This window comes from Artibeus jamaicensis, unplaced genomic scaffold, assembly GCF_021234435.1.
Source record: "Artibeus jamaicensis isolate MK-2021 breed Jamaican fruit bat unplaced genomic scaffold, CSHL_Jam_final contig_415, whole genome shotgun sequence".
Taxonomy (NCBI): domain Eukaryota; kingdom Metazoa; phylum Chordata; class Mammalia; order Chiroptera; family Phyllostomidae; genus Artibeus; species Artibeus jamaicensis.
Window position 1 is genome coordinate 21778565 of NW_026521823.1, and position 72089 is coordinate 21850653.

At 42.8% G+C, this 72089-nt stretch overlaps 3 long non-coding RNA genes across 3 annotated transcripts; all 3 read right to left on the reverse strand.

The window, feature by feature from the left end:
• Positions 1-26528: 26528 nt before the first annotated feature.
• On the reverse strand, positions 26529-27660 carry LOC128627475 (uncharacterized). The gene is made up of 3 exons (XR_008391650.1): positions 27622-27660; positions 27157-27284; positions 26529-26666 (listed from the first exon to the last, which is right to left on the reverse strand). It is a non-coding gene; the product is annotated as an uncharacterized LOC128627475 (long non-coding RNA).
• A 24240-nt stretch (positions 27661-51900) lies between these two features.
• On the reverse strand, positions 51901-56093 carry LOC128627476 (uncharacterized). Its single transcript, XR_008391651.1, has 3 exons — positions 55931-56093; positions 53938-54022; positions 51901-52931 (listed from the first exon to the last, which is right to left on the reverse strand). It is a non-coding gene; the product is annotated as an uncharacterized LOC128627476 (long non-coding RNA).
• Positions 56094-67039: 10946 nt separating this feature from the next.
• LOC119047860 (uncharacterized) lies at positions 67040-70675 on the reverse strand. Its single transcript, XR_005082213.2, has 3 exons — positions 70442-70675; positions 68393-68500; positions 67040-68008 (listed from the first exon to the last, which is right to left on the reverse strand). It is a non-coding gene; the product is annotated as an uncharacterized LOC119047860 (long non-coding RNA).
• Between the last annotated feature and the right edge of the window lie 1414 nt (positions 70676-72089).

Here is a 72089-nt window from a genome sequence, read left to right on the forward strand (position 1 = left end):
GAAGCCAGGGTCCTCCTTGTTTCACTTCGCCTCAGGCAGCCTCACCAGCAGTGGTTGTGCTTCCTCTGCTCCTGCCGAAGCGCCCCACTCTGGTCCCAGCTCCTCCCAGGGGCCCCAGACCATGGGGTCCAGCAACACCACCTCTCACTTTATCCTCTGACCTCTGGGTGTAGTGACTTTCCAGCTCGCCCTTCTCTGGATTTTCTCTCCATCCCCTGTTTCTCAGCTCCTCTGTCATCTCTATTACAAATTCCTGACAGTAAATTTCCTGCACTGTAAAGGCTTTTAGGAGTTTCTGTTTTCCAAGTTAGACCTTGATGAGACACCCCAAACACGTGGGCACTGAATCTTCCTCTACTGGGGACCTCACCTTCATTTCCCTGATATCAGAGTGTACTCTGGCTAATCAACTGCCATTCACTAATCACTGTCCTGGGTCAGTGAGGACACCTGAGCACCTTTTCGCTGAGGCTTTCTTTCTGTGTCAGTGCCATCTCGGATGGGATCGAAGATAACTGACTGCACGTGTTCTAGATTTAATCCTCAGGAAACACCCAGGTGGCAAACACAAGGCCTGAGGTCCGAATCTGGCCCTCCACCTTATTTTATCCAGCCCAGCACCTTGTTTCTACCAGGTGGCAGTGCCAAGCTCCTTGCCCCTAGTTAAGCAGTAGTTACATTTATACAGCCCTAAAGTTACATTTGGCCCTTTGAAGGCAACTGTGAGGCTGACGTGGTGCCTGGTGAACATGAGTTTGACACCCCTGTCATAGAAACTGTCAGTAGAAATCCGGTTATTTCCTCCTTAGCCTGGGATCCCCCAAAACAGACTTCAAGGCAAAGGCTTCTGTATGAGCACTTATTTTAGGAATGTGATCCCAAGGTATGAGAATGAAGGGTGCAGGGAGCATGGATGCCGTGAGTTTCCTGTTATTGCTGAGTCTTAAAAACAACACGGAAAGAACCTATGCACCACAATGTTCATAGCAGCACAATTTACAATAGCCAAGAGTTGGAAGCAACCTAGGTGCCCATCAGTAAACGAATGGATCAAAAAATTGTGGTACATATACACAAAGGAATTCTATGCAGCAGAGAGAAAGAAGGAGCTACTACCTTTTGCAACAACATGGATGGAACTGGAAAGCATTATGCTGAGTGAAATAGGCCAGGCATTGAAGGACAAATACCATATGATCTCACCTTTGACAGGAAGCTAAAGAATAAAACAAACAAGCAAACAGAATAAAAACAAAGACACTGAAATAGAGAACAAGTGGGCAGCGACCAGAGGGGGAGAGGGAAGGGAACTTAAGGGGAAAAAGGGGGAGGGATTTTGAGGAACAAGTATGAAAGACACAGAGATGAGGACTGGGGGGGGGAATGGGAGGGAGGTGGGAAGACGGGGCGGGGGGGGGCGTGGGATGGGAGAAATAGAGAAAAAAAAATGTACTTGAAAAGTAACTAAATAAAATTTAATATTAAAAAACAAACAAACACGGATTTATCATCTCACCGTCCTGAGGCCAGGAGTCTGGAGTAGATCCAGGTGTTCACAGAGCTGTTTTCTTTTGGGCCCCTGAAGTGAAATCCCATTCTCCAGGGATTTTTAGGGGGGGGAGAGGGAGTTATTTTGTTTGTTTTTGAGATTCCAGAGGCTGCCACTATTCCTCGGCTCATGACCCCTTTCTCACAGGACTCCAGCCCTTGCTCCTGCCATCTCGCCTTCTGCTATCTCTAACTCTGCTGCCTCCTTCTTACAAAGACTCTTGTGACCATATCCGGCCCATCCCAGTCACCCAGGATACCCTATCCATCTCAGAATCTTCACCTTTATCACATCTGAAAAGTCCCTTTTGCATTGTAAGATAACACATTTACAGATTCCGGGGATAAGAGCATGGCCATCTTTAGGGTGTCATTATTCAGCCTACCACAGATTTACTAGGCACTGCTATGGCAACTCATTCCTGCAGAACCTTCTGATGAAATCCATCTCCAAGCTGTCCACCCAGGGGGAGAAAGGTGAACAAATTTACCTGGAAGCACCCATCCTCTATGGTCAAGGTTGGCCCAGGGGTATTCTTAAGTCCCCCATAAGTCTGGGAGTCATGTCCCTTAATGTGGAGTGGGGCCCTACCGCATCCCATGCCATGTTCTCAGAGCAGCCCCATTACAGGAAGCAAAAGGTTCAAGGCAAGGCACAGTCAATTTTTGCCTCCCTGTATGGCTGGAGTAAGAGATCACCTAGAGAATTTGGAAAGATTCATAAGGGGTGTCCAGTTCGCTTCCCCACTCTACCTCAAAGACACAAACAACTTGAGTGAGTTTGTCTCTCCTTCTCAGGCATGAGTCAGGTGTTACTCTACACTTCCTTCCTGCGAACCTCTCTCACCAGGCTTCACGTGAACTGGAAGGTCCCCGTGGCCACATCTCATGGGGGAAGTAGCAGGAGGAGAGTGCAACCTTTCAAACGCCTAAAAAGGAAGAATCAGAAAATAAGTAGCATAGACAGTAGATAGAAAATAGATGGGGGGGGGGGCAAGAATAGCATGGGAAATATAGAATCTAAAGAACTTGAGACACATGGTCATAAACTAAAGGGGGGTAATGGGGATGGGGAGGTAGGGTGGAAGGGAATGAAGGGGGGAATAGAACAACTGTAACAGCATAATCAATAAAAAAATTTTTTTAAAAAGTGAAAAAAAAAGAATATATCTGTAGTGACTGCCACAAGGAACTGATACCAAAAGAAGCTCCCAATGATGAGACTAAAGCACCAAGAAAGGCAGTTAAAGAAATTCTTCTCGCTCCAGGTAGAGACAGGTGTTATGGAGAGTTTAAACTCTTCTCAGAGATCTCCAAGGAAGGAAGCACTGGGGCAACAGCGTTTGAGCCCTGACCTTGGGTATTATTTTATTGTTTATGGGGGTGATACTGGTTCATAAGATTATCTAGGTTTAAACTGTACATTTTTGTGATACGTGATCTGTATATTGCACTGTGTGTGTGTCCACCATGCAAAGTCAACTCACCACCCAAAGTCAAATCATCTCCCATCACCACACATTTGGCCCCTTTATCCTTTACTAATCCCCAACCTCCTCCCCTCTGGTGACCACCTGACCTGGTATTTTTCTAAAATGCTACCAGAGTGACAGGATAGAGGGGTGAACCAAGGAAGCTACTCAGGTCACACGTGTTCTCAGGAACAACCACCCTCTAATGAACAAGCATCTGGATTTGCTGGAAACCTTAGAGCAACTTCACTCTCCTACCACTTACCAGAGATGAGAAAAGTATCTGTCTGCTACTGAGGATGGAAGGCAGAGTGAAGAGCAGCACCACCGGACTGATATCGTGGCTGTGCACAGAGATGGCACCTTCCCACTCACCAGATATGCAAACACGGCACGGAGGGAAGAAGAGCACTTCGGGACGGAGAATGAAAAAATGGACACCCTGACAATCGCATGGAAAGTATAAACTGACGTTTTTTGCAACATGAGTTGCCCTTATCTACCAAAATGTAACAAATGCATGCCCTTTGAGCCAGAATTCTACTTCCAGGGCAAATTTATAAAAATAAACCAATGAGCAAGAAAGTTATTAAAGTATGTTTATTATAACATGGCTTTGAATTGAAAACCACCTGAAAAGTTTTTTTTTTTTTAAATGAGTTGATTGTTTACATACAGACATGGAAGGGCCTTGCAATATATAAAGAGAAGTGGGCAAGTTGCAAAACAATAGACATGTTATGATCCAGTTTATATTTCTAAAAGGCAGTATTTGTATGTGTGAAAGCTGACATGTGATTTGACTATAATATCGAATCTTTGATATGAAATGGAGCAGACTTTGCATTACACTGTCACTGCTCCGGCCACCACTGGTTTCCCAGAATAGAAGCTGTGGCACCAAAGACAGTTCTGCTGTGTGACCGCCTCCAGGTGGAACAAATGATTAGGTGATGGGGATGAAGATGAGCTCTGCGTGAATGAGAGTGCTAATAACGATAAGGAACTCCATTAGCTTCAACAAAAGCCGCACACAATCAAATGCTGGCCGTGCCCAGGGGTGTTTAGGTGGTGGTGCTATTCTTGTAACTGTGGAGTTACTAAACTCCTTATAGGTGAGAAATATTTTTTGCTTTAAATTCCTAAACTCTCTAGTTCCAAGTCTCTGTTCTATTAAGATGATTTATTATGTGATTTTTTTAAAGCAAAACAAGATTCTTGAAGACAATTATTAAGCTTTGGCAAAACAAATTGGAGATGTTTAAAAAAACCTAAAAGGTCTGAAGACTTCAGGCTAAGCATGGAAGCATGGCAGAGGGATCGTGGATGTTGCTCTCTGGCAAAACCTCACTAAGATAAGACTGAAGGAATAAAATATTCAAGACATGAACGCACAAGGATCAAGAGAATGTAAGAGGATACAATAGTGAAAAAGAGGTGTCAACACAATTTTGAAAGATGGAAATATGATAAAGAACCAAGAAATTGGAACAGCAAATGCCCCGGTTGGTGGGGGGAAGGAAGGGCAGGAGGCTACCATGAGGTGAGGCTCTTTGTTCCAAAAAACCCAGAGTCTCAGGCACTGGGGCACAGTTGTCTCGGAAAGTTGGGTAGGTGACTGCAAACAGGAGAGGGGTCTGAAGGCCGTAACAGGAAGTTGGACCCCTAGGTCCCCTTCCTCATCTGATGCATGCAGGCCATTGCCGCTGATCAGAGCTCAGAAGCAGGCTGCAGGCCCCTCGATGGCTTTCCCATTTACAAGATACTAAAACTCGCTCTTCCAGAGAGTTAGGGACAAGCTCTTCTCTGGCGGGAGAATGGCAAAAAGCTTGGGACTGCAACCCGCGTCTTTATAATCCTGGGAAAACTGCCATTCTACCAGCAGGAAGGAGGAGGAATCTGAGAGAGTGGAAAAGGTAGAGAAAAAGCTTGAGCCCTTCAAAAAGAGAGGACAAGAGCCTTCTCTAGAGGAAGCAGAATTTAGCTCCAGGACTGAGAAGTAAAGCTATTTAATGGGCATTACATTAAATGATATAATGTCCTTTTGTAACTGGTTTTGCCCCACAGGAAAAATGACATTGGCCACCCTGGGAGAGGGAAGAATTATTTTTACTTTACAATGGCTGAAAAAATCAAATTTAAATTCTAGACTTGTACCCACTGCAGTCAGCAGAAAACCCTGCCAACACAGACAGCTTATTTGGGAAATACTCAAACCAGCAAAATACCAGCGCAAATATGCATAGATTTCTTGTCCTTGGAATTAAGTGGAAAAAACAAAAGCCCTGGGGCTGTATCGTGGTGATCCCCAGTTTCAGAATGCATGAGCCAATGACACCAGGATTAGAAAAGCATCCAGAACTACCCAGTATTACATGAGACATACATTTCCACGTATAAGTTTTCTATTCGAACTCTCTCAAATTACAAGGTGGGTCCTGTAAGAAGTGCTTACTAAAACAGGCTACAAAAGTCTGGGACTAGTATCAAGAAGACCTACAAATGGAAAGATTCAACAAATTTAACCCAAGTTGCTGGTGACAGTGAAACCTGAGCCCCCAGATGGCCTATATCACAATTAATTCCGACTTTGTTGTATCGGTGATCTAATTCCACAATGCTGTTACATAAATACAACCTCAAAACCTCAGTGGCTCACAATAATAAGTATGTATTCTGCTCACAAGTTTCCAGGCCATCTGCGTAGTCCTGCTGCTCTGGGACAGGCTTAGCTGGTCTTGGCTGGACTCACTCATGGATCTACCGTTGGCTGGGCCTGGTTACCTAACACGGCCTCAGTGTTCAGTTGGGATATCGCCTGTCTGACTCACACAGTCCCTCAATCCAGCAAGCTAGCCCAGCATTGTTCTTATAAAGGAGGTTGGGCTTCAAGAGAGAGAGCAGTGGCACCCAAGGTCTCTTGGGGCCTAGGCTCAGAATAGACACATCTTCCTATCTGCTGCATTTTATTAGCCAACACAAGTCACAAGGTCAGCTCAAGTTCAGGGGTGGAGACATAAACTGCACCTTTTATAGGAAATGCTAAATTTCACTTTGCAAGGAGCATGGCTACAGGGAACAGTGATAACTGGAGGCCATTTGGGTGATTAGTCTACCCCACCAGACTCTTGACATAAGAGAATTAGTTCTGTGAGTAAATCAAAAGACCTTGATTGAAGGCAATGTGACATCCTGAAAAAAAAACAAAAACAAATGGGTGAGAAAAGTGCTGAAATTTGAATAAAGTCTACATTTTAGTTAAGAGCAATACTAATTTCCTACTCTGATAAATTCATCATGGTTATATGATGTTAGCAAGAGGAGAAGCTAGGTAAAGCACATGTGGAAACTGTACTGACTTGGCAATTGCTCTGTAAAACTAAAATTTATTTAAAATAGGAAGTGCATTTTTAAAGGAACATTATAAAAATAGCCTGGAGAGCGGGCCACTTTGGTACGCGGCGCCCTTCACAGGAGGCACCACTGAAATGCACAGAATGCCCCATCGCACATTCACAAACCCCCGTGGCCTGGGAAAGCCTGGCAGCACGCGGGCCACTGAAAAGCCAGAGCAGGTGGCTTGGCCAGGCCCCGTCTCCGCAGACCTCCCAAGCAACAGCTCCACCGAGCCCCAGCTTCGGCAGGGAAGGCGCCAGGCTCAGCAGGGCACGCGGTTGCCAGCATCCTTTCTCAGTGTGACTGAAGGGGTGTTGACCTAGCTGGCTGGCTGTGGTGCTTAGAGCGGATGCCACATGGCCGCAAGGCCAAGGTGCCTGGGGATTCTTTTTTCTTCCCTTTTTAAGTGAGTGAAATCCAGACTCTTCTTAGCCAACCCCTTGTGACTTTGTGAGAGTGAAAGATTGTGATCTTCTTTGCCGTGCAGCGGCTCTGAGTCTAATACGGAGTCTAAATGAGACACATAAGCCGCAATCTCGGTGCAATGCAGTAAGGTCCACATAGTGGGCGTATGTTCTTGTCTGCTCTGTTCCCATCCTTCAGGAAACCCAACCTCCTCCAAGGGCGGTTAAGACAGGGGTCTCTCCCCCAGCCCCACACCTGTGTGTCCCAGAGGCAGGCACATAGCAATGTGACATATCCCAGAACTGGTCCCTCAGAGCAACACATCCCTCTGGGCACTGCAATTGGTCAAAAAAGAGACAAATGCCCCGAGGTGAGGTAATCAGACTCTCTCCATCATATTTGACATGAGGCCTCTAGAGAAAGAAGGCTCTTTCTGTCTCTGGTACTAGAAGCAGTTATGAAAATACAGGCTGCCTTGGACTTGCATACTTCCGGCCATAATCTGGTTTGAGCTGGGTTTCTGTCACTTGCGCCCACAAGAATCCCGCCCAAAGCAGACATCAGTTCCCAGAAGTGGGGCATTGGAAGGGACACATTACCACGTGGGGCTGGTTGAGAACAGGTGGGGTGCTGGGCACTGGACATGGCCTTCGGTTACCTAGGACGACGACACAGCTCAGGAAGTGGTAACAAAGCAGCTGGGCAGATTTTTTCTCTTTTGTCCTTGAACTCAGTCCAGTTGACTTCCATGTGTCTGCGGAACCAATTGTGCCCAAGTTAAAATGGGTTCACTGTGTTTCACTGTCTTTAGTTCGGCCGCAAAAGCTTCAGCCCAAACAGGCCCAAACAGCAGAAAGGGATGGGTCCATGTAGCCTCCCCCAAAGAAATCATTTCTTCCGCAGGCAATCCTTACGAAAGCACAAATACTGATTTCCTTACTTCCAAAGGAGATACTGCAGGGACACAGGAAGAGTTAGAGCACTGAGGAAACCTAACTTCCCAGGTTTCATCCAACACTTCGGCTCTGGGCTCCGCATCTCAAAAAGGCAGCAATTTCCCCATTTTAAAGAGACATGCACAAGGATGAAGGCACATCCTCATCCCAGCCCCATATGCCAAGGGACAAAGAGGCAAGCAGGAAAAAAACTTATTGTTGAGAAACAGAAACTCCAAAACCACTTTGGATTCGAGGACCAAGTCCCGGTACAATTACTGGTCCTCATTACTAGCCGTCGGATTCCCAGGAATTGAACGGACTGGCCTCCCTCTAGGATTTTCAGAAAGTGTCATTTCCAGACACTTCACGATTCCTGCAAACAGGCTTGAAATTGACTGCTCGGCCTCTAAGGCAATTCCAAGGCCCCCAAATCTACACCAAAAGAGAATGGGCCTCCAGCTGCTCTTCCTGAACCGTATGGTAAATTCAAAGAAAAGATTACGGGAAGCCCCATTTTATTTTGCCTCTCACCCAAGTGCTGGTGTGGCACAATCAGCAATAAATTGAACATTATGTTTTCATCCCCTTCTGGCTTGTGTGTTTAACCCAGTTGATTCAGAATCTGGAAAAACAGAAGGGTAAGTAATTAAGTTTTGCCTTAAATTTCAATTCCAGGGAACTGGTACTTTACCTTGTGGGCTTTGGGGACCAGCAGAGACTGATCACCAGGTTGAAGGTGATAAAACTTGTGCTGTAATTTGTCAAGGAAACTCTGGCAATATAGTGGATCAGTAAGAAAAGGGTAAGACTGGAACAATGAACAAAAAATTGTGTAAGCGATAGCAGCAGGAAAACTAAGGCAAGCTTAGAGTAACAGAGCTGCCATGAGTAAGAAAAGCACGAGAGACACTGAGATTTTGCAGAAGATGATGAGCTCACCAAAACAGACAATCAGCAAAAGAAATACATCCTGGAAGGGAGCGCCAAGATTAAACTTGGTGCACTGTGTATGGATACAGGTCACTTGTCTTGTTTTTGTTGGAGGGAAGAAAGAAGCAGACAGCTGGAATTCTGTCTGAAACAGAAGGAAAGATTTTTTTTAATTCTTGTTTATTTAACAATTGAAAAGGATTTGTCCTGAAAATTTCCAAAGTGTATAGGGATTTGGGCAAGATATACACAGGAGGGATTTGGAAAAGATATACACAGAAGAATACTTGGCCAGCTATTAAAATATAGCCCCTGGGACCTTAACCCATCTCAGTCCCTTAGGAGCCTCTAGGTCTACAGCACAAGGTTTCAGGTGAGGTAATGAGGCTAATTACATCCTTTCTGGCTTCCCTTTCACCTGGATGAGAGCGTGGTGCCAAGGGCGCCTAAAGGACTCAGCAAACTATAGAAACATGCAGACCAGAAGAACTTGAAACACATTTTTGTGATTTATAAAAGCTAGAAGAGATGATTGCTTGCCCAAAGGCATTTAGTATCAGTCTGTTCCTTCAGCACTCCTCGCCTTACTGCGATTCTATTAAACACTGCATTCCTCTCAGTACCGTACCTTTCCTCCTCTGTCACAGTTTCATTTTCCCCCCTTAATTGTTCTACCAGGGTGATAAATAAATAAACACCCATTAGTCTCTTGGGCAAAGGCAGAGTCAGCTCGGCAGTTACAATTTTCTATCATATGGGGCCTACACGAGGGTTAAGTGTAAGTACTTACATTTTACAGAGTAAGTACTTGGCATAGATCCTGCCATTTAATAAACAATCGCAGACAGTGGCTATCCCAGATGGCACATAGCATTGAACTCTTCAGCTTTAGTTACAAAAGAGTACTATAGTGGAAAGGCACTTTGCTATTACAAATATCTGGTAACCACCCTCCCACTTTCTTTCTTTGATTCTTCTCCAGACTTTATCATAAGAATTCAGGAACTCAGATGCTTCAATGAAAAAGAACCTGATGGTAATCAAAACCCCCCAGCATTCTTTGGCAAGGTCCAAGATTGTTATTCACTAACGCTCTTATGCTTCTAGCCCTTTGCAAAAGAACAAAAATTGTTTCTTATCATCAGCAGGAAAGCTTAAAGTTCTTTCCCAGAAACAGCTTCAAGTTTTCTCCCCAACTTGGCTAGCTGCACTTGAATTCAGGGTTTCCGCCCTACAAAGAATGTGGTGTGGCCAAGTGGAATGAGTCACTGAATTCTAAGCAGAAACATTTCAACTCTTTAAGAGGAACAGTGGGGACATCAGTTTTTATGGTGAAATAGTGCTGAAAGTGGAGCGGGACGAGAGCCATCCATCTCATACTCTCTCTTCCATGCCTCGTAGCAAGAAGAAGGGGAGAACTGACGAATGAGAAAGAATGCTTTAACCCTGGCAACAGGCCACATGGCTTTGTGCATTTACTAAGTAATCTGGGCTGAGGAAAGAAGATCCTTGAGTAATGGTATGGAACATTAAGCCCCTCTGTGATGCTCATCAAATGCTCGTTGGCTGTCTGTAGGGAGCTCTAGACCTCACCAGGGCCTGCTGCCCTGTTCGGTGCTGAGGGCTCTGTAGACTGCATCCCAGCTCCACCATCTCTGAACTCTAGCCATAAAGCTGTGCCATTATATTTGAGATTTGCAACAGTTCATCATCTCTCCAACAGCGATCATGTGAAGATGAGTTTTGTTGAGTAGTTTGTAGAAATGATGACTTTTGCAGATGGACTTATGGATATGTGAATCACCTATGCTTTAAAATGTATATTTCTATATATATATAGCAATACATATTTATATATTGCTGAGCATGAGCCAATTTAATTTTGTCAATGCTCTTCTATATAAAACTTCCCTAAATCATCACACCTGCCTTGAGAAAGGTGAAGCTGATAATATTTGTATATTGATAGAATCCTGTTGCAGGCATATAGTGAGCACCTGCTAGAATGCAAGCTGCTCTCCTAGGTGCTTTGGGAAACACAAAGCCGAGTTGTTACTAGTAGATTTCAGTTAGGAAGAAAGCCAAAGCAAAAGCACGTGTGACTACAATGCAAAGTTGGCTGTGAAAAGCTTTTGGTTGTCTTCCATAAATGCATTAAAGGATTATGCGCAGGAGAATGACTTGGTTGTAACTGCATTTTAGAAGGATAACCCTGTTGGTGGAATGTAGAACCTATTTAAAGGAAGCAAGCAAGGCAAAAAGCATTAGGAGACTAGCACAATAATCCAGACAAGAAATGAAGGCAGTCCAAGCTAATTCACTGAATACAGAGGCAATGCAGAGAATGTATAAAAATATTTAATCAGGGAAAATTAATAGGACTGGTGGCAAGTGACTGATCAGTGAAGGGTGCTGAGGGTCTGTAAAAAGGAGCACCAAGGTCCCTGCCTTGGGCAGCAGGGTGGGGAGCAGCACCGCTCACTCAGGAGAGCTGGCACAGATGAGAAGGACATACAGGTCAGGCCAAGACAAAAGAGCATGGGAAGCTCTCAGGAAATGGCTCCCGTGACAAAGTGTGGCAGCAGGTCCTGGCAGCAGTATGACAGTAGACAAGGTCGGAAAGGCAGGCTGAGGGCTGTGAAAGCCAAGCAGGTAGTTGAGACTTAAATTCAGTGAGCAACAGAGAGGCTTTTAAGCAGAAGAATAACGGGGTTGAAGCAGTTCTCTTAGAAAACTTACCTGGTTGCCAAAGAAACAAGGATTCAAAAGGTCAAGTGGTAAGACAGCTAGATAGTGTCAGAAATGGAAATAGAGTGCAGGTGTCTAGTCCACTCCAGTGGAAGAGGAGCAGCCGGCCTGCTTCTCAGGATTCTAAAGATGCACGCCTCTTTCCAAGAAGTCTTCTGAATGCCCCCTGCCTTATATTTAGCTTGAGGCCAACATTTCGCACATTAAAAGAATGAATGGCTACTTGACTATTTTTTAGTAACAACTGAAGAGTGCAGTCCAATGTTGTTCTAGTCATAAATGCTCAAAAAAATACCATAATTGCTAAATGTAGATAATGATTGGTCTCTTTAAAACTTCTTCAAGGGTAGGAGTCTAGTGGGAATTACAAGGATGCAGAATACTTTAAAAAATGATAAAATGGCTTGTAAACACAAGTTAATCTTACAATAAGATAATAAGAGATACACTTTACTAAAGTTTTATTCTACGATAGCTATTATTAGTTCATACACTATTTTATATTGTCTTCACAAGTGACTATTTAATAGAGGAGGAAACTGACACTTAGTGAGGTTGAACAGTTTACTCACTGGCACATGGCGGCATCAGAATTTAAGGCCCGATGTACCTCCAGAAACTCCGTTTAAATAGTCTGCTATTCTGCCTTCAGAATAGTTTGCTAGAGGAAGTTCATAAGAAGCTAGAAAGAGAGCAGCAGAGTTTATTTTTGTACAGAGGCTATGAACAAAGCTATTCTGTGGCTCCATAGGACTTTGGAGCAAACAGTTGTCTTTTACTAAGTCACAGTGAGAACCAGCCACCTCCGATCATGTTCCCAGTTGCGACCTACTCTGGGAAGAACAACAAGCTCTTATTACACTAGAAATAAAGATCGAAAAGGAGGGCAGGATATAAGGGAATGAAGTGCCATTAATGTCACTTATTTCAGGTAAGCACCTTGATGAACAAAAAGAACCAGCACATTAATCAGCGTGTGCTCCTGTGCACGCGTGTACTCCCAGAGATCTCTGGGAGACTAAATGCCAGAGGCAGCGTGAAGCCGTGGGCTTTCCTGTCAACTCCTCAGGGCTATTCTTTTCATGACATAAAATACTGTGTGTTGGCTCTTTCCTTTCAGTAAGGCCCTTGAGTAGATATTCTCCTGAGTGCCATTCTTTGTAAGAGTAAATCTAATAGAAAATTTTCCTAAAGGAAAAAAATGACAACCTTTTAAAAAATATTTTATTTATTTATTTTAGAGAGATGGGGAAGGGAGGGAGAAAGAGAGGGAGTGAAACATCAATGTGGTTGTCTCTAGCACACCCCATACTGGGGACCTGGCCTGCAACCCAGGCATGTGCCCTGACTGGGAATCAAACTGGCGATGCTTTGGTTTGCAGGCCTGTGCTCAATCCACTGAGCTACACCAGCCAGGGCCAAAATAATAACTTTTTAAAACAAATAGTTTTATGATGTAACTGTACCTTAACATATCTCTTTAACAGGTTTATTTTGACCAGGCAGTGGATTTTCTATCTGTCCTCTTCATAATGTGTCTCCCAAGAAGGAAAGTTGAGCTTGATGAGAGATAAAGCTCAACAGTGAGAAAATCCCAAGTGGGTCTAAGCATTCACGCCACTTGAGAAGTAACTATGGGAATGAAGGACCATTAGAAAACACCACAATCAAAGCCATGCCATGGTGAGGGCAAGAAAATTTCTTTGCGAGTGCTGACTCTTTAATTTTTATCAATAGTATTGACCTAATAGTATTGTCTGGATTATATCAAATTATCAGACCATCATAACATCAAATTAATGAGTCATATAGTCAATCCTATCATTTGAAAAGCAGTTAATTATATATGACTGTTCCATACTGGCAAAGCTGATTCAGGGGAGGAATGTAGACAGTAGTAAAAGAAGCAAAAGAAAGGAAAAGTGTAAGTGAACCACTCATAGGCTTACGGCCCAAAGCGTATGTTTAAATTTTCCATTTAAGTTGCTAACACATATAAAACAACTGAAGTACTTTAAGAGAGAAGCAATGAATAGTAAATCTCAAAGATGTCATTACGATAGCTAGCCAAAACTATAAGTTAAACAAATATCATCCAGGGTGAAATTATAAGCATTCCATAAAGAAAGAAAAGAAAAAAGTATCAAACAAAGCAACATAATAATTTCAATAATGTGCTGACACTCACAGTATTATAAGTCAAGATAATGAATTAAGACAGCTTACCCTAACCTAAAAGAAAAATTAATTATGGATATGACAATTATCTGAGATGCTATGAACTCATCTATCATGTTATTCAAAAGTGAGACAAAAGTCTTTAACAGAAAAATATAATAATTTTTATACTCAGTATGTCAAATGAATTGTTAAAGAAAATTAAAAAGGACTCAGTTTAGGATTACCAACGATATTATGAGAAATGATTTATAATACCTATTCTTTTCTTGATTTTCTGTAAGTAATAATTTTACACTGGAAAACTTGGAGTGACTTACCATAGAATCATAGACCTGGAAAGAACCTATCTAAAAATCCACACTCCTCCCAACAGTAATGATTTTGAACCAGGCGAAATGTATTCCTCTTTAAGCTTTTATTATAAGGAAAAGAAGATGCTGCAATAGTCTTGAAAATGCCTCAGTTTATTTCCAACAACTTGAAAGATCATTTTTAACTCTGACGTGGGACCAATAGAAACACTATACCCTTCAGACATTTTTCCTTGTATTAATTTGTTGCCATAGTCTTCTCATTAAAAAATAAAAATTAAGATATCTGGAGCCTATGTTGCTTAAACAAAAAATGATTTAGATCTGGTGAAGAGGCCGGCCTGTCAAAGACAGAACCCGGCAAGGACCCAGACAAGCCCCAGGTTGGCCCTAAGGAGCCCCAGTGTCTGCTGTAAGCAGATTACAAAGTGACTAAGTTGCCTAATGAATCACCGAAGCAAACCTCTGTCTGGAAATGGCAACGCAGGGGTGTTTAACACTCCTGTGCACTATCTATAGTTGGAATTTTCCACCCTAGACTGGAAAAGGCCCTCCACAGCCCAGCTTGTTTACAACAAAGAAGGTGAAAACCTAAGAGAAATCTCTTTCTTCTCAATCACTACCTTGATGTAAAGTGATGGATGTTAACTAAACTTACTGTGGAAATCATTTCACAATGCAGGCATGTATCATTTTGTTGTAAACTTCAAAGAAATATAGTGTTATATGTCAATTATATCTCAATTTATAAATTAATAAGTAAATGTAACACATTTAAATTTAAAATATAAATCTCAAAAACTTTTTATCCAAGAATATGTAGCCTTTATTTGAAGTAATATTTTGACAATGAAAAGTTATAATATGGGTAATAAAAAACTGGGGGAGAGGTGAAAGCTGAAGGGGAAGGTGTGCTAATTTTCTCATCTGTAGAGCAGGGAATCATTATATACTGCCTCAAATTTAACTCTGTAGTTTTAAAAAACGACTGCACTCTATTTCTTAGCAAGGATCCTTGAAAGCCAGTGTGTCGTACAGGGGAATTTATCTGAGGTTCAGCAATACTTTATTTTAATTCTGCTTCTTCTTTTGTGTTAAATTAAAGCGAAATGTAACATAATTATTTTCAAATAGCATCCACAGACTAACCCTATATTTCTAAAAGTGTTGATATTTTTACATAGCCATCTTTCCAAGATACGCAGAGAGGTAGGTATATGAAATAACTGCTGGCTATTTCCAGGTAGTAAAAATTAGGAACATAATTTCAATTCTGTACTTTTCAATATTGCTTGATTTTTTTATGAAGAAAAAGAATAATTTTTAAAAAAACAATGTCAGTATTTTTATGTGACTTAGACACTGAGAGAAGGATTTTAGAGGCCACTGAACTGGGGGCGGGGCAGATCTTATCGGTGCACCCCCCAGATCCCCTCTGCCCACCCAGGAGGTAAACAATAAGCAAGAGAAAGAAAAGGAGAGAAGGAGGTATGGAAAGAGGGGGAAAGAGCCAGTGCCCGCACTCCAGCAACTCAGCCATGGAGGAGGCAAGAGCAAGAGCGCACATTAAGCAGTGGGTGCTGAACATGGGTTGCTGGTAAGACCTGCAGTGGAAATTCACTGAAGGAAGACTTCATTTCGGGGTGGAGTCCTCAGCACAGCAGGTCTGGGAACCCAGAGGAAGTGAGATTTGCCCGGGGCCCAGCTGTTGCTCATGCTCCGGATCTCTCTGCCCCCAACTCGACCCGCACTTCCTTTGGCCCTAATAATGGGTGCTAACAGGAAACAGCATACACTTGTGCTGTTCATCCCTTCCCTTAGAATTTGCACTTGGTCAGCCTTTTGGTAGACAGAAGGTCTTAACATAAAGGACAGATTCCAAAGGTGAAACTTTCTGGTTCAAATGCCAGGCAATAGGCAGACATTGTTAAAAGGGGGAATTTCCATCAAAGTAGACTTCTCAAGCCAGTTCTCATCAACTGTTTGTCGAGACCACCCCACTACAAACAAAGCTCGTCATCTCAGGGTGCGGATTTTTGACTGCATGGTTCTGACATAGGAACATTTGTGGTTTTTCCTCCATCCCTCAGTGTCACCCCCATCTGAGGGGGGGATCGCAGAGTGCGGAGCAATGAGGAGAAGGGGAGTTTCAGGGATGGCGTAAAGCAGAAGATCAGATAAGGATCCAGGGTTGGGCATAACACAGAGATGGAGTGGGGCATCTACTGCATCCATTACACACTGATGTCTTTTCCTGATCAAAGTTTAACACTGGTTTTTAAGGTCATGAAATAAGAATGAATGTCAAATCGTCCACGGCAGCTACCAATAACATCGACATAAAAGCTACCCATTACAATACTGTGTGGGGAAGTTAGCATGTCAAATGAAGTAGGATAATAGTCAGGAATCTCTGTAAGTGAAAGCCTCCTAACTCAAACTTGCTAGACAAAAAAAAATTGTAAGTTCGCACAATCAGAAAGTTCAAAGGGCACAGCTAGCCTCAAGCATGGTTGTAGCCCAGTCCAGACATTCCCATGATCCTCTCTCTCCCGTCTGTGCTGGCCACATTCTCAGGCAGCTACTACCCAGCAGCGTGGCAAGGATGGCCACAAGCAGCTCTAGAAGCACATAATCCTTTTAGCCAGTGATCCCAGCAACAGGAACATGCCTCACTACAGACAGTTCCCAGAAATGGCCCTGCTTCAGTGTATTTAGTTTGCTGGGGCTGCCAAAACAAAGTATCACACACAGGATGGCTTAAACAACCAAAATTCACTTCCTCACACTTTCAGAGGCTTGTCTCACACCATCACAGGCTGGTGGGAAGGAGAGCGCAAGAGAAAAATGGCTCTGTGTGCTTCTAGAAATTTGTCGTAGGCCCATGCTCAGTTCTGTGCTGACCTCACAGGAAAAGAGAAGTGAGGGATCCCCTTCCATCTACCAAAGTACACAGTAGTCGGAGAAGAGGGCTACGCAGCAAAAACACCGGGACTCTTACCACAAGGACCCGCCTACTCAGGACATAGCAGGCTTTCTGCCGGTCAGAACCGCTACTCCCCATTCCTTGGGGAAGGCTGAGGAAGCAGCAGAAAGAAGCAAGATGTTTCCTTCCCAAGCTTTCCCCAAGTGGGAACAGGTGTTAGAAAGCCGAAATGTAGGCACACGTCTGTTTCTTTCTCTGTGTGCTGAGCTGGGAGCATGGGCAGGGAAAGAGAAACACATCTCCAACAGTGGGAAGAAGCATGCAGGTGAGCAATTTTAGAGGCCACTGAACTGGGGGAGGGGCACATCTTATTGGTGCAACCCCCAGGGCCCCCCTACCCATCCAGGAGGTAACCGATAGGCAATTTCTGTGTACCTCTGCCCGTGCTAGCCATCTCTGACAGTGGGAGAGGCGTGGCAGGCTGGGAACTGCCCCAGGAGGAACCCTCAGCCAGTGAGGGGCAGAAGTCAGTGGATGAATGCTCTGTAGTAAAAGGGTTCTGAGATATTTTCCACTGTCTTTCACGATTGGCCCGGAAGAACTTGGCTTCCTCCTCATAGCAGCAGTCTGCTCAATGCCACAAGTTTTACTGGTTTTCCTCCCTTCCTTGTATCCCTTTCCCACTGTCTCACAGTGTTTTCTGGGATCCTATCCCAAAGAAACTACTTGCACTTACCCTTCCCGTGGGCTTAACATTTGGGAGAAGCCATCTGTGTTCATCTTCTCAGGCTTCCATAACAAAATGCCACAGACTAGGCAGCTTCAGCAACAAACATTTATTTCTTACAGCTCTGGAGGCTAAATGTTCAAGGTCATGGTGCTGTGAGGGCTGGTTCTGGTGAAGCCTCTCTTCTTGCCTTGGAGATGGCCACCTTCTTGCTCTTTTCTCACACAGCCTCTTCTCTGTGCACACCCAGAAAGAGAGAGAAAGAGAGAGAGAGAGATCTCTAAAACTCTTCTTCTTCTGATAAGGACATCAGTCCTATTGGAATAAGGCTCCACCCACGGGACCTCATGTAACCTTTATTACATCTTCACAGGCCCTGTCTCCAAACCAAGTCACAAGGGGATTAGGGCTTCAACATGTGAATTGGGGTAAAGGGAGGACATAATTCAGCCCATAACAACATCCGAAAAAATGTATTCCTAGGATAGGACTGTTCAGGAAGGAGAGATTAGTCTCATGCTGCAACTCCAGGGACTGCTCATCACAAGTGTGGGAGCTGCTTAACATGAGTCAGTAGAAGGTCAGATGAGTCGTCCCGCTGTCTAGCTTCAGGCTTACCCAAGTTTCCATAGTGGTCACCACTAGGAGCCATAGCTGTAAGCTAAGGATGGTGGGCATTATGGCTTGAAGGTCACCAGACCTTCTTACCACCTTTGTGAGGTTAGCAGTATCTAGGTAGTGGCAATGGTAGGAAATGTAGGGTTTCAGTATATTCTCTCAGAAGAGAGTAAGTGTTAATTTCTCAACAGAACTCTCAGGGACTTGAAAGTCAAACTTATGTTTGAATCTCAGTCCCAGAGACCCAATGAATGAAGGATATAGTTCAAAAATTGTAGTTCATATATTTTTCCTGAGAGATGGGACTAAAGTTTCCTCTTTTGTATAACAATAATAATACTTAATGTCAGGGTTGTGATGAATAAATAAAATTATGATTTAAAGTACTTAGCCCAGTGCCAGACATGAAGTTGGCACTCAGCAAAGGTGACTCCTCTTTCCTCTTCCACAAATGTGAGTATTCTTCTCCTTCCCCAGGAAACTGGGACTTGTATTGACTCTGGCTTAGCCTGAATATAGGTAACACTCACAGATATGTTATTCTCTTAGAACCACTACCATCACTCTCTTGGTCACAACCAGTTTTTTACAACTACGTCTAGTTGTGTGTGTTTCAAATCGAATTTTGCCAGCATGAAAACACAAGGAAATCTGTCTTCCTCGTGGACTTCTTAAGCTTCCTGATCTCTACCACCATGAAATTTTGAGTGCAAAGCTATCTCTGACTGTTTAAAAATCGAGTCTACTTTGAGTATGTATCACCATTCCTGATCAATCTAGGTCCTAGATTGAAACAAGGTCACAAGGGCCTGCTTTTAGAGCTTGGAAGTTCAAGGTCAACCAGATAATATATCTTTCACCAAAGGAGAATCCTATTTCACAGGAAAGATGAGGCACAGCAAGAAGAAGGGCTGACTCCTGTTTTAGATGAGACAGATGTGTTTCCATTGTTTCTCCTCTTCCTTAGTCAATATGGATTTGTGTTTCTATAAGTAAAACTCATCTCCTGGTTGTTTGATCTGTTAGCATCCGGAGAATATCTATTCTCTTCTTTCCTATTCAAAATTTCCACTCTGAAATTACTTTTCTCACCTTCTCTCAATACATCCATGAGTTTCTCATATTATTTCTCAGCATGTCCCAGGCACGCCCTTGTCTTTTCTTCCCTTCAGCTTGCTGTATCAAAGCCATGGCAGAAAGAGGCTATTTCTATGTTGCCTTAGTGACAAATTTCCTGGATGGTGTACAGGTCTCAACTGATGTTTTGTATTTAGTTCCCACTGTCCTCAGGGCCTCAACTGAGTGGGTCTGTTGCTTTTCTAAGAATGGTTATTAACAGCTCCTCAAACACTTTTACCTTTACCCTCTTGACTTCTCTAAAATTAACAAGCTGCCAAACTCTTTTGGCCCTCATGGAAGAATGACGTAGCTCTGGTAGCAATAAACAAACTGCCTTGTCAGTTGACCAAAAAACATACATGGCACTGATTAGCTGAGCCCCAGCCTGGCTGCTCCTCCTGACTCTTCCTTCCATTGCAGACTTCCCTGACAACCACCGGGAACCACAACCTCACAACCCACAGAAAACGGGAAGAAGGGGAACCCAATATGTGAAATAGGATCAGAGTCCCAAGACACCAGAAAAGCTCAATGTCAGACTTCCATCACCTGCCCCAATGACACCCCGTAACTTCATCAATTAAGCGACTTGGAGTTCCCCCCATTTCTAATAAATACCATGTGCTGCATACTCTCACCCAGTGAAAGAGTCCTGCTTGGAACATTCCTGAAGTTTAGTCTCCCAACCTCGGATAGACTATTTCTAGAAGCCAGCAAACCCAACTGCTGCTAGACTATTTCTAGAAGGCCTTGACAAGCAACATGAACACAGTGGTCCTTCTCTCGCATCTCATCTTGATTTCCTCTTCTATGAGCTAAACAGTCCTGGGTCCTTCCCTCATTCCCAGTGTGACACTTTCGCTAGGTCCTTCACTCTCTTAGTTGCTCTGTCCTTATTACACTTGGATTTCACAGCTAGTTTCAAAACCAGAGATACTTACAACTCCAACTACTATCGATACCATATTACAGATACATTATTATCTGTCACTGGTCTCCACCACAGCAGGCAAACTTCAGGGCTTTAAGAGTGAATATATAGTGTTCCCGATTACATACTGGAACACACAGTAGCCACGATTTAAGTTCTACTTTCTGATTTTTCACAAATAGTTGGGAAGGAAATGACAAAAATAATTCATATCCATTTATTTAAAAAACTCAAACTATATCTTATAAATGTCTAATTATTTCCCAGGTATTTAAAAAAATTAATGTGACAGCACTCATGAAAAGAATCATTAGCAAGAACTAAAGAGCAATGGAATTTAATTCAACAAAAGCAGGAGGCAGATACATATGCAAACATGGAAAATCTCTGGCACACAACACATCAGACATGAAAGGGGATCACATTGAGTGAAGCTAAGCATGGGAGCCAAACTTCAAAAAAAAAGTTTCTGATGGTGTCCACGAGCTAAAATGCAGCTCTGTGAGTAGATATTTTTAAAAGCAGTCTCCAGCATCCTATGCTAAGTGGCTGCAAGGTCGTTATACTTCAGGATCATTGCAGAGCAGGCAGAGAACAGGGAAGAAGAAACGGAGAATGAGGAGAGGAGGAGGGAGAAAAAGAATTAAAGCAGTAACAGAAAAATCCAAGAGTGTGGCATTCTCTTATGCACATGCTGCTTCTGCCAAGAGAACAGAAAATAACGGCCAAGTGTTTCATTTTTAATAAGCCATCTACCAACAGCTTCTGTTGTGTGGCCACTGTAATGATGTATACAGTAGTTAGTAGAAACCCTCCCTCTATATATTATCTGATATGGAGTTACAAGTATATATATATATATACTTGTACATATACATATGTGTGTGTGTATATATATATATATATATATCCTAAAATAAGAAAACTAAGAGATATAAGCACACACAGAAAGCTACCATTACACCTAGAGAAATAAAAAGAAAGAAAAGTGGCTCCTTTCCAACTTCGGTGTATGCCTGGTGCAGTACAAGGAGGCAGAGCTATCTGCAGGTTTGTGCTGTGCTGTTCTGTTCTGTTTTGTTTTCCAGATGATAGCATCTGCTGAGAGACTCTTAAAAATGGAAAGAAAAGCTGGTTCAGCAGAGACGATGTGAAGAGCTGTCTTTCCGGCATCACAAACAGCAGCAGATAAAAAAGGGGAAAGGAACTAGAAGGTCATCTCACAGGCGTGGCCCCTGGAGTGTGGGTTTTCCTTTTTCCTGTGGCCAGGACACTGCAGTCCATTCGGATGTTGTTGTCTTTGTTGCATCGAGAAAAACAGGCACACCAAAATCGATTATTTTCCAGGAGTTCTGTATGTTTAGTGCCACGGGAATGTGAGGCCATTAACTAGTCCATTTGGGATCATTCTTCATTCTTCGGGGTAACCACGAAATCCCTACGATGTTTATGAATTATTTTCTAGTTTGCTGTTCTTCCAGATGAATTTCAATTGCATCTTTCCACCTTCCTTGTTCACTACCTGAGGCTGCCCTGCACTGACGGAACACTATGAGCAGAGAAATTTTAAAACATAGGAGAAGCAGGGTTTTCCTCAAAGTCTGATCAGTTATATTTTAAAAGCAATAAAAGACTTGGCAAATTTTTCTGATTTTCTGGGCAAGTGAAAGGAAGGTCTTCAAACCATCAGATAAAATATATTCAATTTGCATTTACTATGTGCCCAGAACTACAAGCAGGCGCTGGAAGGGACATGGCATTTTTAAAATACAAGATGTGGTCCTTGCTCCTATGCAGGTTAATATATAACTGAAACTATTTAGAGAGCAATAAAAAAGCAAGCAGAAGGGAGGGAGGGAGGGAGGTCTCAGAAGGACAGAAAAGCCAGCGAGACCTTGACCTATTAGGCTTTTTGGAGAGGTAGAGAGAGGGGACTCCAGCCTGGCAACTGAAAGATGAGAGGCGTGAGGAAGGGAATACTGAGAATTTTCAGGAACTCCAACTAAACCCAAGATAAACAAGCAGAAAACGCCAGTGGATGTGTTAAAAGATTCAATTATTTTAATTCTAGGAAGGGTTTTTTTTTTATTCTGCTCATTAGGACATCAAATACTCTGAATAAATGTTTCATTTTTTTTGTCTCATTTATCTCAAGATCTGTTTCTTTTAATGCACAATTTCCTCCCTTCCCACCCCCGTAGTAAACTACATGCAGAACCTGAAGTAGTGCTTCCTCAGTGCCTAAGTAGGACCTTGTTCTTTGCAGAAACCGCCTGTGAGCAGCAGGTGTCCCTCACACCACCCACCCACCCTCACTGCCCAGCCAGTTTACTGTTGGGGGGATGGACAGGGGCAGGAGACAAGAGACCCCAGTAGTCAGATGGACTGGGTTTGAATCTTTTTGTGTTAGGAGTTTGGCAGAGATTTACTTGTTAGTATTTTATACACAGCTAATGTTGTATCAATTTTTTTTAACTGAACTCTATTGGAAATGGCAATAGTGCCAAAATAAAAACCCATACCTGGGGAGAAGGGAAATATTTATTTCATCAAGTTATGATAACATCTGAGAAAGAATTCCCTTCTTCCTTAAGGTGGTAGATCTCTGGGGAGGAATCCTATTTATCTGTGTTCAAATAATATCCTGCAACTGTTGTAAAACTGTTGGTTCTGTTGTTTAGCTTTGAAATCTCCCCTCGATTCTCCATATTCAAATAAAGCTGTGAAACTACCGTAGGACAAGTAAAAGGTGTGGACAGAAAGGAGCCCACGTACTAAACCTGGTGAGCTCAGGGGGGCCGTGTGGCAGTTCCCACAAATTCAGAGACTGAAAGCTACCACACAGATGGTCTGAATGTAAAATACCTAAGAGCAGATCATGGCACGCCCTAGGCCTGTAGCTCCTTGACATAGGTCAGTGTGTCCCTTGAGTGAGCCTATCTATTGTCCTTTTGTATCTAAGATTACATACCTTTGAAACGTCAGTCTTACTCCCATAATGCCATCTCTAAGTGCTGTAAATGTGAATTGCTCACTATCCCGCATCCACCAAAGTAAAAGAAGTGTCTCTTCCTTTTATTTTCCATCCCAGAAATTTTCTTGCTTTGCTTCCTCCACCCCTTTAATCTACCACCAGTGGATTTTTTGTAAACTTCCTTATGCCTCCTCCTTTCCTTCCAGTGTATAACAGAAGCTGCCAAACGCCATTCTTCTGAGCATTTTCTTGATCTGCTGAGATTTCACTTCCCAGCAATGGTGATCAGTTTGGCTCAAATAAACTCATAAAAATTCTCTACAGGTTTGGGTATTTCTTACATGGACAAAAGGAAGATGAATAACAATAGACACCATTTGCTGTTATGTCAGATCTCTGCCAAGTACATTACCGGCATTGTCTCATTAGATCCTCCCTTCCATCCTCTGAGGTAGGCGTTATAATCCCCAATTGATAAATGAGCAAACTGACACTTAGAGAGACTGGGTAATTTTCCCAAAGTCACGCTTCAGGGAGTGGTGGAGCTGGGACTGCAGGCCTGCCCTTCACCACCCTGCAACTCTCCTTGGGGAGGTAGAGAAAGTGAGAGGCGGGACAGGCTTCAGGAGAGTGGGAAATTAACATTTAAGGAGGAACTGAGAAGATGATTGATGTCAAAACAACTGATCTTTCATTTTGTCGAAAGTTGGTTAAAGAACTCGGATTAAAGAATGCAGAACCAATGAGACACGCCTAGAAAGTTAACTCCTTAGCCTTAGTTATAAATAATCTGAGCTCCTAAATTCTCCACTTTTATCATAATGATCTGCTTGGGCTCCCCCTGCATGGCTATAAACAAGCTGGGAGAGTGGCCTTGGCGTTGCTCAAAAAGGAGAACAGTCTCTATTTTTACACCTGGGTGGTGACAACCACCTATGAGGAAGTGATACCAATAGCAGAACCAAAAACTAGAGCAATTCGGTTCTGTCAAACCACATCATGCTTGCCTTCAAAGGGCTTAAATACCTGGAAGATTTTGTCCGTTTTTAAACCACTAGTATTAAGAAGGGTCTATCTATAGACTAGAGTAGAGATTATTTTGGAACAGTATGTGGATTCAAGTATCACTCCTAAAAGAACTTAGGATCTTCCCTAAGACCCTAAGAAAAACTGGTTTTTCTCTGTCATGAGAAGTTCAGGGACATGCAAAAAGGTTCTAGCCACAAGTCCACAGGATAGAACTTGAACTGTGACAACAATGCTATTTAGGTACATTAGAAATATGTCTGCTAGAAAATCCGAGAGAAACCCAGATGTCAGGGAGAGACCACCAAGCCCCTTAAAGAAAATAAGTCCCTGTACAGGAGGGAGAGTGTAGCATGGTGGGCAAGAAGTAGCCTGAGTATCCACAGGGAAGCGCTGGCAGGTGCAGTGAGAGGCGGTGTACGGACACGCACCCTTCCAAACTCAGGCTCAGTCTGCCTAAGCCCTTACACCTGGGCGAAAGGAATTTACCAAAGAATACTCAGGCATCTCCGTCTTTTGGAATCTGAGACTCAGAATTTTAACACAATTGGCAACCCTACATATCTGCTCTCATTCCTAACGCTATTCAAGTTCCAGGGCCACTCTTCTCATCTCTCGCCCTCTCTTTGAAGGAAGTGACAACTGTGTCCAAATGCCAGGAAGGTCTGTAGGCTGTGCCACTGCCGGTCTCAGAGACTGACAGTGCTGCAGTGTACAGGGAGAATTCCAGCCGCCGACAGGACTTGCCGAACAGGAAAACAAAGTAAATAATGTGTCGTCATCACCAATAGTATGAATATAATGGATTCTTGCATGAAGTACCATTTCCCATGACTACTGAGCATCCATTGTCTTTCTTTTTTTTCATGTTCCAAGTCTTTTCATGTTCTGGAGGAACTCTCAGATCACCACACCATTCACAACAGGCGCACATGGAAGATGAGGAACTTTCTTCAATGTTCAACAGTTCATGTTACTCCTAAATCATCCACATATAAGTTTACACTTTGAAACTGTGTGTGACGACCTAGACCTAACAAGGATGAAGCAAAATATCATCTATTTACATTGGCTACTAGGTGGATATTGAACATTAGAAGAAATAATAGTTTTATTTTCATAAATACAATTCAATGACTGAATTTATATTTAGAAAATTAAACTGTCGGTTCAGTTTTAAACTTTGAAATTTATAATACTCATTCCAATTTGAATTTTATCTCAATTTCAATAGATCTTTTTTAATATCACAGAAAAAATGTAAAAAGATTTTACTTTTAAATGTTTACTATATTTTACTATATATAATGCACACTTTTTTGAGAGAAAAAAATTGCCCAAATTTTTCAGAGAAAAATAAGGATATACATTTTACATGGGTAGTATTAATTCTGTACCTACATAAATGTTTTTAATTCTTTTATTTATGCTCATGCGTTAAAAGTGTAACTCTAGAGAAAGCAACATCTGTATGCAAAATTATAACCTGGAATATGATCATTGCTTTTGTTTCCAGATATAAATAAAGAAATCATTGAGTTTAAAAATTAAAATGAAAGATTTTTTTCCCTGAAAGTTTGGGCCAAATACATGGGTATGCTGTATACACAGCAAAATACAGTATGTTATTTTAATTTATATATTTTAATGAATTTAAATTTTGTATCCTGTAAATAAAATTACATTTTATTTTCTCATACTTTAGGTCATTGTGGTTGAGAACAAGCTAAAGTAATGATAGAAAATATAAAATAGTCAAGAGGTTGTACAGTATAGGAAATACAATCAGTAACATTGTAATAATTGTGTACAGTGTCAGGTGGGGACTAGACTTATTGGGGTGATCACTCTGTGTATAATCACTATGTTGTATGCCTGACACTAACATAATGTATGTGTCAACTATAACTGAAAAATTAAAAAAATACAAAATAGAAGTGAAAAATTTTAAAGGCTAAAATTTTAGCCCTAACCAGTGTGGATCAGTTGGTTGGAGTGTTGTCCTATGGACTGAAGTGTCATAGGTTCAAGTCCAGGTCAGAGCACATACTCAGGTTGTGGGTTCAACCACTGGTTGGGCCACACAGAGGAAGGCAGCTAGTCAAAGCTGCTCTCTACTATCCATGTTTCTCTCTCTCTCTCTCTCCCTCCCTCCCTCTTCTTCTCTCTCTCCGAAAGCCATTAAAAAATGTCCTCAGGTGAGGATTAAAAAAGTAATAATGAAACATAAAAAGGCTAAAAATTTTTAATAGAAATTTTGTTTTAATGAAGGGATATTTGTCATGGTAAGGGAACATTTACATAAGTGTATGTTCACTTGATTTATGCTTTAAGTATTTAGACTTTTATATGTGGGTTTCCATTTCATTTTTCCTCTGGGCCTCAGAAATGTTGGAAGCAGCAGTGCCAATGCACCCTAAAAAAGACAGAAGTATGTAGAAAAAACTTAAATGTGAAAGCTGTATCTCTAAGCCCCTAAGCCACTCTGCTGTGTGATTTTTTCTACTCTGTCACCCGAGAGCTTGGGAATAAAACTGAAACAGCAGTATGTCTCAAAGTCTGTTTATGAGACATCTCCCACCCACCACAAGCCCAAGAAAGAGAGAGCTGGGCTCTAGACATAGAGAGCATTTTCCTGTTGACCAAAGGGTGAGAAGAGCATGTGGGTCAGAAGGCAGAGTTCCAGGCCATGGCAACTCAAAGGATAAATAAATACTCCAAGTCACTGGGGGTCAAGTGTGAGTGATAGATGCCAGGCAAAGAAGCAGCAGCCACTCCACAGGCCAACAGGCCAAGACATGAGCTTCGGTGAGGGCACCAGCAGCAGCCAGAGCACAGGGACGGGGTCCCCCAAGCAGTGACTGTGTGACGAGGGCCCCTCTCACCATGGTCTTTAGGAGGAGTACCTGAGTAACACAGTGACCATGACGAGTCTCTCTCAAGACGTGGCTGTTGACCCATGGGACAGGAGGACTACCACCGTGAAAGTCACCTTCCCCTGGTGATTTTCACGAGCTCATGGAATATTCAGCTTCTAGAGACACAAATGAAAATATTGTGTATGAATATGATTTATAAATAATAATGTCCCAAGGCCAGCCTATAAGTTATATAAACTTAGAAATAAATACATTATTAAGCAAAACTAGTCTATTATAAATTTTTCCCTGAATACAATAAAATATCACTTTGAGATACATAGTTTAAAATCTGGAATTTTCAACTTTTTTGTCTCAAACTTAAACTTATGAGGCACTTTAAGAAACCAAAGAGGCTCAACAGATAACTTGGCGAGCCTTAGGCTGGTTCGTTGCAGACATAATAGATAGGTTTTACTTTTCTAGACCATAAATGTCTTAGGCGCCACTTACCCAAAAGGAATAAACACACTTGAGATAGTTGTCTCTGCTCTGAGTCAAACGGAGTGAAGAAAATATGTTATAAAGGATCCTTTCTCAAAGAACCATAAAACTTACCACAATTAGCTTTTTTTCCGGAGGAATTATTCCATTCTTTTGCAACAGTCAACATCCCCTTGAAAATACATGGGAGTTCCCCTCCCTGCACAGGGTCATTGCCTCCCAGGGACAATTCTACTTGGAAACTTAGTGCTCCAGGCACGGGTAAAAATGTGAGAACTTTCCAGAAGAACGTGTTCCGTAAGTCTCCTAACAAGAAGACCCTCTAACTCGCTCAGACACATCCAGGTCTTTCCAACAACCAAAATCCCATTCGGGAGGTGGCCTTCCCAGATGGGTCCACTCTAGGCAGTTAAGGGAAAGAAACTGAGACATGTTTCTCCTCTGCTACTTAGGGAGATTCTTCTCAGACCATTGCAATAGGCACGATATTTACCACGCCTGTTAGCTATCTTAGAACTACTTTTAAGACTCAGGATTTCAGGAGAAATCCTTTAAACAAATTATTCCTCTCTGTGTAGCTGGAGAAGCAGCCCACATCCAAACATCACTTTCCACTTGGAGTGGGAGGACTGGGGAATTTTCCCACTCATCCGCCACCCAATCTTGTTGGCTCTTATGTTAGCTATTCTGAGGGCAGGAACTTTACTTAAAACCACTAAAAGCCAGCATTTAATGAGCATTTACTATATGTTTCACGTTGGACTATGAGTTGGGAACTATAACTATGTTCATTTTACAGGTGAGCATGCTGAGGATTAGAGAGATTAAGTAGGCCCCGCCAAAAACCTGATTTCAGAATCTGCGTGTGCTCTAATTAATTAACCACATGGATTCTCAGAGGCATATTGTTTCACCTTGGAACATTTCTGAAATTGTTAATGTGCCTAATGAAGGAAAGTCCTTTCCAATTAAACCTGACAGCGGTGTTCTTCCCCAGTGGCACGTGAAGTAACCGTGTGTCTCACGGCCTGTAGCATCTTCCTTCTCGAGACCCGGCACCGCCTCCCGTCTTAGCCACACTCAGTTCCCCCGGTGGACCCGACCCCGTCCTGCGACAGTGGAGGCATTCAATGACTCCTCCTTTCCCTTTCACTTACCCCCTTACCCCAGTTTTATTGAGATGTAATCAACATTCAACACTGTATTACTTTAAGGTATACACATAATGATTTGATGTGTTTATGTTGAGAAACAATCACCACAGTAAGTGTAATGAACAATTATCACTTCACATACAGTTTTTTTCTTATAATGAGAACTTTTAGGATTCACTCCTTTAGCAACTTTTAAATGTACAATACTGCATTATTAACTATGGTCGCCATGATGTACATTACACGCTGCACAGGACTTTTTGTCTTATAACTGGATGTTTGTGCCTTAGGACCACCTTCACCCACTTTGCCTGTCCTCCACCCCTCACCTCTGACAATCACCGATCTGTTCTCTGTTTCTGAGTTTAGTTTTTTAAAGATACCACCTATGGCTCTGGCTGGCTGGATGGCTCTGTTGGAGCGTCCATCCTGTGCACTGAAAGTTGCAGGACTGATACCCACCAAGGGCACATACCTGAGTTGCAGATTCAGTCCCTGGCCAGGGCGTGTGCAGGAGGTGGCAATCAATGTCTCTCTCTCTCTCTCTCTCGCTCCCTCTCCACCTCCTCTCTTTCTAAAACAATGAAAAAATAGCCTCAGGTGAGGTAAATATTTAAAAAACTAAATAAGGATGCCATATACAAAGGAGATCATACAGTATTTATCTTTCTGTCTGACTTATCTGACTTAGCATAATACTCTCAGCAGCCGAGTATGTTGTTGCCAATGGCCAGGCTTCCTTTTTTATGGTGGAATAATATTCCAATGTATGTGGGTGCATGTGTGTGTGTAAATGTACTTCAAGCCTCTTATCAAGGAGGACGTGTATATTTGACACTTTTTTACCCATTAATCTGTCAATAGACATTTAGATTGCTTCCACTGGTTCCACTGATTAGGAACCTACTTGTAATGGGTCAGCTATTGTAAATATAGCTGCAATGAACATGGAGATGCAGATATCTTTTTGAAATAGTGACTTCCCTTTCTCTAGATACAAATCCAGAAGTAGAATTGCTGGGTCATGTGGTAGTTCTATTTTTAATTTTTGAGGAAACCCCATGCTGTTTTCCATAGTGGCATCATCAGTTTATGTTCCCGCCCGCAGTGCAGAATGATTCCGTTTTCTCCATATTCAATAACTCCTACATTTAAAAACATGTGCATTTAAGCATTACCGAGTAACATGCAGTGTAAGGGAGGAAGGGACTGCTAGCTGTCTATGATATCTCTCCTCCCCCACTTCCTTAATGACTGGGCACTGCTATTTAGCTCCGCCCCTGACCACCAGGAATAAAGAGTGTATTTTCCAGCTCCTTTGCTGGTCAGTGTGTTCAGGGGATTCAGTTCTGGACAATGGGGGAAAAGCAGAGGTGTTGCATTTTCTAAAAAATGTCTTTAGAGGGAGAAAGCATACCCTTCTTTACCCCTCTTCAGCCCCACTGCCTAAAACTAGAAATGGTGACCAACGCAGTGACAGGTCTCTGGGATCATGTGACTAAGGGCAGCACCTTAGGAATTTGAGAGCCTATAGCAGGGAGCAGGGAGTGGTCCAGACCCCTGATGAACAGGGGATACACCGCGCCAGCCACGGAATACTTCCCTTCTAACTTCTTACCAGAGAGAAAATACCATGTGCATTTAGGCGACTTTTAAGTTTAGGTCCTCTGTCATGTACAGATGGATGTCATCCTTTCTGATACAGAAGGTAGGACCTGAGGAATGAGTGGGGATTTCTGAAACTTCCTGTGAAATTGGCAATTGGCTCCAAGTAACCTGGGAGAATGTAACTTCTAGAGGCCTCCAGAATCCTGGGCCTATATTTACCAAGTGAACCCATCTGAACCCAAGCCTGAAGCCGGATTCATGGGCTACTGTAGGGCTTCTCCATTGCCTGTCCTTTCAGAGTGATACCAGGCCTCTCTTTCCATCAACCTGCTTGCCCTGTGATTTGGGTGCTAACGTTCGCATATTCCCAGGAGTTTATTACACGACCTTGTAATCTGGCACAAGAGTCACTACTGTGCAGTCATATTTATAATTCAGGCCCCAGAGCATTTAATACTCACTCTAAAGCTCAGACAAAAAGGACAAAATACTTGGGTGACGTGTTGTGTGGAAGATCGAGCGGGCTTGTCACGTCCACAGCAGCTCTCCTCCCTCGCCAGTGCACACTGCACTGTGCACAGTCTTTTTCATCCCTGGACACTCAGCACCCCCATGTCTCCACCTGGGCAAAGATCCCACCCCAGGCAGCGTTTGCGGCTCCCTACTCCATCCATTCAAATAGATGGGGCAGGTTGGTCCGCCTACTCCAGCATCTTTCCTGGACCCCCAACAACTTCCCAGATGCCCTATCATCCCTTCCTTCATATACCACCGATGAAAGCTTTATAACAGTCATGCAGGTTTGTTCTGGTAAGGAAAGCTAGACTACAAATTCAAGTGCAAATATAATGAAAATGACCTGGAGAGACCCTCATTTACATATTATCAACAAACAAGAATCATTCTAACTAAGCTTTAAAACTGTACTGCAATATCTCTTTAAAGGTAGCAGTTGCATTCGACTGAGGGGAAGCCAAGACATACGTTTCCCATGGTGCCGCGGAGTAAATCTGCCACGTCTGTGGGAAGTTAACCTTCCCACTCTGGGTTTAGGAGACTTTAAAGGCATGCAACGCACACACACACTAGCACCTCCAAATTACCTGGCTAAATGCGCTTTTATGGAGGCTGTTGTCAGATGAAATTTAAAGACAAGCAAACAAGTTGACTAAATGAAAACCTGTAAAAGGTGGAGAGAAAACAGCCCCTGAGGGGAAAATGAAAAGGACTCAATCTCATTTATATGGCCTGTGGCGGCCTTGTAGGCCCAGTGGGCGAACTAAGTACAAATTTCACTTCTTGAGACTTGCAGTCTTCACCTCCTTCCCTAGCACCTTTGTCTTAATTTAATAGTTGACTTATTACAACTCTCATTTTCCATCTTCAACAATACTCCCCCACCCCTTCCTGTCCCCCAAAAGGAAACTACACCTTCGGATCTTGAAATGTGCTGTACTTCTTGCCACACCGTCCCCACTACCTACCAAGCAGACTCTCCACCTCTGTTGGAACAGCCACTTACCTTTAAGAGACAGGAAGCTGGGGTGCAGGGACATTGCCATACACTTAGAGTAAGCTAATAAATCTCAGTCTGCAAATATAAACAACCCATCTGCCACCCATGAGACCGGGAAGCCAATGGGGCATAAGAAACCATAATCCACCGACGTCAAAGTCCAAATCACAGGGCAGCGTGAGTAAATTGGGGACCGGAGGTCACCTTGAGAAGGCAGCTCCGCCTAGAATCCCCACGGCTGCCTCAGGTCCAGGCAACAATCCCTGCAGCAATCCCAACAACACAGACTGAGGCCTCGACCCGGGGCCCAGGATGGTTCTGTATTAGTTAGAGCTCTCTAGAGAAATAGAACCAATAGAATGTATGCACATAGAAAGAGATTTATTTAAGTAATTGGCTCCGTGATTGTGGGAACTGGCAAGTCAAAATTTTGCAGGACAGACTGGCAGGCTGGAAATTTCAGCAGGAGCTGATGCCGCAGTCGTCTTCAGTCCAAAGACAGGCTGGAAACAGACTTCCTTCTCTTCTGGAGACCTTAGTCTTTTCTCTGAAGACCTTCAACTGATTTGGATGAGGCCCACCCACATTATGGAGGGTAGTCTGCTTTCCTACCAGTGTACTCATCTAAATGTTAAACATATCACGGCATTATGTAGACTCGTGTTTGACCAAACAACTGGGCACCACAGCATAGCCAAGTTGACACATTAGGATTAACCACCACCAAGCCTGGACTCCCCCCAGTATGCCCCGAGCACTGCCCCCTGCTCTCCAGGTCACACAGACTGGGAGCTGATCCATCCTCCACAGTACAAGGGCAACTCTGATGGTCCCATCCCAAACACTGGAGAAGGGACTAAAGCCCCAGAGATGTTTTAGCCAGCCCAGACCCCCGGGGCAGGTCTCTCCACCCCAGGACAAGGAGAGCAGGGTTTTTGTTCCCTGTACCTCTACATAGGTTCCTACGGAACCCCTCACCTCACCACCACCCTGAGCAAGGGAGCTGAACCGAATGATTGAAACAGTCACAAAGTTCACCTCTCAAATAATTTTGTGCTATGTCTCTTGAACAGTCAAACAGAGTGGTCTTAAATATTTATGAATAACTCAGAGATCTCCAGATTGGCATCATTTTTCTGAAAAAAAAATTAGTTTAAACATATCAAAATTTATAATATCAGGAAATATGTTCATTTAACCTCTAAGTTTACTCTTCATTTCAGAAATAAAGCCTTTCCCTTTTCCTGCTTTTGGTCACAGAAATAAATTATAGCAGTAAGAAAACACAGACAAAGAAGATATATTCCAGGCTCAGGAGCTCCGTGAAGTGGGCCCCTGGAGCCACAGGGCCAGTGGGGAGGGAAAGAGCCCCAAAAACAAAATGAGAAAAGGCGCTGAGAGCTCAGCACGCCCTTCCCTGCAGTGGGCATCGCTTTCACGCGCAGAGGGTTCATCAGGAGCTCAGAGGCTGAGGGAGGGGAAGGCCATTCAACAGGGTTAAAAACAAAACAGCAACAATGGCATTACCACAAGGGATTCAATTTTCCAAATACTTATTCATTCTGTAGCAAGACAATGCAAGCAACTGTAGCATCATAAATGAGTTATGTAGATCCTAGCAGTGCTGTTGAAATTACATTAGTTCCTCTATTCTAAGTACAACGGATTGTTCAGATGGTGACGGACGGCTGCAGACAGCACCCAAGGAGCCTGGAGTTAATAAGGAAGTGGCCCCGTGTCGGCTTTATGCTGGTCGGTTCCCCCCACCCCCAAGAGGGAAGCTGGGTAGCGTGAACAACTGATGTTGTCTGCCTTGTTAGCATCACTGGTAATTAACCCACACTCAGCATCAAGGGTACACTAAGGGCTTACCAGAGACCAAGGCCACCCAGTAGGCACTTGGCCTAATTCCAGGCCCAGTACTTCAACAAAAATTGACCACCAGAAAATCTATAGCAAGGCGGTGTAGACCTGCCTCATCAGACTGAGAATTGCCGGGATACACAGCAGGAAAAAGAAGTGGCCAGAAAAGACCTTGAGAAAGAAAAACAGATTTTTGAAAATGTGTCATTTTCTTTCTTCACCCATTGACCTCTTTTGTAGGACTTTTGCAACAAAGGGATAATTACTTAGAGAAATGACTCACAGTAATGCTAGAGAAAAGACCTAGAAATTATTAAAGATTTCTCGTTGAATAGAAAAGTTTCGATTTCTGGGGAATGGAAAAGTTGTACTCAGTGGTGAAATTGAAAACTAACAATAGCCCCATGGCCACACCTTGAATTCGACATACAAAGGAAATTTCCTTAACAAATAAGAAGTTCACATCTTGTTTTCCAGTAGGTCGTTTTGCCCAAAATCAAATCCCTGGTGAGCTACCCCTGTGACTTTAAACAGCTCATTTAACTTCTGTGTCTCAGCCTCCTCATTTGTAAAAGGCAGTTAACAAGAAAACCAGCCCGAGAGGGTTGTTGTGCAGATTTTGTGAAATAACACACGTAAAACTGCCCAGCACGTTACCTGCCACATCACAGGTACCCCATAAATGTTAACTGTAACTACAGTGGGAGAGCACTTTGTAAACTGTCAAGTCTGACGCAAACACAGGTTACCATGCCTGGTTACAGAAACAGCTTATAATTGCTTCCAGATAACATGTTTCCTCTCGGTAAACAGACCCAAGTGACAAAACATGTCCTGTCATTTTGCATTTCCTGTCTGACTGCTGGAAGCTGAAGCAGCAGGGAGGAGCACTCCATGGTGGGGAGGGGAGGGGGGTAGGAGGGAAGAGGGGCAGGCTGCAACCTCCCTCTACCATTTTAACTGAGGGGAAGAGTCTTCTCCTTGAAAAAGTCATTCTGTTGCTAATACAGCCACCATTTTCACCTTGCAATGCATATTAACCCTTTAAAAAATGTTGGACAAGAAGGAGAACTCCTGGCAACATTAGGTGTTTGGGAGCCCACCACGAAACTGCAAGAATGATGTGCTCACCACTGTCGCCTCTCCTTCCCCTCCCCCCTCCCACTCACACCCTCAGATGGAGTTCTGGTGTCCACACACAGCGGGACACGGCCAGGCAGTCTATTCTGCTGCTGAAGTGGAGGCCTAAGGCCAGGCGACATGGATTCAAATGCTGTGGGACTTTGAGAAAGTTACCTTACCTCTCTGTACCTCAGTTTCCTCATCTATTAAATGCAGATCATGGAAAGCCTTACATCAAAGGTTTGCTGTGAAGATTAATGTGGTAGTGTATGTAAAAAGATACAGGTGATCAATAAAGATGAGCTATTAGAATCATCATCATCATTGCCACCTTCATCACCATCTCTGCCATTATTATATACAAGCCTCTTTCCCCTAAAAGCATCCACCCGTAAGTGGGACAGGTCAGCAACCTCTCTGTTACACTGCCAAGTGTTCTTCTATGGCAACCAATAACACTAAGTGACAGAGAATAAGAGGACAAATGCAGATGGGTCACAAAGGCACTACCCAAGAGGCCTGAAGTAGAATAACTCACATGCACAAAAGGGGTCTAGCACTGTGGTGTTGCGTGGGGAATGAAAGACCATGTCCTTGAACTCACTAACATTTAATATTTAGTACAACAGAACGTTATTTCAGATTGACTCATCTGAGCTTCAGGGCCAGCCGCCGAGTTTCCCAGATGAAGAAAGTAGGGCCCGGTGGTAAATAACTTGCCCCACGAGTTCACATCAGAGACGAGAACCCAAGTCTCTGGGTCCAGTCCAGAGCTCTTCCACAAGTGCCCGGATCACTGACAACTTATACAAACTGATTCAGAGAAGCAGAGAGAGGCAGGCTCAGCTCAGGGTCTCACTCACCAGGGACTCTCCCAGCGGCACTTGTCAGTCAGCTGACATTTTCTCCTTCCTCTCATCATTTCCTTCTCAGCCAGTTAGTTCCTCTTCCCTTCCTAGGACCCAGCCGGCCTTGCAAGGACTAACATGCAGCACTAACATGGCTTTAGCAATAAAATGTGGGTCCCCAGGGTCAAAGCTCTTCCCCTGCCTATCTCCTCTCTCCTTTACACAGCTATGGATCCTCTCTGTTCTGGTTCTTTCCACCCAGGCCCTTTGATCACTAACCCTATGGACTATCCTGGGAGCTCGTATTTCCCTGTTCACCCTCCCTTCTCCCTTTCCACCTTTGCCCCCTCCCTCTGCATGAAATGACTCTCTTCCCCGCACCCCTACCCTTGTTACCTGGTTATTGCTCCCTCTCTAGTAAATCTGAAGTCTAGCATCTCTAGCTCAGTATCTTTCTGAATCACTCCCTCCCACTGCCCAGATGGGATCCAAACACTTCTCTTCCTGGTCCCCATGTGTGTATTTCTTCTACTTAACACACTTTTTCCACTTCCACAGAACCTAGAACTCTTTGAGGGCAGTGACCATCCGCTTTCACATCCTTGGGACATAGCACAGTGCCTGGCCCCGTACTAGACTGCCAGTAAATATTTAATGAAAGTAACACGAGTAAAAACGTACCAACTATTTCATTTAGGTCAAACTGTCATTGTTTGCATGTCAGTGACTTAAAACCCGCTCACCAGTTTCTTTATTGATGAAACCTCCTTTCCTGTTCTCCTCACTCTGATTTCCATACGCCCTCTCCTGAGACATCCTCTCTTCTCTCTCTTTCTTCCAAAATCTACAGTTTCAAAATGAACCTCTCAACTCCAGGGGTTAAGAGAGACCTGAAGTCACAATGTGGAATCAAATAGGAAGTGCAGTTCTTGCCGCGATAAAGGTGCTGAACTGACAGTAGAGCGCCCCTTGCTCATGCCGCTGAGTGAAGGTGACCTTGAAAGCCACGCCTCCACCCACCCTCAGGTTCACTCACCCCACTGGACACATGCACTGCCCAAGAAGCAAACTCGGTCTCCCCCTGCACTCCTTCTTCTAGTTGTCCTCCTGCTTTTTTCCTCCAAACTGCAGCCCTGCCTACTCATTCCAGCCCTCAGCTGTTGTGGCCTTACCTGCTGTCTCACTGGGAACACAGAATCCACCCCCCCAAAATTCCCATGATCTTGCACCTCCACACATGTGTCCTATGCATCCACACTGCACCCTTAGGCTCTGCTTCTCTCCTGCAAAAGGCTAACGCTTCCCCGCGTGCACTAGATCCCAGCCCTTGCTGACTCCTCTAGGGCATTTCTTCAGCCATTCTCTCCTCGCCTTCACCAGCAGCATCAGCTTTTCCCTCTGACACTGGGTAGTCCATCAGAATCAACACGCTCCTTTCCTTCCACCTTAAGAAAAAAACAACTTCTACCCCGTTGCTTCCACATTTTGTCTTTCCTTTTCAGAAGCTTCCCCAAAAGCTGTCATGAGCAGTGTTTTTTTAATCATTTTTAAAATTGCTCAATTACAATTGACATGCAATATTATATTAGTTTTAGGTACACAACCCAGTGATTAAACATTTATATGACTTACCCTGATAAACAATTACCCAATGATTACCCTGATAAACCTAGTACCCATCTGACGCCATACATAGTTATTACAAATTCCCTATGCTGTGCTTTACGTCTGTACTTTGACTATTCTGTGACTACCAATTTGTGGCTCTTAATCCCTTCACGTTTTTTACCCTGTGCCCCAACCCCTCAGCTCATTCTCCGTATCTATGAGTCTGTTTCTGCTCTGCCTGTTCATTTATTTGTTTTTCAGATTCCACATAGAAGTGAAATCATATGGCATTTGTCTTGCTCTGTCTGAATTATTTCACTCAGCACAACACCCTCTAGGTCCATCCAGGTTGTTGCAGATGCAAGATTTCATTCTTTCTTATGGCTGAGTCACGGTTCGGCGTGTCTGTGCACTGCTTCCTCTTCATCCATTCACCGACCAATGGGCACTGAGGCTGCTTCCAGGCCCTGGCTGTCGTCAGTACTGCCCCAATGAACGCATGGTTGCATATGTCTTTTTTATTTAGTGTTCTCGATTTCTTCAGATAAATAATCAGCAGTGAAATTGCTGGGTCCTTCTTTGTCGCTTGTTGTAGCCTTCGTTTTAAAGTCTGTTTTATTGGGTATAAGTAATGCTACCCCATGAGCAGTGTTACCAACTCAACTTGTTCTGTTTGCGTCTTGAATCCACTCCATTCATACTCTTATTCCTACACTTCATCAGGCCCCCCTTCCCTCCTCACTGCTAAAGTTATCATCCAATCTCTGTCTTTGTCTCCTTGACTTTTCAGCAGCATTTGAGACAGCGGGCATCTGTCTTCCTCTAACACCTCCCTCACTGGCTTCGAGGATACTCACTCTCCTGGACTTCCTCCTATTTGTCAGGACACTCACTCCACCCTGAACTTTCCTGTTTCCTCTTCATTTCTTAAATCTCTAAATATTGGAGTAGTCCAAGCTCAGCTTGAATTTTCTCTTTTCTCTACCCTCACTCCCTTAGTAATCTCATCTAGATTTAGAACTTAAACCGCCATTTTTTCATGCCGATGACTTCCAAAGATGTCAAATGGGTATCTTAAACCTCTTGTGTCTAAAACTGAACTCTCATATATACTTCAAGATTACCATCTTTACTAGTTAATTGTAACTCAATTCTTTCAGTTCCTCGGGCCAAAACTCTTGGAATCATCTTTAACTTCTTTTCCTACTACACCCCACATCAACTCTCTCAGCAAATTCTACTGACTCCACTTATTTTTTTTGTTTTCATCAGCATCTTCTATCATTATTAAAGGGCTCGAAGCCTTACACAAATACAGAAATTCCCAAGGAGCCACAGATACTATCAAGAATGCCAAAGAACCCCGAAGCCCCCAAGGAAGAACCACAACTCCGACTGCCCCTCAAGCCCTATTCATTTTCGGCCCCCCACAATGCTTCTGCCCTACCCCACCTCAACTTGTAATATTCCTTAACTTTTCGTTTTGAAATAGTAACATATTCACGAAGTGGCGGAGGTAGTACAGTGATCTCAGGTATCCTTCAAGCAGTTTCTGTCCATGTGACATCTTATATAACGACAGCATGATACGAAACCAAGAAACTAGTGCTGTGCGTGTATAGCTCCAGGTCATTTAATCATCAATGTAGATTCCTGTAACCACACTACAATCGAGATGCAGAACTCTTCTATCACAACGAAGAACCTTCATGTGTGATGGTTTTGTACTCATATAAAGCCCTCATCTCGGCCAGCTGCTAATCTGTTTTCCATCTCTTTACTTTTGTCATTTTGACTAATGTTACAGAAATTCAGCCAGATACAGTAGTCTGCCTTGCCACATGGACTACATTCCAAGACTCCCAGCAGGCCTCTGAAACCATGAACAGTACAGAACCCTTCATATTCTGTCTTCATATACACATACACGCATGTCTATGATAAATTTTAATTGAGAAATTAAGCACAGTAAGAGATTAACAACAACTGTTTTAGGAACCACCAAACTACTTTCCAGAGTAGCTATATCATTTTACATTCCGAAATGTTTCCAGAACCCAACCACTGCCCTCCACCAGGTCAGCACTCTGACCCATGTTCTCTCCCTACCCCTCCAGTCTGTTGTCAACCCCAGGGATCCCGGTAAATGGAAAATCAGCTTGTGGCGCTCCTCTGCCTGTGACCATACAGTAGCCTGCCACGCCACTCCAAGTAAAGCCAGATTTATTACTACGACCTCTGTAATGTGCCTCTTCCCTACCCTCAGACTCCATGTCCAATTATTCTCCCCACCGCTCACTTCCCTCCAGCTATGACAATGGCTCCCCTGCTCTGCCCTACCTGTGCCAAGAACTCTCATGTCTCCTTTGCATTTGCTGTTCCCTCAGCCTGGGACGCCCTTCAGATCATCCCCACACTCCTTCAGGTCATTATCCAACCATCTCTCTCAGCAACACTTCCCTAACCACTTTCTTACCCATCTTCCTGGCTTTGTTTTTCCCCTTAATACATCATCACCACCTAACATGCCACACACACTACTTATATCCTCATTCTTTTCTCTCACCCTTCACTAGAATGCACATACCTTGAAGACAGAGACTTGTGTCTGTTCTATTCACTGTTGAATCTCCAGTGTCTGGAATAATTTCTGGTATATGATAGATGCTCAATAAATATGTTTTAAGGGAATGAATGGATAGGTGAATAAACAATCACTAGCTAGAAAAGTATGATTGCCAGCATTTCATATTTGTTTTCAATGCCCCTGTGAAGGATGCCATTCAGGGCAAATTAAAACGGAGGCCAGAACAAAGCACCAAAAGCAAAAGGGTCCTGGAAAATAACAACAAATACATCTTGGAAGCAGGCATACCCATAGTGCACTGGGGCAAAGGCTACGCAGTTCTGTGTCACTAGGTCAAAACTCCGGAGCTACCCCAGTTCTAAGGCGTCGCATTGGAACACGCAGCTCAGGAAGCTAAACAGGAAGCTGGAAGTGCACTCCCTGATGACCCGGAGAGCAAGGCCACGTACAACTTCCATGCACCCGTGGTTGTCTGTCCAAACACAGAGACAGAATCCTTCACACCTACAGGAACTGTTCCTCAAAGCCTGAAAAAATAACATCTCACCTTATTACCCACTGTGTTAAACTTTGGAACCAACTTTCTGCTTGGTAAGAGATAGAAATTAACCCAAAACAACAGGCAAATGGTTGACAGCAGCATAAGGAAGTTCAAAGCCAATGAGGGGAGCTTGTGCCCAGGCTGACAGACACCAATGTATGGTAGAAAAAAATTCTGAGTAGGTTAATTTATATTTTACTAACTGATAACAACTGCTATTTTTTTTTTTTTTTTTGGTGCTTGCTATGAAAACAACCAACAACACTGAGAGGCAGACACTGTAATGGGCCTCAGATTATGGAGTGTTAGTAACACGCCCAAAGACCCACAGCCAGGGAATGAGGCCCCTGGGCTAGAACCCAGGCCACTGTACTCTATGGTTTGTGTCCTTCACTCCGCCTCTCCACTCCATGCTAACATTGGCTAAAGCATGTTACCTCCATTATCTCACCAAATGTTTATAACCACCCCAAAGAGGTAACAGAAGAGGAAATGGAAGCTGAGAGAGATGACATAAGTAGCCTGAAAAATGGTAGAGAGGTTTGGTTTTTAGTTTTCAGATTTTATTTATTTATTTTTAGACAGAGGGGGAGGGAGGAAGAGCAGGAAAGAAACATCAATGTCTGGTTGCCTCTTGTGTGCCCCTCCACAATGGGGACCTGGCCTGCAATCCAGGCATGAACCCTGACTGGGAATCGAACTGGTGATCTTTTGGTTTGCAGTCCCACACTCAATCCACTGAGCCGCACCAACCAGGGCAGGAAGAGCGAGTTTCAAACACAGGTTTTCCCGGCTCTTGCAGCCCATCTGTGTGGCCTCTTCTGGCCTCTGTTCTCTTTTCCTGTTCCCTGGCAGGAGGGGAGGCTGCTGTCTACGGCTGCCCATCCTTACCACCCGCTCCCAGCCTTCAAGGCCACACACACAAATTAACCTTTCCTTCAAAACACATCTCCCTCAATTATGTCAGGAAGGAAAAGTGATTCCTTTATTACTGAGGCATTCCTTTTAATAGAGTCTACCACTCAACTCAAATCAAGTTCTTGTTATGCAGGCTCCATATACACTCAGACAGAATCTCAGAGAACATTATGGAAATATGTTTGAATGGGGAGGGGGTGGTAACTCACCTCTTTCTTACAGACCACAAATCACTCCTCCCTGAGCGGTTGTCTTTGTCTACAACCAAGCTGGCTAAAGCCACACAAAAGCACACACGAGCTGTGTAGCCTCTGACAAACCATGTCATCTCTCTGTACCTCAATGTCCCATGTACGAAGGGGTATAAAAACATACCTACTTCGTGGGATGTGAGAGAATTGGTTGAGCTATGTACAGAAAACAATGCTTCAAAAAGTCCCTGGCACAAGGTAAGCGCTGTGTAAATGTTTGTCATTGCTATAACTAGTAAATGCTCTGTTCACCTCCTGTCATGAAATGAGACAGGCTTTCTCCCGCTCTCGAGTCCCGAAATCCTCTCAACCTAGAGATACTCTGCCACCAGTGTTCAAGGAAACTTGTTTTCTGCCTCATGGAGGGGAGAATTGGGTTGATTTATTAATACTTGCTATTTATATAGTGTTTTTCCTCCTTTTTTCCCCATTTCTTATTACAGTTTACATTCAATATTATTTTGTATTAGTTACAGGTATATAGCATAGTGGTTAGACAATCATATACTTTACAAAGTGTTCCGCCAGACATTTTTAGTAGTGTTTTTTTTTTCCTTAAAAGACTTATGTGCAACTAACATTTCTCTCCATGAGACTAAACAAAGAAAGATTCTTGAAAGGGAAGTTTTGAAGGAAATGTCATGGACCTCATTTTCAGCACCAGCCAAGCTGGTTGAAGGGTGTTTAACGAGAGAAAGGGGGAACAGACTACTACAAAACAAGAACTTCCACAGGACAAGAAAATACACCATGTGCAAATGGGGAAAAGGGGCTATTTTACATGTATCAGGACTTCAGAATAAATTTGTACTACTCTGAATGCTTTGCATGCTGCTTCTTAGGCTTTTAAAAAAATATTAAAGGGAAGAAAAAGAGAAAAAAACCGTGCAATTTTTAAAAAAAGCATTCTTTGTTTACGTAACTTCTGCTGCAGAGGTATAGCAGAAAGAGACGTGAAGACATGTTATCCCGTCTCACTGCACAATCCATGAACAATTTTCACCTCACTTGATAGAAACTTCTATGTTTCCTCCTGCTTTTTCAGGGAACAGTTTCTCTTCCTCATTCAGAATCTACTTCCAGAGCCCTGAGTTTCAAATTATTCACATTTAACTCTTGCCTAACTGAGCACACTGAGAAAAGTTCTGAAACTTCGAGACAGGGAGTCCCGCTCCCTGCAACGCCAGAAAGACCTGAATACATGCTTCCACAGGAACTCACTGCAGTAACGCACAACCCTGGGGCACCCGCTGCAATCTCAGATGAAAGGACATGATCGGGAAATTAGGAAAGAACCACGGTCGGTCGGGGTGAAGAGTTTTCCTAAGCAGCGCATCAGAAGGCACTCTGCTTCCCGAGAGTCTGAGGACACCGGGGAGCGCTAGCCCGCTGAGCTGAGCGAGCTCTATCCAGCCAGTCTAAACTCCCCTTAAGTATCAGTCCAAATAAAAGATCAGCTTTTGCACCTACACACTTTTCCTTTCCAGACGTCTGGCCTGTATTCGACAGAAAAAAACATTGGGCTACTTTCTGTTGGGGGCCCTGTGGTTCTGCTCCATGAGTAAGACATGTCAGGCTGGTGGCTCCATCTCAGATGACAAGTCAATGGGGCCTGTCTGGAGCCACGTCCTCCACGCTGTCACTGCTCTCACCATGCCCTTGATTGTTTGGAGTAGACTGCCCCTTGGCAAATAGAACAGCAATTGCTTTGATGTGTTTTATTACATGTCTTGTTCACAGGCACAGGTAAATAGAGCTGTGTCCAAAAAAGCAGAGGCTATTGCATTTTCCTCATTAGATTGAGTGATTGCCTAATTATGGGCGGCCTTAAGCCTATGTTGGCCGGATTTAGTTGGGCAAGATTTGTGTTGCTAGTTGAATCCGGAGAAAACATATGCTGACTTTGAGTTTTGCATTTACTCCCTGTAGCTTTCTTTGGTTCCAAGAATTCCCAAGTCATTGCTCTTAGGTTTAGAGGATTAGCTCATTATTTTAATAAGGCCAGAGTCATTAATCCATTCATTTCCTAGTTAGTGTCACTCACTTCTATGATTCAAAACTACAGAACTGACTGGAGACTACCAGAAAGACCAACTCGGGAAAACGTGGCTGTTCATAAATGTGGCTTTACGAAAAAGATCAGCATAAGTCCACCCTTTTAAGAGAAAACAATTCAAAGGTACCCATCCTTAAAAAAATTAAAAAAGGTGGCTTTTTGTGTGTAAACAGTTGTATCGAATATAGAAGAGTTCCCATAAGGGTGCCATTCGCCCAGTGTGGAGGTACAACTCCAAACCAGTACGTGTACTAATACCTAATATTTACAATTCATATCTACAGTGTCAAAAGTTCAGAATCTAGTATGCACACAAGTCACGATATCAGCAAAGCTTTCAGAGATTTTCTCTATGGTTATGAAATGCTGTGATGTTGGCTCTGCCCATAGCATAGTTATGACAAAGTTTAGCATGCCATCAGAAATTGATCCTACCAATAAACTTCACATTAAAGTTTTTGACCAATAAAGATCACTTTTAACATGCAAATTTAGAGGTTAAAGTAGGTATTTCCATATTAAAACAGACAGAAGGGCAGAGGTCCAGGCCCAAGGGCATGGCCCAGCCTGTTCCACAGGCAGACATCTCCCTACCGTGAAGATGGATTAATCGATCCCTCTGCCAAATGCCATGGACCACTCAACTCATGCAACCAAGTCTCCAGATTATAAGAACATCTGTGGATTGTCTATAGGGATAAGATGCACTTGCCTGCCAATACCGGTGCTCATTTATTCACTGAATTCAACAGATAGGCATTACCTGCCCATTTCAGTCTTAGAAATACAGTATCCTCGTGGAGCTTGAACTGTAGACATTGATCAATGATTTATATAAATATACATAAAATACCAGTTATGATAAATGCTATGAACGCAAGGTAGGTAGTACTAAAAGAACAGAAAATAATTCAAACATATCAGTATTGTTATTTATACTGATCAGGTAGAAAGAAACATAATATTTAACTTTTGGAGTTCTTGTGGAAATTAAATGTAATATGTATATATAAACATATATTTAAACTCAACATACTTAGATAAATACAAGGATTGTTTTACTAGAGTGGATAGGCTAAGCTATGCTGCAGAATAAGTAATACAGAAAATATCAGTAACTAAATACATCAAAGGTTTATTTCTCATTCAGGCAAAATCACCAGTAAGTCTGGCAGCTGTCCAGGGCAGCCCCCTTCCAGCAGTTAATCAGGACTCCACTGTACTTGTATCTTGAGGCTCCAACATCCCGAGATGTGGCCTCTAGATCACAGAGGCAATGAAGACCCTTCGAGGGAAGGATCTCAGTCATGCCCTGACTCTAAAATTCTCCACCTTCCTGCAAAGGCACCAATAAACATGGGGGGAGAACATGGTTACTTGGCCCCAGGTGGGAACAGCATGGCCCTGGGATAAGTTATCTAACTTTTCTGAGACCATTTTCTTATTGAAGTGGGAAGGGTGATATAAGCCCTCTCACAAGGTACAGAGGATCAATGTGAAGACCTTCTATGCAGTGAGGAGCCGTAGAAAAGGGTATTTCTACTATTTCAGCCACCACCACTAAGGGGAAGAATAAAATTGAGCTGAGTCATGGCAGGTCTAGACTAGTTTCTTTTCTTTTTTCTTTTTTTTTTAAGATTTTATTCATTTTCAGAGAAAGGGAAGGAGAAAGAAAGGAAGAGAAACACCACTGCATGGTTGCCTCTCACATGCTTTGACCTGGGGGCCTGGCTGGGAATCTAACCAGCAAGTCTTTGGTTCACAGGCCAGTACTCAATCCACTGAGCCACAGCACCCAGGGCTGGACTAGTTTCTTTTGATGCAATAGGCCAGCTAGTCTGGCCAGGCATCCACAATTACAGCATCCTGCATCATGTCACTCAGAGGAAGGTGGCTGGAAACACCACTGAAGCAAACCAGGCCCTGGCCCTCCCCTCCCCTCCTGAAAAGCAGTTTGACTTCTGGGTCACTGCACATTTAGCTAATTTTTCTACTGGGCTAGTCTGAAATTGTCTAATTAGGTTAACATACCCAGTTTTTTTTTTGAGGGGGTGGGGTGGGGTGGAGTGGGGTGGAGGGCGGTTGGCTGAAATTACCTAGTTACCTAAGTACTTTCTCAGAGAAAGTCCTGGGTCAGAGAAAAGGTGTATTATTTGTTAACTGGTATTATTAGTCTCTGTCTGACCATTACGGAGCCAATGACCCTGATCTAAATTACAATACCTTTTTCTCCCTAACTAAAAGCCATGAAACCCATAAAGATCCAGAATCCCTGGTTAACATTATGGCTCCCGACTGTCATTGTTACGTTGGAAACTCTGGTGGTATTGATCTATTTGAGAAGTAATGTATCAATTTATACCCTTTTAAGCAACCATCCTCAGCACCAGTAGATCTGCTTAATATGCTCCCTTTTTTGTTTTGGTGACAGATACAACCAGTAGGTGCACAGCATGACAAATGTACAATCAGGACCTTGGGAAAATGATGGGAGGCTTTTATCATGGGCTTTCGTGCCCTATCTGCCCGTGCAGGCTATGCACAGCCAGAACAAAGAAGCAATGTGCAGTGATATTCAAGGCAATACCAAGACGAGAGAAGGGAAGTTTCTGTACAGACAAGTAGGGGGTAAAAAAAGAATGAATGAAAGTGATTGGTCGTAAGAAGAAAAATCTCAGCGATTCCATAGATCAGAGGTAGAAAATGCAAAGGCTGGGAGAAGCAATTCCACTACTACCAGAAGAGGCTTCTGAGAAAACAAGCAAACAAACAAGCAAAGACAAACCATTGCATCAACTGAAAATACATGGCTGTTTCAGGAAATAGAATAAAATTTAAAATGCTGAGAAAACGGAAAGGATATGGCCACCAAAACTTTACTTATTTGTTTTAAGAAGGCTTGTTGCCAGAATGAATGTTGTTATTAAAAGGTACAACAGTGACCCAAAGGAAATCTAAGCAAAATGATAGGAACACTATTTTTTGTTGTTTATAAAGAGAAGTTATAGAATCTTAGGAGATTTTTACAAAAATAAAGCTAGAGAAATCACAAAAAGAAAAGTGACTTACTTTGTGACCTTTTCTTGTTATTGGTAGAGATTCATTCTTAACTAAGTACTAGATTATCTGATCATTTTTAGCTTCATTTATAAAAAGTGTCTATAATTAATATTAGATCATGAAAATAAAGACATTGGGATGTTTGTAAAGGTGCATATGTATATTGATGCATATATGTATGGTGAGGAGCATGACTATGTGTGTATAACTGTATGTGCATTATGTGTTTATGTGTCTTTATGACATAAGTGCATTTGTGTGTATTGGGCCTGCTTGAATATACATGCATGTGTTATGTGTACATGTAATTGTGTGCGACTGCATGTGTCTGTGATATGTGAGATTCTGCATATGTGCAAGTCTGTATAAGTTATGTGTGTGTGTGTGAATGCATGTGAGTGACTATGTGAGTGCACAAGTGCGGGTATGAGAATGTGTGGAAGTGTGTGAGAGTGCACATGTGGGCATAGGTGTGAGGGTATATGTGCATGTGGGTGCATGTGAACATGCGCAGGAGCTGTTGCTAACAGCAGAACACTTCCAATCCACCTAGAAGACGGAGCAGAAATATTGAAGAGTAATCAGCGTAGCAGCCCCTTCTCATGAGCTCCTTTACACCAGAACCACATCCTGTGCCTAAGTCGCCTCCCAAATGGTCCCCGAGAGGCTGAGGCCTGCTTTTCTGTGCATCAGCTCTCTGCTCACTTTATCCTTGTTAGCCAAAGAAGGCAAAGACAATTCTAGGATATCACTTGTTAGCTCCTGACCAGATCTTTCTCATTTCCAGGTGCCCTAGGCCAGGAATGGCGCCGTACACCAGCTGTTCATCCAGGCGCAGACTCCTTCCAGTCCCTGATTACAAACGCTTCCTTCGAGCCTTCCCTATGCAGCCCCCGCTCCCACTGCTCTCTCCCTCAGCTCTTCAAAATAGCATCTACCACTTTGAACTACATATTCTAGCTCTTTGCTCTCTGTACATCTACAAAGTCACCACCAGCTCTAAACGTTTGTAATTCAATGCTATTACTTTCTCATTAGAGTATAATTTTGTCAAAAGAAGGAAGCCTGTCTTCTCTTTCTTTTAAACTTTTCGTAAACTACTGCAATGCTATATTCAAAATAGTTGCTCAAAAAGTCTTTTATTAAATGGAGTTTTACGAGTGGTTTTGTACTATTCTTGCAACTTTACTGTACATTTAAAATTTTCAATAAAAAGTTGGGCAAAATAGTCTTCAATGCAAACTAAAGTTGATGGAACTAATATTTTTACCTTCTGCTATGTACCAGATGCCCACTGAATCCTTCCAAAAAGTATAACCGTTTTAGATGCTTGCTTTTCTCTCCATTTTCCAGACTCCATTTTGAGAAATCTGAGTCTCAAAATCATGTCCAAAATCACCCACCTAAAATACAGCACATTCTGGATATGGATCTAGTGCTTTTGAGTTAAAAAAAACATCAGCCCTTTCCACTGAACCCTGTGGCCTAAATAGTGTTTCTTACAGGCATGCAGTTGGTGATTAATAAATGCTAATTATTAAATTGAATTGAATTAACTGTATGAAGAGATCACTCCCTGGCTGGTGTAGCTCAGTGGATTGAGCGCGGGCCTAGGAACCAGACAATCGCGGTTCGATTCCCAGCCAGGGCACATGCCTGGGTTGCAGGCCAGTTCCCTGCAGGCCAGTTCCCAGCAGGGGATGCACAAAAGGCAACCATACATTGATGTTTCTCTCCCTCCCTTTCCCTCTAAGGATAAATAAATAAAATCTAAAAAAAAAAACCACCATCAAAAAATTCAGACTTGATACACAGCCCCCTTAGTATACAGAACCTCCTTTTACTATTATGCAATATTTTCTTGAAAAGTGAAATTAGCCCTGGCTGGTGTACCTCAGTGGATTGAGTGCGGGCCTTCGAACCAAAGAATCGTGGTTCAATTCCCAGTCAGGGCATATGCCTGGGTGATAGGCCAGTTCCTCGGTGGGAATCGTGTGAGAGGCAACCACACATTGATGTTTCTCTCCCTCTCTCTCCTTCCCTTTTCCTCTCTCTAAAAATAAATAAATATACTTTTTTTTTAAGTGAAAAAAAAGAGATCAAAACACATGGCTATCTATGTGGAGAGATTATAACAATAGTTAAGATTTTAAAAACTTTATTGGGTTGACATTGGTTAATAAGATTATGTAAGTGTCAAGGGTACAACCCTACGACAGTTCACTTTTATTAGAACTCACTTTGTGCCTGTCACTCTGCCAGATAAGCCTGTTACTCGCATCTTGGTTAATTGTCACTATATTCCTTGGACACAGCAACAATCACGACTCTCGTTTTACAGGTGAGGAAAGACCAGTTTAAGTAGCTTGCCCAAGGCTGGTTTTTCCCTTCATCTATGTTCTCTGTTATTCATTTTGAGTAAATTCTATTGATCTGTCCTCAAATTCACTGATTTGATCCTGTCCTTCTTTACTATTAAGCTCATTGAGTGAGTTTTTACCTTAGCTATTGAATTTTTCATTTCTATAATTTCCATGTGGTTTCTTTTTAATGGCTTCTATTTTTTGCTGAGATAACTCACTTTTTTATTTGCTTCAAGGAAAGCCATAATAGCTCCTGAACCATGCCCTTATGAGGCTGCTTTCCAAGTCTAGTCAGATCATTTCAAAGCCTGATTCACCTTGGTGCTGGCACCTGTTGGCTGTCTTTCCTCATTCATGTTCTGCTGTTCCCAGTTCTCGGTGGGACAGTGACTTTCTACGGTGTGCTGGGCATTTTGAGACTCTGGGCTCTATATGACTTTCCGTCTCTAGCAGACTGTTCCTCGGGCGAGGCAGACTGAAAGGGCAGGGCGGGGTGAGTGTGTTCAGCCTCCCTCTGGGCCTGACAACACCGCCTCGGCCAGAGCAGGGCACTGAGTCACAATGCCTTATCTTAGAAAGAGGGGTTCCTACTCAGCTACCCCTTCTGCCCCTGTCGACTCCCTCTGGGTAAAAGTGGGGTGCCAACGCCCGCTCCAGTGGTCTCTGCTGCCACCAGGAAAGGAAGGAAGCGAGAGAGGAGGGGTGCTAACAAACCCTGCCTCCAATCGCCTAAATCTATCTTGCTGTTAGTTGATGGGGTAGAGACTCAGCTCCCCAGTGGGCCCCATTCTCCCAGAGGAAAGTGAAGTTCTGGCTGCCCCGGCACACAACACCTCCTCAAGTCTCATTGCTGTGGTATGAAGATGGAGACTCAGGTCACCCCTGGGCCCGACTGGCACTACCTTGGCAGGAGAATTGCACTGTCTCGTGAGTTCCCCTGGGCCAGGCGTGGATCAGCTGTCCGTGTGGTCCTGCGAACACCAGTGGATGAGGGACAAGAGACACTGCCTGAGACCGCCATGCAAAAAAAAGATTAGCTTCCCACTCAGACCTGCTCGCACTGCCCTGCGGGGGAGGGGGGCATGCTGCCAGTTTCCACCCAGGTAGAGGATAAAGGAGGACAAATTTTTTCACTGGTGTTTGGCATTTGTCTAGAACAGGGCAGGTGTTTGTACATGCCTCCTGGTCTCTTGCATAGGGAGAACAGGCTCTTCTTGGAGCTTTTCATGTCTGTGCCTGCTGGCGGTTCTGGTTTGGAAGCTTGTGCAGGCCCTGTACAAAAGACACAGAAGTCCACCACCGCGTCACTCACCACCGTGTCACTCCTCCAGCCCCAAGGTCCCAAGCTGCCCACTCTTCTTTTACCTTCCGAGATTTTCCACACTTGTGTGTTGCGCTATGTCCAGAAATGTTCAGCTGCAAAGGGGGGCCTGGAAGGAGCAACAGCCAAGAAGGGATGCTGCTATTAACTAGCTCAACCGGCATTTGTTGAGAGCCTGGTGGTACTGGATGGGGATACTCAGGCCCTGACACTCTAGAGAAGAAAGACACTGTAGACCACTACTGCTCTCCACCCTGTCACGGAGAAAAAGTGGATATTCAACCACTGGCTCAACTCACCTCAACTCTGACCTTCCCCAGAATCCTCATTTCTGATAGGGACACTCCTAACATCCCCCGGACCACATTTTCTGCTCTCAGCATTAACACTTTTTAATTAAAAGAGACAAGGGCAAGATTGTATGTATCTGAATGTGTTCTCTCGGCTTGGCAAAATGGAAAGAGGACTAAACCTTTTTCTTATCTCCTGGCAGGGAATTCACATTCTCAAACGTCAGAATATAGACTATCTCCTTCATATCTGACTTTCTGAGAATAAATTATCGAAACACATGTTGGGCCGCTCAGTGCTTTGCCTATTTTTATTTCAAATCTGAGCCTTTATATAGCATACGTCCTTATTCTTAAACCATGAATTTCAAGAAGCAAGGAGGATTCTGAGCACAGTTTAAATATCTACAATAAATTAGTTCATTATTTGCTCTGTGACCAACGTGAGAATTCTGCATAGCTACCAACCTGGGTTCCACAGATAACATTGCAGCTGCTGTCCCAAGCGACACTGTGGCACAAAGAAATATTCCCACTCACTTTGCATCGAATCTACAAAGCACACGTTTTTTGTCCGCTGAGCATTCAAGCCTTGGAAAGGCGCCCCCTGTGTCAGAGCTATGAATTCTGCAGTGCCTACGGTATTTTACCCCGTAAAATAAACAGTTAATTGTGTAAATAATTAGCAAGTGAATACTGCAGGACCGAGAGAAAAACTAGAACAATAAAAAGTCAAAATCTGGTCTCTTGGACACTCCTGGGTCTCTCCCTGTGGACCAATTAAATGACGCATTCAGATATTGGCAGTACTTCTCATTTTTAGAACTACAGGGCTAATTACTGGACTCCAGAAAAACTACATTTAATAGCTGAAATGATTTACAGCCGGTGTTTTCATTGCACAGCGCTCATTCCTCTTTGTGAAACAAAAGTTCACAGAAGAGAATTGCGACAAGGAAGGAAGGGGGAATGTGCATGCAAAAAGATGGGAAGCAAAAAGCCAAATGCAAATTCAAGAAAAAAACAGCAGTCTTTGGATTTCAGCCCTTGCTCTTTCAGAGTCCATGCCAAACAAGTATTTCAAGACACTCTGAAATATCATCAATTTAGAATTTATTTTTTGCCTTTGTTGGAAGTGCTGTTCTGCCATCAGATTTGTTGAACAATAAACCTAATTCAGTTACCAAAGAACAAAACACCAGCAGTTGATCTATTCTGCTTTATTAACGGAAAAGTCAGACTACTGGAAATGCTTTTCCCTGTTTGATGGTCAACTGTTAACAACATTTGGAGTGAAGGGTGGGAAATAGGCTTCAACGTTTAATACACATGCAAACAAAGCCTCAGACCCATCGCAAGCCATTCTCTGAAGAGGAGAGTTTGCTCACGCCAACAGGTTCGGCCTTGGGTTTACAGAAGGGAGTCATCCACCTCCTTGATGTGGTTGTAGAAAACCATGCTCCCTGACATGTCCTATAAGTGAATTTTCTGTTCCAAGTTCAATCGTGGGTAATTAAGAAATTACATATAATAAAAAAGGACACTAATTCACAGAGTAGCATGGACTTAACTGTTGTAAAATATTTACACTTCGTGGTTTCCGATGCAGAGAGAAGGAATTTTACCCTCCAGAGGTCACTTGGCAATGGCTGGGGACATCGTTCGCTGCCACACAACAGGATGCAGAGTGCTGTCGGCATCTAACAGGTAGAGGCCGAAGGTTCGGTTCCACATCCTGCCGTGCACAGGACAGCTCGCCACAGTACACAGTCCAAGATGCCGAGAAAGCAGAGGCTGAGAAACCCTGTTCTACACTTTCACATGAATTGATGATCAGATCCTTTCGAAAAGTTTAGCTAAGGGCAGGTTTCTACAAGATTTTTATTTGAGCAAGTTGTCCAGGGTGAGCAGGAATTACGAGAAGGACAGGAGGGACTTCAGAGGGAGGAAAAAAGTGAAGAAGGGCAGTTATGGGAGTGGAACACAGACTTTCCCTGCATTTTGCTGGGGCTTAAGACTAATTACCTTCCAGAGAATTATTAATAATCAGCTTTGTCACCTCATCTCTGTTCTGAAAGACGACTGGGCTGCCATCCTCCTTCCCTGGGTCTTCGAATTCTTCATTAACTTCTTCACATAAGAAAACACATTTCCCTTCTTTCTCACTCTCCTTCTTAGAGCTTCGTTCTAGACGTTTACATCTTAGAACTTAGCTGTTGATATTCAAGACAGAAAATAGACTTTTTTATAACAACCTTTGTGTATTATATTTCAAAGTCGACTTCACATTATTTACCGGAAGTTCTGCACATTCCATTTGTGAAACAAACACTGGAGAGAAGTCTCCACTAACAATAAAGAGTTCACATGTTGATACAGGTGTCAATACACCAGACCCAGCATTTCCCATCAGCTTTCCTTAGAAGAGTTTATGTATGTTGCCCCAAAGAGCCATGCAGTCAAATAAGATAAAGGTATTATACTAGAAATGAGTAACTGAGTGCCAACTCTGATCCTGGCACTCTGCCAAACGTTTGCACGGGTTACGTTATTTGCTCTCCACCATAAGCCTAAGGAGTGGGAGTCACACTTCCCGTCACTCACATGGCGTACCAGGGATTCCCACTGAATGGGGAAGTAGCTTGTCCAGCTGTTACAGCTAATCGTGAGCCTGAGATTCGAATCCAAGTCTATCTGTGTTCAAAGCTGGTGCCCTTACATACCGTGCTCTACCACCAGGTCCAACAGAGACAGATGGGAATTCTGTACTGCAGAATTTCTCAGACCCTTTCAAATGCTATCTCTAACCATAAACTCTAAACTCGTTTTCCAACTGATGTGTCCCATGTACCCTTTTTATTATGAAACATGCTGCAGGGTCAATGTTCCACGGAACCTGCCTCGAACTGCACCGTGTTCCCCACCTGGAGGAACCAGGTCAGAAAAAGATGGGGAGAGAAGCCCACACACACGAGTTACTACTCACTGAGCAACCTGACCTAAGGCCACAGAATCCCCACTGAAATGCAGGGAAGCAGTGTGAGTGTCCTGGGCCGATGAGAAAAGACATCTTTAGTGAGAGCAGAGGCTAAACAGAGGCAAGCCTTTTCTAGAGTCTGTTGCAGAACTGAAACCAAGTGCAATTCTCTCCCTATAAGCCTCACGTCGAGTCAATGAACAGCTGCAGAATATTAAAGGGCTGGGAAAGTATTTTCTTACCTTCTGGAGCAAAGATGTTAAAATAAACTGCCAAGGGAGGTTCGGTGACTTGTGAAGTGTCCTGTGTTAGGAGCAGTTCCGTCAGCTGCCAGATTGGTTCAGAAGGGCCAGAGATTAAGTGTTACTGTTGAATGAATGTCCACGTTTTCCACGATAACATTGGTAGTGTGTTATGCTTTTCAAATTTTCTTTTATGTTCCTTTCTTCTATAGTCAATATTGAATTGGGGTCATATTTGCCCTGGGACTATTCAGACTCTGAGAAACAAGGGCAAGTCAGGTAAAGTACCTCAAATCTCATAGGTCACATAAACTTCAGGGAAACCAAGGGGAGAGAGTCAGCAAAGTAAAGCCAGATGTGAATTTCCAATGATTACAACAGCCCTTCCAATAGGAAAATGTGAATTACAACCAGATGTGAATTACAACAGCCCTTCCAATAGAAAGAGCACTTTCAAATTCACAGGTTTTTTTTTTTTTCCTGGAATGAGCTGCATCACTGAATTCTTTAAAATATGTAAAACATTGAACAGCTCTTGCCCAAAATAAATTACATGAAGCCCACACAGGGCTTTTGGAAATTCATTTGCATTTGAATGATGCAAATTGTAATTTAGTATAATAAAGTCTATGTAACTGAGAAGGAGGAATTATATGAACAACCCAACTTCTAGTCAAGCCTACTCTAGTTGTAATCCCAACATGCAGACTTCAATCTACATGGCCCATCAGAGATGTAATTCTATAAAATAAGTCCTATTCTTCCTAACCCTGCCACACCCGCCTGTCTGTGGTAGGATCAAACGCGACCAATACATTTGGTTACTTCCACTGAAAGGATTCTCAAGGATTCCCTACGAACAATGGACGCTTCTGTCTCATTCTTCTTCGGTACAGCAGACTCAGTGTTATGGTAGCTCAAAAGGAGTAAACCTCCCTGAGACATTTGCGGGTTCTGATGTGGAATTACCACAGTAGCAAATTTGCATTATGAAGGATGATAAGTTTGCTGGAAAAACAATACTGATTATTTGACTATCAAACTACATGCAACTATAAACACACCTCCTTGTTTTCAAATACAAATAGGATAACGATGCAAGAAAAAAGTTGTCTGATCTTTCCTCGCGTGGCTAATTCATGTGATTTCTGAAGGTCACAACATGGGGAGAGGAAGACTAAAGTGTCCCCATCTGGGGAGAAAATGAAGGGGAAATACTATCGTCTTTACTGTGCATATGTGCTCTGTCACTGTGGCCTGGGACTGTCCCCTTGAAGCTGAGCTAAAATTTTGCAAAACACTTTCATAAAAAGTCAGACTTTTTATGGACTCTAAGATCTCAGAGACTCTTAGAAATCATCCAGTGTCCTGTCCAATCAGTATGTAGTTCCTAGCTGACAGTCAGTGAGTCTGTCTTCAATGGGGAGGCAGCTAAAAGTACACTGTGGTGGTTATATCTTATTCGTGTGGTTTCTATTCTTTGAAAGATATTCCATAGACAAAAGCAGAATTGACTTCCACAGAGTGCCTCAGCACTCTCAGGAGCAACAAAGACTAAACAGTCCATATTTTAAAAAATCTAAAAGACATACTATTTTATCCTCAAAAGGATCTGCTCTCTCGGGGGCCGACCATGGCCCATTAGCTCAACCATTCCTCAGGTGGCGAGTGTGGCATCTGAGCATCTTCCCTTCTCGGACACTCCTTCTCAGCCTCCTCTTCCTCCACCCACCCTCTAGAGTTTGGGTTTTCTCATTTTCCTACCTCCCCTCCCTTCTCTCCTCAGACCACAGCCTCTCAACTCTCACACAAATGGAGACAACTAAGTCTACGTCTTCACTGCAGATTTCTCTTTCCAACTCAACGCATGGATGAAAGGCATGTCAGCATCCAAATGTCACAGCAGCGTGTTTCCTCTGCTTTCCCTGTCCCAATTAATTTAGTGACTATCTATCTAAGAAAGACACCCTTCAGCCATAATAAATCTCCTTACCCCTTCACTGCACCCTTCCAATAAATCTTTTCCACAAAACATCTTCAAAGTCTGTTCTGTCTTCTCCATTCCCTCCCGACGACCTTAACTGAGATCACTGCTCTTTCCTCCAGGGGCTGTTGTAAACTCTCGATCTGGCCTCTCTGGCTCCACTCTGCTCTCACTTCCTTCACTGCGGCCACAGTGAGCTTCCCGAAGCCCAGGGATGTTTGTGTCGCACTCACTTTATTGTGTGTGTGCGTCACATCCGTTTTAATCACAATAAATGAAACTATATCTAACTAAACTCCCTTTGATGTCATGTAAAAGGTACCCTGACTAGCCCTGTTTTGTAGGCAAGAAACATAATAAATTACACTCTCTTTGAGAAGTTCAAGTTAAACAAAAGAAGCAGTTGTCGGAAAGGACGGTCTGCAGCTTTACAAAACATTTCCACACAGTTCATCAGGTCTGAGCTGTTCGTTGAAGATAAACATATGGGGGAAAACTGCAGTGCGAGGCAAAGATTTAAGAGCCACATAAAGACACCTGTATATTTAAATAAGACATTTTCCAGACCCTCAAACTTGGGTAAAACCAAAGGATTTGTTCCGAGATGCCTTTCAATTTTGAAGAAGGAAGTTAATCTTCCATTTCCCTCATCGTTAATAACTCCATGGTACTTTAACACCTGTCTACACACACAGATTATAGGGGAGTTCTGAGCGAGTTCCCCAGTAGGGACAGTGCATTACAAAGGGAGTTTGAAAGAGCTGTGATTCGGTAACAGAAACACAAAGCTTTACCTTTCCCCACGAGACAGGTTAACTTCTGTACCGCACAAATCGTCCCCATCACCAACAGCATCACAGCGGAGATGAAAATGCATTCTGTTAGTCTCCAGTCACCTTGACGGAACGAAGCAGAGTGATTTAATTATACGTCCTGAGGTCCCGACTGACTCTCCCTCTCTGGGCTCGCGGTTTCCAACAAACACACAGTGAGAGTCACGACTTGGTAGTTTCTTCACAAGTCCACCTCCCAACCCAAATAAAATATTTCAATGTATTCAGTTGTCTAAACTTATTTAGTAAAAAGGTATTTGAAGGATGGTGATGGGCTGAACCTGGCCACATTCCAGATGAACAGGACGTCGTCAACTAAATTCTAAATTCACATCTTTCTTTTTGACAAAGTCCACAGCACATTCTCATTTTCAGTGGTGCAAAACTAAAGGAACATTTATTTTTTGTTGTTGTTAAACTTGAAGAGTAATGATCTCTGGGGGGAAAAAAACAACAAAGTCTTGAATCACTTGAATAAGTGATTCCAATTAGGTTCCAGGCCTTAAGTCTGACTTCTCTTGTCTCAAAAGAACTGATGTGTTATGTGGAAACAAAACGTGCATGTTTTTAAGTGTTTCTATAAGGGCAAAGCAGTGAGTTTTCTTCTTCCTTCAAAAAGAGAAATATTTTGGTTTATATTTTTTATTTTTCTTTCTTTGCTCATGCTTTGGAATCATGTCAAGATGCTTGCGCGCATTTGCAAAACCACAATTAAACATCACCAGCAACCCCTGAACACATTTAATTGTTGTGGGTTTAAAACGATCGATTTTTAAATGGGTCCATTAACATATTATGTGAATTGAATTGAATTTTCATAGTTCTATGGAAAGTCAACAGGACACGCCTTTCAGCGGTACTGTCACCAATTCTTCGCCCACCCCAGGGATGTTTGAGGTGGACATGTTCATGTTCACGTTCATGGGTGAGTTGCTGGCTTGTCTGTCTACCCAAGCAACATGATTTGGGTCAAAATTACACAGAGGTTTGATTCTCTGTCCCAAAACAGAAAAAAATATCATTGCAGTAGTTTTTCCAATTTTTGCCATAAAATAGTGTTTTTAAATCCTCTCCAGGAACTTGGAGACTATTTCAGATGCAATAGAAAACTTTGGGGTTGTTAGAGTAGGCAGAGTAGAATAGAATGGGAAAGAGAGGAGTAGACATTCTTAAACATGACATTTAAATAATACCAACCCCCTACCTAAATGCAACAAAACATAAATGAGGACAATATCTTTCTATGGTGGATTTTAAAAATTCAACTTGTTAGTGAAAACCAAGAGCTCTCTGGAGAAGATTAACCCTTGAAATGTTAACAAGACAGGGGAGGAAATGATAAGGACACTAAAGTGCATTTCTCCACGCTGATCTGAAGAGATCAAAGTGATACAGGGTGCAGCCAGGGGGGGGCCCCAAAAAAAGATTTGGAATGGTGTCCAGAATTCAAAGTGTATAGGAATATTGGAGAGACATATAAGATGTCCTCACCACCACCCCACCCCCCAGGGGGAAGGGATGAATAGAGCCAGGGCCATTGAGAGCTATTTTGCATAACAACAGTTTTGGAGCTAACCTCTGGAGAAATGGTTATTTAACATATCTATAACCTTTAACTGGTTTCATAGATATGTTAAATAGCAGTGGCCAAGTTTGGAGCCAGGAAGATGGAACTAGCAGGGACTGAGGATGGAACTTGGGGGACTCAAGATGGGAACTAAGGTCTGCACTCCTGAGTGAGAAGGGCTTGGAAACTCAAGACGGAACTGGGGGACTCAGGAGGATGTAACTAGGAGCTGCGCTCCTGAGTGAGAAGGGACTCGAGATGGTAATGAGGGGCTGCACTCCTGAGTGAGAAGGGCTTGGACTCAGGATGTAACTAGGGGCTGCGCTCCCGAGTGAGAGCGCCTAGGTGAGAGCTTGGAAAAGACTGGCTCCAGGACATGAAGGGTCCCCGCTTGGCCAGATGGGGGAGAGCCACGCGGTTTCAGCAGAGTGAGGACCCCCTCTTGGTGAGGTGAAAGAGGGAGCCACGTGGTTTTGGCAGGGTGCGGACCCCCTCTTTCCCAGGTGAAAGGGAAAAACCACGCAGCTTTGCCAGAATGGAGATCCCTGCAGTCAGGTGAAGAAGAAAGCCACATGCTTTTGGTGGAGTGCGGACTCCTGCAGCTTTGGTAGAAGAGGCCCACGTGGCTTTGAGGTGCCCCCTTTGGCCGCCGGGCCTGGAAAGCAGGAGAGACTTTGACTGGAACTGGGTACAAAGGACTCTTGCCAGTGGACCATGAGAGGGTACCACAGTACTTTGGATTAACTCGAGATCCTGCACGGTGACAAAAAGGACGTGTGCTCTTTTCCTGATTTACGGTACCCGGAGTTGGGACAGTGGGAGAAAGGAGCGCTGTGTGGGTGTAGGTGTATACCCTAAAGGACTTTGATATTTTAGTGGTGGCATTAGGCCTGAATAGCATTAAATAAACATTTTGTTTCCTTTTCACAAATCTCTGGCATTAAGAGATGTCTTTCCAATTGGTGGCGGACAGAAGGGCCCAGTAGATTTTAGTTAGTATTTTGTTTTGGGAGGAGCCCCTGTTATATAGCGGTTTTGGCATCCCTAGGTGGGCCAAATATTGTATTGCCCCTCCCTCAGACCTCCTGTTGTTCGGTAACAAAAGTGCATCATCATTAGTCAAGAATTTTTCTAATGCCATATATGAAAACCTATACACATATTTTTATCCTATTTTTGTGCATGTAGAATACAAATAGTTTTAAATGCCTCAAAAAGCATTCACTGTGCATCTTTTACTTAACTTTAACCTTTAACAAGACCCATGATTCCTTGATTAAGGACTCCTTTTTACATTTCAGCTCTTGGGTTCAGACCCCTGGTACCACCCACGCATGTCAATCCAGGGCTATCTAGAACATTAGCTCAAAATGTCAAAAGTGTAATTCTTCATTACAGCAGAAATAGAATTATAAAAATTAGATCTTTCAATTACAAATGACATTTTCCACTCTAATCAAGGTCAGCCTCCCATGGGGCTGGGGTCAGAGGTAGAAGGAGAATGATCCTGTACTTCAGAATAACCCGAGCACAGGTCTACCACAGAGATTTTGTTTCCACCTTTAGGAAATAAATACTTTCATTATCTTGACTGAGCCACAGTGGCCATAACAATAGCTATATTTTATTGCAGGCTTTCTATGCACCAAAAATAATGTTCAGCTTTTAAAAATTGACATAAAGGAGTCTGTCAGCATGGAAGCTAAAGTCAGTCTTCATGTATTAGAACCCTGGCTCTTGGGGAAATTACCTAACCTTACTAAACTTCTGTTTTCTCGTGTGTAAAGTGGGCTTCATATCATCTATGTCACAAGTGTGCTGTGAAAACAATGCAAAAATGATGACCAAGAAAACTGAAGCCACGCCCCTAAGATCACACACAGCTAGGAAGCAGAGGAACCTGGTTCAGACCTAGTTCTGGTAATGCCGAATTTCTGAATTCCCACAACTGTCCCCTGTACCCCACCGCATCTGAGGGCGGCCGGGAGGACCTGCAGACAGAAGGAGCTGACGAGCAGGAAGACTTTCACACAGAGTTTCCATTGCTGGGAGGAGACACAGAACTCTGGGGTCCTGGGACTCCCTCAGGAAGACAGGTGACATGTTTACTGGACATCGTGGGAGCTAATGAGGACTTTCTGACCAATGGGGCCAGACACTCCATAGAGCTAAAAAAAAATGTATAAGTGAAAAAAGGAGTCAATGAATTCTAAGAAACTATATGAGAGAGAGAAAAACTCTTTCTCCCAGTGAAACATTTCATAGTCCTCTTGCAAGTTCACCACCCTATGAACTCTTTAAATGCCTACATTTTATAATAGAGGATGAGGGTGCGTTTCAGGAAATTTGGGATAAGTTATGTTGCCCCTTGAGTGTAAGTTCCACCAGAGCTGGAGCACCGTTAGTTTTACTGACCACTTTACTCGAATTATCCAGCACATGCTGAGTTAACACTCAATAAGTATCTCTTGAACTGAATCAAATTGCTACTGTGATCTTCATCCATAATGCACAGATATTTGACCCTCCTGTTTTCTCTTGAACTCTCGACTTCTAACAACATTCAGTTTCACATATATTTGGATACCACCCACACATTAAACATGTGCAAAGCAAAGACCGAAAATCACAAAGGTCAGACATAGCAACTCAAGGAAAATGGAAACTTTCCACAGCAAAAGGAAATGTATATGTTATTATTATTATTTAGTATTGTTATTTTAAATCCCCACCCAAGAACATTTTTTCATTGCTTTTAAAGAGAGAGGAAGGAAAGAGGGGGTGGGGGGTAAAGAGAGAGAGAAAGAGAGACAAACATGGTTGCGAGAGAGAAACATTGATTGGTTGCCTTCTCATATGCACCCTGACAGGGGATCAAACCTGCAACCCGGGTATGTGCCTTGACCAGGAATTGAATCGGTGACGTTTTGGTCCACAGGATGAATGCTCCAACCAACGGAGCCACATCAGCCAGGGCAGGAGTGTGTACTATTTTTAAAAGTTGTCTTGTCGTTACCTCAGTTAAATTAATATACGTTGTTGGTGCTGCACATGTCGATTTCACTGCTACTTAAAATGTCTTCAAAAATTAACACTGCAATTTGGCACTGAGATGAAAAGTCACTATGTATGCAAAAAGGCATGGAAACAGAACAGCAGTAGGTAAATGCTGGATTGACAGCCGCAAATATTCATTATAAGAAGAATGATTGCTACGGTTTCAAAGCAACAAATCATATAAGTGCTTTATGCAAGCCAAGCAGATGAAGCTATGTTACATTTTGTTCTCTGGGGAATACACAAAATAAACATCGCCTTGACGCCAAGTAATGCAACTAAAGGCAACAGAGTTGACAAATCCCTGGATAGGTGAAAAAAATGTCAAAGCATTGAAAGACTGGTATGACCTACAAACATGACTTGTAAGGTGACCATGAAGGTTTTCTGTCCCAGCTTCATTGGGAACATTTTTGTTCTTTCATCACAGTATATGAAATAATGTCAACAGCATCCTAACATATTTAAAATAAAGATGTAGGACATGCTTTGGGCTTACCTAAAAATATAAAAGCAGAATACAAAATTGCAAACAGTCACAACCATGTAGGATAACTTCTAAATAGTGTGGAAAAACTAAAAGCAAACATCAAAAGGTTAAAAAAGTCTGTTCAGTGGGATTGTAGTTGATTTTAACTTTCTTCTTCCTCCTTATATTTTCCAAATTGTTAAAAGAATTTTGTTTTTAAATTAGTTAAAAGTAATATCCAGAACATTAAAAACAAAGATGGCAATGCATACCACAGGCACCATAACTTTCTTTATAATCTATTACTCTTATTTATCTAAGCCTGTCTGAGTCCATTTGTAGTTCACATCCATATTCTTCTGTGAGAAGTACATCTTACTACTGCCTGGCGTCCCTGGTGCCTCGGCCCGCGAGGCAGTCAACGGGGTCTGCCGATATACCTGTAATGGATGAAGGGGGATGGGACAGGAGGCGCGAAGAATGGCAGCAAGACAAAGGATTCTGATCAAGCTGCAAATTATATTTCAAAATGGAGGAAGTTATATAGAGGAGGGTAGTAGAGGAAACGCAGTGGATAGGGGGCTTCAAGGCGTGCTCTAGCCCACGATTGGGCGGGGGGGCGCATGGTGGGCGCATGATCAAGGCACTGATTGGTGTGCTACCTGCATGTCCAGGAGGGGAGGTTTTTATGGCTCCTGACTGCAACATCCTGCCATTCAAGGCGTATCTCTCAGGTCTGATTGTATCAGCCTGTTTCAGGCTTATCCCAGCCCCCAACACCTGGGTGGGGCCAGGGGACACCGACCCAATCTGTATTCTCTGCACTTGCACCACAGTCAGTGAAACTTTCTTGGCCTTTGCTATTCCAACCACAAATGCTAATTTATTTATTTTTTCTCTAAATACTGACGCTCTTTCAGAAAAAATTAAGAAGCTTCCCAAGTTCTCTTTCTGAGTACTTATAATTATTCCAAGTTTGCAACTTCTAGTTCTTCTAAAATCTGGCCTACAAAAGACCAAGCATATTCTCCAATGAATAAATTGTGGCATCTTTCTCCTTCTTTCCTCTGTGACAGAAACTAAGAGGAACAAAGAGGAAAGGCAACTTTTCCTGGGTAAATTAGTGATCAAAAAGCCTTTGGCTGGCATACTTTGCAGCCATTTGGGTAGCAACTTTAGTACCAAACACTAGCATCTCTCAGGTCCCTGAGATGAACGAGGACAGTGGGAGAAAATGGAACAGAACAAAGACACAGAACCTGAAGTAAACCTCAGAATCTGCGCATCCTGAACAAGCATTTAACCCACAGCCCATCAACAACTGAACTTCCTAGTCATGCCCTATCTCACCCCCAACGACTCATTAAAATTATAAATAAATGCCATAATGGCTTTAATGCTACTCATTTCCATCTGATAATAAATGTCTGAATTGATCTAAGATTGAAGTTCAAGGTTGACTTTGCTGAAGCTGGACTTTCCCAGAGACTGGGACCCAGAGTGGGGCAGGGTGCAGGGATACACAGGAACACACAGGAAACTCCGTTTAAATCAGAGACACACACACAGGCTCAGCACAAAGAGAGGAGCATCGGGGGCACAGATGTAGGAAGAGTCTGCTAGAACTATCTTGTCACTGTCCCACGAAGACCTAGACTTTGTAAGGTCAGAATCTGACCAAAATAGTAAAATAAGGATAGGTCTCATTGCTGTCATGTGTGAGACGTTCATTAGCATTTCATGCAGGCAGATAGCAAATTGCTGGAGAAAGGGAGAAATCACATTCCTAGCTCATCCCCCACCAAGAGCTACAAATCTGGCATTTCTGCACAGGAAGGAAGCATTACCCTGCTGGCAGCAGGCTCGTCATCAGCCCAACCTGCAGTGGAAACACGAAGAAAGCAAAATGTCCCTGCATCTTTACTGCTCTCTGCACCTCATGTTTATCAGACTTGGGAACATTTTCTGGAATCATTACACACACTCTCTTTTCACCCAGAGTGCTTTGCTGTCTACCTGAGTGCTGCTGAAGTCATTAGAACACAGGTAAATTAACTTCTTTAATGATCAATACCCTAGAAATCTGTGGGAACGAGGAAAGAGGAAAGGAAAGGCATGATAGTGGCCAGCACCCTAGACAGAGGCTGGTTTCATCCACGGCCCAGCCCCATTCTCCCAGGTAGCGCGTGTCAGAAGCGGGGCCCCTCTAATCGGTTAAGCCGCTTTAGAGCCCCAAATGATAAACCAGCCTTGATGCTGGATTTGACTTTCCTCTTTGAGGTTATGTGGAAACTTGCAAGCTCCGAATTATCTACGGCAACAGGCAACACACGAAGAAAATGAAGGCAAGCACTTCAAATACTTTACCTCATTCTTTATCATGCCTTTTAGCAAAATTGATAAACGTGGAACAAAGTGGCCTTTTGGGATTTTATCTCTCCCTCCTTGAACTGCCCTGGTTCTGGCAGAAAGGTAATGAGCAGTGATGTGGTCCCAAGGCCGTGTGTTGTTGAGACACAAAAGAGGCTGGATCATCTGTGCCTGAGTCCTGGAGTCGGTTACGCATCTGAGTCACTTCCACCCAGAAGATGAGGCCTTTATCTCGGGGTGGCCCATAGTGACCAGTCTATGACCTAAATAATGCTGTGAATTATAAGTCTGTGCTAATGCAAAGGACAAAATAGAAACTATTGCATCATATGCCCTGTCTGGTGTCACTCAGGAGATTGCAAACCAAAGGGTCACAGGTTCAATCCCCAGCCAGGGAACATGCCTGTGATGCAGTCCAGGTCTCCAGAAGGAGGTGCTCAGGAGACAACCACACATCAAGCTTTCTCTTTCCCTCTCTCCCCTTCCTATCCTTCTCTAAAAATAAAAATAAAAATCTTAAAAAAAAAACTATTGCATTGTCTTAAGCGTGTGTCCTTGAATTGACTGTCACCAGCCTCTGAATGACCTCATGTTGCTGCTTGCAGGGGACCGACAGATTTCAACTGCTGTTGTCACCGTCCATTTCATGCTGACGTCTCAGATCATAGCACCAAACCTTAGCACCCTGTCTTTTAAATCCGTGTTTATTTTACATCATCAACCACTTCTAATGGTTTGTCACTTAAAACAATGGAAATCAAAAAGAACAATGTAAAAATCTTTAATTTGTTAAAGAGCATATTTTTGCAGAACATTCAATGACAGAAGAAAGTGCTCATCATATATTAATATTAAATGGAGAAAAGAATTTAAAAAATGTAAGCACTATGATCTGAATTGAATTTATATATCTGTGTATGTGTGTAACTCAAAAATATTAATCTGGATTATTTCTTGACAATGCAATTAATATTTTTAATTTTCTTCTTTATGCATTGAAAAACTTACTAAATTGAACATTTGTTTATGCAGACACCAGCCCAGTGTCCGAGTCATTATAGATGAAATGAGACATTCACACGGACTACCGAGTCCTGTGTAGGAAAAGGGTGGGCATGGCTTGTCTCTCAAGGGGAGCAAAAGCCACGGCCCTTCCCAGGACTGGCGTTTATTGGGTTTCTGGGCACATTACTTGATGGTCCTCATTTACTATGCACAGGTTGCTTTAGGTGGTTACCTTTTACAGAAAACAAAGGAGCCAATGCTGCTAATCACATCACAGAAGAGGGATATTTGCAAATGAAAAGGGCAGAAGTGGTTAAACTGGTTACAGTTCCTTGGAAGATTTAGCATGGATTTTAGGAAGTTACTTTGCAGTAAATGTTTGCAACAAATCTGGGTGAGGGAGTTTTTAGCAAAAAGCAAGGCTGGTGTAGCTCAGTGGATTGAGCACAGGCCTGCAAACTACACTATCATGGTTCGATTCCCAGTCAGGGCACATGCCTGGGTTGCAGGCCAGTTCCCGGCAGGGGACCCACAAGAAGCAACCACACATTGATATTTCTCTCCCTCTCTCCTTCCCTTCCCCTCTAAAGATAAATAAATAAAATCTTAAAAAACAGCAAGACTCAAAGTGGCATAGGCACATTGCAGGCCTGATCCCCCACGGGAGAACCTATCCGTGGGCGTGGGTGCTGTGAATCTCCCAGTGGGAGCTGGACCCACGCCACGGAGAACAGTCTCCTACAATTTGTTATTTTTATAAGTGAAAAGAATAATCTTTTCAAACTGCTACACAGATGTAAAATATTCCTCGGTTTAAACCTGAGTTTTATTGTTTATTTACACTACATTCTACTCCACTAACTTCATCTTCTGTCATCTAAGTTCCCCAAGGCCCACGAGGTTCAAATTTGTTTACAGCATCCAGAACGCAAATGAAAAGAGCAGGCTGACTTCTGGGCGACTCCTGGGCAGCACACCATGTGGCAGGAAGCAGAAGGAACCGGCAGAACTGGCTTCCAGTCTCCATCCTGCCCCTGACAGCAACGCAGAGACCTGGGAAGATTCCTCCGAGCATCCTGGGCCGTTGGCTTTCCATATGCAAACTGAAAGATCGGGCTGGTTGACCCCAGAGGCCCATCTTGCTTGAAATTTCTACTTTTCATGAGCTGCTAGACCAAACTACGGCAGACAGTTCTAATCACCATGAGTGTGAAGCTAATGCAAAATTCCATTCTCAGGGTGAATGATTCTCATTCAACAGGAAGTGGCAAAAGCCAAGAGTCATAAATATCTTGGAGATCCAACATGCTGCTTTATCTCAGAACAACTCTCTCAAGCAAAAGCTTCATTGAGGTTGTAAATACAGGCCAAATTTCCACAGTATTGAAAATGGGAGGCAGTGGAGGCCTCATAAAATCAATAGGCAAGGTGGCCTATTAGAAATATTAAATTACATAATGTCTCAAAAATAAAAAAGGAGTTAGCTGTACCCCCAAAATTCAGGGGCTTTGAAAAAAATTATTTATTTATTTCTAGGGAGGGAGAAAGAGAGGGAAAGAAATATCAGTGTGTGGTTGTCTCTCAAACATCCCCTAATGGGGACCTGGCCCAAAACTCAAGCATGTGCCCTGACTGGGAATTGAACCAGTTCGCAGTCCAGGGCTCAATCCACCGAGCCACACTAGCAGGGAAAAAAAAAATCAAGTTTAATAGAGTCTGAATTCACCTTAATTATCAGGTAACTCATGTATTAAGCACCTGAAATGATTACAATAATCTGATCTGAACAGTTAGCTATAGAAAATATAACCCTTGACTTAAATGAAATTATTGACATTTTTAAATTAATTTTCTTAAGTTATACAAGTAATGCATAAATTCACTGTAAAATACAATTCAAGCCATACGGATGAACATAGAGTAAAAATATGGAACTTCACCTTCAAGTGGCACCCTCTGCCCACAGGTAACCTACCATATTTTGCCATGTATAATGTGCACTTTTTGCCCAACTTTTTTAGGGAAAAATAAGGATGTGCACTATATAGGGGCATAATGGTTACATACTGTGGGTATAATAATGGGCATAATAATTTCATGGATAATGCACACAAAACATGGATGTGTCTTATACATGACAAAATACAGCATGTTTTAGACCCCTTTGATTTAAATGCACTTATCCCCACAGGGTTCCTATTATCTCTACCAAAGCACAAGAATATCTGTATGTATCAGATGTCATTGTTCCATCAAATTTAACCCAAAACTTGACAAATTCCTTACCAAAATGGAACAGTTATTTTCAAACAAATTCATCATTTATATCTTCTAGAACTGATTCTGACCATTATTCTCTCTCTCTGGTACTCTTTCAAACAATAAGCAAAGAAACATGGATATTAAAGGAAGAACCGTTCCTGGGATGGCAGGAGCAATGTGGAAGCTGTTGTGTGTGCAACTTTCGGCCGCCCAGACCCTGGCCAGTGCAGATCTCTGTTAGCGCAGACTCTTAACTGAGCTGGACAGATGCCCCAGGTTGGTTATCATTTGGAAACGTCCAATCTGTGAGCGCTGCTAGGAAACAGCATCACAACTCTTCGCGCTCTCAACTCTTCCTCCTCTGCAGAGCTGCAGGTTCGAGAGGAAGAATCAGGTATTCTAAAAGAATGAGAGGCACAGAGATGGCTCCCCGACATCAGTCCTTAAGGCTCCATCATGTACATGCTGACGGGAACAAGGTAGTGCTGGGAGCCTAAAACTTAATGAAGATTTTGCAGAGATCGCTGGAGTGTAGAGCCAACAGGAGAAAAAAAAATAATTTAGGAAATTAAATACAATTAACCAAATAGTTAAAAAAAGTATTATATTGATTCCAGGAATAAAAATGATGATTTTTTTTGTTAAAGTAGAAGAAATATACTATAACTACTCATAAAAGGTATTATTTATTGAGTGTTTACTATTACGAATATCTTACATAAGTTGAATCATTTAATTTCACACACACACAAAAAAAACAGCTTAAAGAAGGTCCTATTATCGTCTCCATTGTAAAGATGAGGAAACTAAAAGAAGAGAAAGGCGGTCAGCTTCATCTTCAGAAGATCTGGGTTTTCCCTCCAAGTAGCAAAATGGCTGCAGCGTTATCAGCCTTTGCATCTACTTACATCATCCAGAGGAAAGAAGGTTTCTTCTGAAATTCCCTTTCTCATCAGGCTCACGGTGTTATATGTTCCTTCCATGCGGTCAGGGAGATGGGCATATGCCAGTAACACCTAAAACAATTAGAACCACCTGATTATACAGTGGTAGGCAAAAGTGGGTTTACAGTTATAAGTACACAAAACACAGAGTTTCCTCATGTATTATTATTTATTAATTATTGTATTATTTTCCATACGGACAACTGTAAACCTACTTTTTCTCACCCCTGTATACATGGAGGTATAATTCAGGTCAATGTCCCTTAAATTTCCTGCCAGGATCAGGGAATTAATGAATGCTGGAGAGGGGACCAAATGTCTACCCTAGCACTTATCAGCCAGAAAAAGAACAGAAACTTTCTCCAACAGTATAATTATGGTCACATTCCAGTTTAAATTTATTAATTCCCATTAGCACTATTTCTTCTGGAACAACATACCCTCTATGCAATTACATGTTTCAGAAAAGGCAGATTTTTATTCTATCTCTTCTCCCCCTCAATAAAATGCTCTCAGGGACTACCGTACATCTGCAACACATGTTGAGCACTCTTAGGAACGTATGTGATCCTTTTCATCAGGAGACCTCGTAGTGCTGAACTAGGACTATCATGCACTTTGTGATCAGAGGAAAATCAAGGTTTCAAATACAAAGATTCTTTTTACCTAGTCATCTTGTATGTAAGTGTTATTTCACCCACAAGTTAGGGATTTAGTCATTTGTTTACACACAAGCCAAGCACACAAGTGAAATCAAGAACTGTATTCATCCTTAGAAAGTACTCAGAATTACTTCTCTACTTTTATTCTAAACAGATAATTAGCTATCCAATTTTAAAAGTGTTCTCAAGTAAAGATGCCACATTTTAAAGTTTAATGATCTTCACTACCAGCATGCAGCTTATATGAAAACCCACACTGAATTCAATTTAATCCAATGAATATTTGTTATCTAGAGAGTATCTACTCTGTGACCATCTTGAAGCTCAGGCCCACTTCTCAATAGAAAATAGCCTCTACATTAGCCCCCATGAACTTGAAGGCTACCGCTGGTTGGATATAAGGTGATCACCTATATGTATTGGAGCAGGTGTGCTAGGAAAAGTGGCGTACAAGCATCACTGCTATTCCCAACCTTCTCCAGGAAACATGTTAGCCTTTCCTTTTCCTAGTTCTTTATCGTTTCCATGGCTTTCCTCAGAGCCTTCTGCTAGTTTTCCACAGCTATGAAAACTTGTGATGTCTCATAATTGCACCCCACAAATAGAAACAACCAAATGGATTTGAGAAAAAAAAAAGGGCGGCCTATTTTGGGAAGCAGATTCCCAACCACCCGCTTCATTACATGAAGCTGTGTTTGAATGGATAAGAAAAATAAATCTAAAACTGAAAGAGTAACCATAAGAGCGATCAACTAATAATCCAGCGAGAAACACTTCATGTCATTGTTACCAGGCATGACTAATTCAATAAATCCCTTAGCTAACACCGGCTGCTCATAATCGACACAGACCAGCAACCATTCCAAGGCCTGCAATGTACACACACGCTGCCAAGGAGGACTACTTCTACCGAGGCCTGAGCAGCTCCAAAGTTCATCAGTTCTGCTCTGGAAGGATCTTCCAAACCATGTGAGCCCTCTCCAAGGTAACTTAAAGCTCCTGAGCGGGCATATCAAGGCCTGACGTTGGTCATCTGGCTGAATGCAGGAATCCCTCTGTGATTTTGCTGATTTGGCAAATGGAGAGCAGGGCAAGTTGTCAAGTTCCAGACATCGGGAAGCCATCACTACGTCAAGAAGTCCATACGCCCCGCCCCCCAAATATGTCTAATTTTTCTTTCCATGACAGACAGAGGAAGACGCCATGGTGTTCCCCTCTTAGTCCCACCTCTTACTGTCTTCCTCCCAGAATATCTTCCAGCCAGCATATATTTTGCATCTAACTTCCCCTTTGTCCCTTTTGTTAAGCAAGTTAAATGATACAAAACCAAAAGTTTTTTTGCAAAACGTACCTGCTTCTTTTTCTACCATATTTCTTTTGGTAAAGATGTTTATATTCATTATGTAGTCACTCAGAAGCGAGCAAACAAATGAACCAGTATGCATCTAATAAACATTCACCACCAGAAGGTTCTTTCTGAAACGAGACAACATCACATAGCCTTGTGTCCATTTAAACTCTGCTCTGCTGACTTCCTCTGCCGCGGAGTCTCTCTGTGTTTCGTCTTCTCCGTTCGGTCACTCCTTCCTTGGGGGTGGAGTTCAGGTAGCACGTGTCTGTCCCACATCAGCTAATCCTGTTGGTGTGAGATTTCAATCTCTGCTTCATCTGAAGAAGCAGCTGCTTGTTAGATGGCAATGCTAGGGAGGAAAAAACAGAAATAGAAAAAGCCTATTAACCTTCACAAAATGATAGTGCATTTTGTGCTTTTTTAACACCTGCTTATTTTCTAAGCGCTAAAACTTTCACTTCATTAAGCCCTAGGTGGGTGAGCGATGCTCTTACAGGGAGCATGAGATACCGCTGTTGAATGATTTTGTGGCAATCACACAAACTGGGACAGACTGAAGCAGATAACCAGCTAGGAAAGCCACAGAGCTGAGTTCCAAACACTGAGGCGCTCTTTCTACATGTTTCTACATTGTTATTTAGATAGAAATAGCTCGTGCGTAACTCCAAAAGACAGCATTCAGCCCTTGTCTGAAAGATCTGGGTTATAATCACAGTTTAGACCAAAGTATTCAATATAGATTCAGCCTCTACTGTGTCTGGCACTCAGTTATTCTTCAAGACATCCTGTCAAGACCAGGAAGATGAGCTCTGCTATACAAATGAGGTCTCTGGAGCTTGGACACCTGTGACCCGACAAAGCCCACACAATGCTGAATAGAGTTAAAATAGGAAATATACTAACCATTGATTCAGTACAACACATGAACTGTTTATTTTCGTTTTCTCCAGTATTCGTTATAGTCCTTTATCTCTGAAACCTAGTATTATAAAATTAGCTTCTGCTTTTATTTGCCTCAGATTTTACAAAAAGAGAAAGGAGGAAGCGTTCTAAGACTGAAAACACATGTCCTGAAGGACATGTGAGCAGCAACTGTCCAGCAGCCAACTCTGCTCTCGGCCCCAGTGACCTGAGGGAGGTGGGGAGGGCGGAGCGGAGCGGAAGACACCGTCACGTGATGCTGACTGTGCTCCAACCTGCTTGGCCATCTTGTTACCTGCTGGTGGCCACACCTCCTTCTGTTCCTCTTTGCAGCAACCCAACTCCAGATACGTATTTCCAGTTAAGTATATGGACCTGCCAATAAACATACTGGGTCTCAGGAAAGTACCCAGTTTTTCACTGTCGTCTGGGTTAATGTATAAAAACTTATTTTTAAAAATGTTTGGAGGGGTCACAATTTTTTTCTTCCTTATTTTCTGAGATCATTGGGAGTTTTCCATTAAAATGTTTGTATTGAAAGAAAAAAAAATCCTTGGTGGGAGATGCAATTCCCCTTCTGAAATTTTTCAGATAGTTCTGACTCTTCACACCACTTACTCTGGGATTAATCACATGAAAATGCTGAATCTTTTTTAAGTAACTAAGCACAAAACCACTTTCTAATCTCTGCTTTGCCATTTTCTTCATAATTGCGGGCTACCGACAT